General features: G+C 45.2%; 1 long non-coding RNA gene across 1 annotated transcript; it reads left to right on the top strand.

Annotated features, from left to right (window-relative positions):
* Positions 1-564: 564 nt before the first annotated feature.
* On the top strand, positions 565-59,863 carry LOC309543399. The gene is made up of 3 exons (XR_014224787.1): positions 565-626; positions 59,393-59,489; positions 59,777-59,863. It is a non-coding gene; the product is annotated as an uncharacterized lncRNA (long non-coding RNA).
* The last annotated feature ends 12,226 nt before the right edge of the window (positions 59,864-72,089 follow it).

Consider the following 72,089-nt stretch of genomic DNA (forward strand, 5'->3'; position numbering starts at 1 on the left):
CTTCCGTTCCACCGCATCCCTATTGGATGAGATGTGGTGAGTGTGGAGTCCATTGGAGGACAGTGACCTGATCTGGTGAGTGTGGAGTCCATTGGAGGACAGTGACCTGATCTGGTGAGTGTGGAGTCCATTGGAGGACAGTGACCTGATCTGGTAAGTGTGGAGTCCATTGGAGGACAGTGACCTGATCTGGTGAGTGTGGAGTCCATTGGAGGACAGTGACCTGATCTGGTGAGTGTGGAGTCCATTGGAGGACAGTGACCTGATCTGGTGAGTGTGGAGTCCATTGGAGGACAGTGACCTGATCTGGTGAGTGTGGAGTCCATTGGAGGACAGTGACCTGATCTGGTGAGTGTGGAGTCCATTGGAGGACAGTGACCTCATTGTCATGGTGAAGAAACCAGTGGTGAGATGATTGGAGCTTTGTGCATTATCCTGCTGGAAGGAGCCATCAGAAGATGGGTACACTCAGGGCCGGTACAAGGGGTGGGCAGGAGGGACGGTTGCCCTGGGCACAATGGTTTATTGCAGGAATGAGGGGGCGCCTTGACCCTAAACCTAAGGGAAGAGGGGATGAAGTTTGGCATCTTTGCCCTGGGCGCTGGATGACCTTGTCCCGGAACTGGGTACACTGTAGTCATAAAGGGATAGACATAGTCACCAACGATACTCCGGTAGGCCATGGCATTTAAATGATGCTCTATTGATACTAAGGGGCCTAAAGTGTGCCAAGAAAATATCTCCCCCACCATTACACCACCACTGCCAGCAGGAGTTGCACCGGTTGTGGTCTTTTGCTGTTGTAGCTGTTACTGTTGCCTTTCTATCACCTGGAACCAGTCTGCTCATTCTCCTCTGACCTCTGACATCAACAAGGTGTTTTCGTCCACACAACTGGATATATTCTTTTCCCACCATTCTCTGTAAACCCGAGAGTTGGTTGTGTCTGAAAATCCCAGTAGATCAGCATTTTTTGAAATATTCAGACCCACCCGTCTGGCACCAATAACCATGCCACGTTCACAGTCACTTAAATCCCCTTTCTTCCCCATTCTAAGCTCGGTTTGAATTTCAGCAAGTTGTCTTCACCACATCTAGATGACTAAAAGCATTGAGTTGCTGCCATGTGATTGGCTGATTAGCAATGTGTGTTACCAAGCAATTGAACAGGTGTACCTGATAAAGTGCCCAGTGAGTGTAGATAAACTCCCATGCTCAGTGTATGGTCTTGGCATACCTTGATACAGGAATGAATAAACTCCCATGTGCATGCACAGCTCAGTGTTCATTTTGGGCACACTTTGATACACATATAAATGAACTCCTGTGCACACGTGCAGCTCATTGTACATTCTCAGTACACTTTGATACCAGAATGAATGAACTCCCATGCGGATGAGCAGCTCAGTGTACATTCTCGGTACACATCGGCACCAAAGTAAACTCCAATGTGCATGCGCAGTTCATTGTATATTCTTGGCACACCTTGATACTGAAATGAATGAACTCTCACACTTGTATTGTCTCGGCACAGCTTTTCGACAGAATGGACAAACTCCAGTGAACATATGCAGCTCAGTGTACAGGTATAGTCTCAGCACACCACGGCACTGGAATGAGTGAATGCCAGTGCACATGAGCAGATCAGTATACTTATACTGTATAAGGGTGGCTTTTACAGATGGTGACTACAGTTCACCATGTTCTATATACTGTGTGCTGAAATGACCACTCATAGTCTCCATGTGACAAGGTGACAGTGGCGGCTGGTGCTCAAAATTTTAGGGGGGCGCAAACAGAAAAATGTAATAGGCATTGCTTTGCAGCAAAAAACGCTGTAAAAAATTGCGTGACTTTGAGGTCGCAAAAGTGTGAAAGGGGCCTTCAGTAATTAAGGTATAGTGTGCCCCCTTTCAATGCAGAGAGACCAGCGTGCCCCCTTTCAATGCACAGTGACCCCCCCTTTCAATGCACAGTGACCAGCGTGCCCCCTTTCAATGCAGTGACCAGCATACATGCCCTCTTTCAATGCAGTGACCAGCGTACATGCCCCCTTTCAATGCAGTGACCAGCGTACATGCCCCCTTTTAATGCAGTGACCAGCGTACATGCCCCCTTTCAATGCAGTGACAAGCGTACATGCCCCCTTCAATGCAGTGTGCCCCCCGAGCCCAGTGCACTTACCTGGAGCCCTGGAGCAGCCGTGCGGTGCCTTCTCCTCAGTGTCCCGGCGGCGGCTTCTCTTCAATCCCCACGGCATCTCCTCGAGTCCTTCCGCTCCCGCCTACTCCTCGGCCAATGGCATGGGGTTTGCCTTGCGGCCAATCAAGAAGTGCGTATCGGACCCGCTCCCTGATTGGCCAGGAGGAGGATCCATGTGACAATAGTGAATTTTCATTCGCTACTGTCACACAATGGGTGGGCTCAGGGCGCACTGCTCTGCGCCCCGTTTCCACCCTTTGCTGCAGCCTATTAGAGCCTCTGGCTCTAATCAGGTGATGCAAAAAAAAAAAAAAAACATTGAACTCCATGCGTCCGGCACCCCTGAATGCAGATTAGGGGGCCGGACGCATGGATAGGGGGGGCGGCGCCCCTGCGCCCCCAACGCACCGGCCGCCACTGGTGACAACACAGGAGCACAAGGGGAGACATAGTGTTGTCACCCCTGACAGGAAGTTCCAATGCAAGTATCTTCATGGCAGGAACTGCAGAGATCATATTAACGAAAGCTGCAGATTTTTTCTGAAACAAATTTTTTAAATTATATTTCCACGTTTAAGCTTCTATGAGATTTGAGTGATTGGGTACATCTACTTTAAGAATATCAATCAGTAATGATTGAAGTTGATCATCTCTTTGTCTCCATGACAGACTCACATCATTTCCACCCTGCAGAGATATATGAGGGAGATGTGCAGATGCCTTGGGGTGATATGTAGCTCGGGGGACGTATAGTATCCTGGATTATTACTAGAGTACTACACACCGGCCTAGCCGACACAGATTTTTCATGCCAACATCTTGCTAACCTTTTGATACATTTTTATCCCTGGAGTTTAAACGGCTTACAGTACTCTGTATTTGTTTGATGTATTTTATGCGGGGAGGCATATCTCATCAAAATTGATAGGTGTGACACCGCAAATGCCATTGTCATAAAGACCGCGTCTAATCGTAAAGTGGAGTCATGTCGAGGCGAGAATCCATTACTCAGCTGTACCGGCAGTTTGTCAGACGCTACAATCTGATACATTTTCTTCAAATGTTATCGTTTAAAAACAAAGGAGGAAGAAAGTGTAACAAAAGATTCGGATTGTATCATAAATTGTCAGGATTGATGACAACGATTCTGATCAATACAACGACCAGTTCCCAGAGGGAGGAATGTTCCTTATATTGGTGGTCAGTGCAGTGGCATAGCGTGGGTTGTCGGCGCCCAGGGCAAGGCAAATAATATGCGCACCCTAACCCGTGGACCTTTAGCTCTGGTCACATGCTCCCCTGTGTCAGTTAGCGGTGGCTGCAGGGGAGAGGAGAGAGTGCTTGACAAAGGCCAGTAAAGCCTGGAGCGGGGACATCATCAGTAGGTTCCCATGTCCCATCTGTTGTTGGTGGTTGTATGGTCACTTACCTTGGAACCCCTAAACCTTGGGTGTTCCATTAGGCAAATCTTGACCAGCCATTGTTGTAGAATGCCCACCCTCTCCACCCTACTTGTAAGGGAAGCCATCCATTAAAGTTATGAACCAATAACAACCATTGGAGCCTAACCACTTCCTCTGGCTGGTCTAGATCTGCATATGATAGAGCTCTTGGGGGGAATTTTCCACCAGGTAGGTAAGTGGAATGCAGCACCTACAGAGCCTCTTATTATGCCCTAAGATAGTTTGGAAGGCTTAAAAAGTTCAGTTTTTTCACTTTACACTATACATGACAATGGAACAGAAAGGAGAGGGGGGGCAGAGGAAGGGAAGTAGAGAGGATGGGGGGAAGGGGAAAAAGGGGAGGGAGGAGAGAACAGGGTGGGGGGAGAAGACAGAGAGAGGGAGAGTGGAGAGGGGGGGGATAGAGAGATAGAGAGGAAGAGGACAGAGGATGGGGGTGAGAGAGGAGACAGAGGGGAGGGGGGTGAGAAAGGAGACAAGGAGGTGAGAGAGGAGACAGAGGGGGGGGGGGGTGAGAGAGGAGACAAGGGGGTGAGACAGAGGGAGGAGGAGAGAATAGGGTGGAGGGGACAGTGGGGAAGGGAGAGGGGAGAGAGGAAAGAGGGGGAGAGAGGGGGAGACAGGACAAAAGGGGGGGATGACAAAGGGAGAAGGGGGAGAGATGAAAAAGGGAGAAGGGGGAGAGATGACAAAGTGAGGAGGGGGAGAGGGAGGAGGGAGAGAGAGAGGGGGAGGGAGGGAGAGAGAGAGGACAGGGGGGGAGAGGACAGAGGGAGAGAGGGGGGGAGAGCGGACAGAGGGAGAGAGGACAGAGGGAGGGAGGGAGAGAGGACAGAGGGAGGGGGAGAGAGGACAGAGGGAAGAGGTCGGGAGAGAGGACAGATAGGGGGAGGGGGGAGAGAGGACAGAGAGGGGGAGAGGACAGAGAGGGGGAGGGGGGGGGGACAGAGAGGGGGAGGGGGAGAGAGGGCAGAGAGGGAGAGAGGACAGAGAGGGAGGGGAGAGGACAGAGAGGGGGAGAGGACAGAGAGGGGGAGAGGACAGAGAGGGGGAGAGGACAGAGAGGGGTAGGGGGAGAGAGGACAGACAGGGGTAGGGGGAGGACAAAGAGAACAGAGAGGACGTTTGGATCGGGGGAGAAGAGAAAAGGTGGGGGGAAAGAAAATGGGGGGGGGTGAAAAGAGAAGGGGGGAAAGAAGAGAAAGGGGGGGAGAGAGAAAAGAAATGGGGGGGGTGATCCTCCTCCATATACATGTTGGACATTGTAGTCCCATAAACTCCCTCTCTACAATGGGGCACACAACAATCCCACCCAGCATCTGCCTCTACTAACCCAGAATGTACTTCTTCCAGGGCTAGCCTACACCCGAGTCCCACTGCACCCGCCCGCAGGTCCTGTTCTCAGCACTTCGTGTAATGGGTCAAGGAAAGAAAACTCCGCGGCCGCCTGACAGAGACTATAGTAAAATAGTGCAGGAGTGAATTGGGAGCCCGCTGCAGCATGGAACAATTGCAGGAACCATGTCCCTGTATCTAAGTCCCTCCAGCAGCTGAAAGCCAGGTGGGGGGGGGCGCTTACTTTACTATAGTCTCTGTCAGGCGGCCAAAAACCGTACTCTCTCTCTAGCACCTATCTAGGAGGATGCTACATTTATAAAGCAATCATTTTTATAGATTTATGGATGTTTTGGGTTACTGAGTGGGGTAACCAAGCACCGGGAAAGCCTCGTTTCTTCTTTCTTTTGTTTACTATGGTCCTCAAAATAGTTATCATTAAAAAAAAAAGAAATATCTTTTAAAATTAATTCACGGGTCATGCTGTTTACATTTTCCCAAAGTTCAACTTTACCCGATTACCTTTCCCTTAAAAAAAAAAAAAGATGCATTACCGACGCCTACATGGCTGTTAATTATGTTAATTATTTTTTCAGAACACTAATTTTTACATGATAACTTTAATTACATGAAAATGGACTCAGATTACTACAAAGCACAAATGCCATACAATGATCTGGCCTGGAGCGCTCATCCAGACCACATCTGCAATAATATCACTAATAATAGATGACCTACATTGTCACATAATACGGATAGAAATGGTCACAGATGGAGGGAACTTTCCAGGTTCTTCAATAGTTAACCAAATATGATGCAATAAAAAAAAAAAAAAAAATTGACAACTGGTGTTTTTTTTTTTCTATTTATATACAAACAGACATGTGGCAACACAGGCAGAGCCGGGGAACCATATGCTTTAACTTTCTCTATGTTACAGAGCCGAGCATCGGATGGAAAAATAAAAATCTTTACTTTAATTCAATTTTTTTTTTTTATGTTACCTAAGAAACGCGTAGAAATACAGAAGCAGTCTGTTTTTTTATTTTTTTTTTATTTTGATTGATTAAGTGCCTGCAGATAAAGAGAAACTTTTCTTGTCAATTTATATAAACTCACCGGACACTTTATTAGGTACTGAAAAGAAAATAGTGAGGTAGATGGCGCTGCCAATAATTAAAGGAAATCAAGAATAAATGTCAATAAAGAATTAAATAATTAATATAAGATGCCAAGGTGTAAATGACCATGAAATGCAGAAATTAGAGTAAATATAGGTCACGTAATATAGAGTAACTTTATTAGGTACACCTTGCTAGAACAGGGTTGGACCCCTTTTGCCTTCATTCTTCGTGTCATAGATACAACAAGGTGTTGGAAACGTTCCTCAGAGATTTTGCTCCATAGTGACATGATAGCATCACGCAGTTGCTGCAGATTTGTCGGCTGCACATCCATGATACCAATCTTCTGTTCCACCACATCCCAAAGGTGCTCTATTGGATGAGATGTGGTGAGTATTCAGGCCATTGGAGGACAGTGACCTGATCTGGTGAGTGTGGAGGCCAATGGAGGACAGTGACCTCATTGTCATGGTGAAGAAACCAGTGGTGAGATGATTGGAGCTCTGTGACATGGTGCATTATCCTGCTGAAAAGAAGCCATCAGAAGATGGGGACACTGTAATCAAAGGGATGGACATGGTCAGCAACAATCCTCAGGAAGGCTGTGGCATTTAACCACTTAAGCCCCGGAAGATTTTACCCCCTTCCTGACCAGGGCCTATTTTGCGATTCGGCACTGCGTGACTTTAACGGACAATTGCGCGGTCGTGCGACGCTGTACCTAAACAAATTTGACGTCCTTTTTTTCCCACAAACAGAGCTTTCTTTTGGTGGTATTTGATCACCTGTGCGATTTTTTGATCATGCGCTACAAACAAAAAAAGAGCGTAAGTTTTGCAAAAATAACAATATTTTTCACATTTTTTTATATGAAATTCCCCCCAAAAAAATATAAAAATCAACATTTTTTAACATTTTAGGCCAATTTATTTTATGCTACCTATGTTTGGTAAAAAAAAATCGCAAAAAGCGTATTTTGATTGGTTTGCGCAAAAGTTATCGCGTTTACTAACAAAGGGAAAGATTTTTGTCATTTTTGTTGTTTTTTTTTTTTAACGTGTAATGGCGGCGATCTGCGATTTTTTTGCGGTACTGCGACATTGCGGTGGACAGATCGGACCCTTGACTGACATTTTTGACACTTTTGGGGTTACCAGTGACATTTCTACAGTAATCAGTGCTATACATATGCACTGTTACTGTAAAAATACACTGGCAGTGAAGGGGTTAACTTTTTTTTGAAAGGGAGGGGCTATGTGAGTCCCTAGGGGCGTGCTTTCTACTGTGATTGGCTGTGGCTTCAGATGTATGAAGAGTGATCAACGGTTCTACATAGTAGAACCGTATGATCATCCTTCATACACAGGGGAGAATGACAGGCGGCTTGTTTACACAAGCCGCCTGACTTTCTCCCTCTCCCCCGACGATCGCAGAGTGACCGGCGGACATCGGGTCCACCAGTCACACGCGCGCGGGGGTGCGTGACTGCGCGGGAGCACGCCTCCGGCGGCGCGCGCTCGCTCCCTAGACCCTCACAGGCTAGCGACGTAGACCTACATCGCTTTGCCTGTGAGGGGCTGACTGCCGACGTAGATAGTCGTTAGGCAGTCGGCAAGTGGTTAAACCATGCTCAATTGGTAGTAAGGGGTCCAAAATTTGCCTTTTTTTTTTTTTTTTTCAAATTTTAATTTTATTAGAAAATGAAAAGGATTTTACATTTTACATTTCATAAGAAAACAGCCAACTAAAGTAATATACAACAAGAAAATGCACATTTAGGAGTAGAAATATTTATCTTTATCCTCATCCTAACTTATGGTGGCCTGTTTTATCTCTATTTTCCCATGAAATGTCGTTTTTTTATACAATACAGCCTCTTACATCAACCTACCTTTCCATTTCTTTTTATTTTACCCCTCCCCACCCTTTCTCCCCCCCCCCCCCCCCCCATAAACAATAAGCAACTATACCACCACTCCCCTAAATAAAAAAAATAAAAAATAAAAAAAACCCCGAACCCTCCCCCCCCTTCTTCTTCTCAATTCCAATGGCAAACTTCTCGAACTTCCTTATTACTTTACTCTCTAAGAGTCTTCCCTTCTTCAGAGAGGATGAATACATTCCATCCCTCCCATGTCTGTCTATATCTCTCTCTATTATGATTTGCTGTTAGGGTCAGATCTTCCACTTTATTTATTTCCTCCACTTTCTCTATCCAATCCCTTATAGAGAGTGGAGTATTTTTTTTTCCACCCCAAAGGGATACATATTCTAGCTGCATTTGCTAAGTGACTTATTATTGATCTTTTGTATTTTTTTGTTGACATTGTTGATACCTGTAATAAGAAGAAGGCGGGAACCATTTGGATCTCTACCTCCGTAAATTTCTGCATTATTCTTAAAATTTCCTCCCAGAATCCTCCTATCTTAGAACAAGTCCAATATGTGTGTCATTGTACCTATTTCCTCTTGACAACGCCAACACCGATCTGATGTGTTAGAATAGATACTATTCAGTCTCTGAGGGGTGTAATACCACCTTGTTAAGATTTTATAATTTGTTTCTTGAATTTTGGTGCATATGGAGGACTGAAAAGCCCGACAAAATTTGCCTTTTGCATTCATTCTTCATGGCATAGATTCAACAAGGTGTTGGAAACGTTCCTCAGAGATTTTGCTCCATAGTGACATGATAGCCTCACCCAGTTGCTGCAGATTTGTTGGCTGCATGGTGGGAATCCCGAAGGTGCTCTGTTGGTATGAGATGTGGTGAGTGTGGAGTCCATTGGAGGACAGTGACCTGATCTGGTGAGTGTGGAGGCCATTGGAGGACAGTGACCGGATCTGGTGAATGTGGAGGCCATTGGAGGACAGTGACCTGATCTGGTGAGTGTGGAGGCCATTGGAGGACAGTGACCTGATCTGGTGAGTGTGGAGGCCATTGGAGTACAGTGACCTGATCTGGTGAGTGTGGAGGCCATTGGAGTACAGTGACCTGATCTGGTGAGTGTGGAGGCCATTGGAGGACAGTGACCTGATCTGGTGAGTGTGGAGGCCATTGGAGGACAGTGACCTGATCTGGTGAGTGTGGAGGCCATTGGAGGACAGTGACCTGATCTGGTGAGTGTGGAGGCCATTGGAGGACAGTGACCTGATCTGGTGAGTGTGGAGGCCATTGGAGGACAGTGACCTGATCTGGTGAGTGTGGAGGCCATTGGAGGACAGTGACCGGATCTGGTGAATGTGGAGGCCATTGGAGGACAGTGACCTGATCTGGTGAGTGTGGAGGCCATTGGAGGACAGTGACCTGATCTGGTGAGTGTGGAGGCCATTGGAGTACAGTGACCTGATCTGGTGAGTGTGGAGGCCATTGGAGTACAGTGACCTGATCTGGTGAGTGTGGAGGCCATTGGAGGACAGTGACCTGATCTGGTGAGTGTGGAGGCCATTGGAGGACAGTGACCTGATCTGGTGAGTGTGGAGGCCATTGGAGGACAGTGACCTGATCTGGTGAGTGTGGAGGCCATTGGAGGACAGTGACCTGATCTGGTGAGTGTGGAGGCCATTGGAGGACAGTGACCTGATCTGGTGAGTGTGGAGGCCATTGGAGGACAGTGACCTGATCTGGTGAGTGTGGAGGCCATTGGAGGACAGTGACCTGATCTGGTGAGTGTGGAGGCCATTGGAGTACAGTGACCTGATCTGGTGAGTGTGGAGGCCATTGGAGGACAGTGACCTGATCTGGTGAGTGTGGAGGCCATTGGAGGACAGTGACCTGATCTGGTGAGTGTGGAGGCCATTGGAGGACAGTGACCGGATCTGGTGAGTGTGGAGGCCGTTGGAGGACAGTGACCTGATCTGGTGAGTGTGGAGGCCATTGGAGGACAGTGACCTCATTGTCATGGTGAAGAAACCAGTGGTGAGATGATTGGAGCTTTGTGACATGGTGCATTATCCTGCTGGAAGGAGCCATCAGAAGATGGGGACACTGTAGTCATAAAGGGATGGACATGGTCAGCAACAATATTCAGGTAGGCCGTGGTGTTTATACAATGCTCAGTTGGTACACCCAAAGTGTGCCGAGAAAATATCCCCCACACCATTACCGAGAGATTTTTTCCCCTGCTGTAGTAAATTGGATCATGCTTTGCTGGGGTTTTTCTCCTTCCTCTGGATCAACTGCGGGTATAGGATTGTGTATATGGGATTGTATGGTTGGGTTTTCTTTACTGTTTTTTGCTTTTTATTGGTTGAGCCGGATGGACTTGTGTCTTTTTTAAACTTGACCAACTATGTAACTATACCACCACCACCAGCCTGAACCATTACCCCCCCACACACACAACATTACCCCCCCCCCCCCCACACACACACACACACACCATTACATCACTACACCACCACCCCCAGCAGTCTGAACCGGTGATAGAAGGCATGATGGATCCATGCACCAAATTCTGACCCTACCATCTGAATGTTGCAGCTAAAATCCAGACTCATCAGACCAGGCAACATTTTTCCAATCTTCTATTGTCCAATTTTGGTGAGCCTGTGTGAATTGTAGCCCCAGTTTCCTGTTATTAGCTGACAGGAGTGGCACCCGGTGTGGTCTTCTGCTGCTGTAGCCCATCTGCTTCAACCTTGGATGTGTTGTGCATTCAGAGATGGTATTCTGCATACCTTGGATGTAACAAGTGGTTATTTGAGTTACTGTTGTCTTTCTATCATCTGGAACAAGTCTGCCCATTCTCCTCTGACCTCTGACATCAACAAGGCATTTTCCTCCACACAGCTGCCGCTCACTGGATATTTTCTCTTTTTCCCACCATTCTCTGTGTGTGAAAATTCCAGAAATACTCAGACCAGCCCGTCTGCCACCAACAACGATTCCATGCTCAAAGTCACTTACAGTGGGGATCGAAAGTGTGGGCACCCCAGATAAAAATTTGTATTAATGTGCATTAAGAAGCCAAGGAAAGATGGAAAAATTTCCAAAAGGCATCAAATTACAGATTAGACATTCTTATAATATGTCAACAAAAGTTAGATTTTATTTCCGTCATTGACACTTTCGAAATTATAGAAAACAAAAAAACAGGGTCTGCAAAAGTTTGGGCACCCTGCAGAGTTAATATCTTGTACTGCCCCCTTTGGCTTCTTTATGCACATTAATCACTTAAGCCCCGGAAGATTTTACCCCCTTCCTGACCAGGGGGTATTTTGCGATTCGGCACTGCGTGACTTTAACGGACAATTGCGCGGTCGTGCGACGCTGTATCTAAACGAATTTGGCGTCCTTTTTTCCCACAAACAGAGCTTTCTTTTGGTGGTATTTGATCACCTGTGCGATTTTTTGATCATGCGCTATAAACAAAAAAAGAGCGTCAATTTTGCAAAAATAACAATATTTTTCACATTTTTTTTATATGAAATTCCCCCCAAAAAAATGTAAAAATCAAAATTTTTTAACATTTTCGGCCAATTTGTTTTATGCTACATATGTTTGGTAAAAAAAAAATCGCAAAAAGCGTATTTTGATTGGTTTGCGCAAAAGTTATCGCGTTTACTAACAAAGGGAAAGATTTTTGTCATTTTTGTTGTTTTTTTTTAAACGCATAATGGCGGCGATCTACGATTTTTTTTTGCGGTACTGCGACATTGCAGCGGACAGATCGGACCCTTGACTGACATTTTTGCCACTTTTGGGGTTACCAGTGACATTACTGCAGTAATCAGTGCTATACATATGTACTGTTACTGTAAAAATACACTGGCAGTGAAGGGGTTAACTTTTTTTGAAAGGGAGGGGCTATGTGTGTCCCTAGGGGCGTGCTTTCTACTGTGATTGGCTGTGGCTTCAGATGTATGAACAGTGATCAACGGTTCTACATAGTAGAACCGTATGATCATCCTTCATACACAGGGGAGAATGACAGGCAGCTTGTTTACATCAGCCGCCTGACTTTCTCCCTCTCCCCCGACGATCGCAGAGTGACCGGCGGACATCGGGTCCGCCGGTCACACGCGCGGGGGGGTGCGTGACCGCGCGGGAGCGGGCCTCCGGCGGCGCGCGCTCGCTCCCTAGACCCTCACAAGCTAACAACGTAGACCTACGTCGCTTTGCCTGTGAGGGGCTGACTGCCGACGTAGATCTGCGTTAGGCAGTCGGCAAGTGGTTAATACAGATTTTTACCTGGGGTGCCCAAAATTTCAATCCCCAGTGTAAATCCCCTTTCTTCCCCATTCTGATGCTCAGTTTGAACTTCAGCAAGTCGTCTTTACCACGTCCAGATGCCTGAATGCATTGAGTTGCTGCAATGTGATTGGCTGATTATCAATTTGTGTTACCAAGCCATTGAACAGGTGTACCTAATAAAGTGGCCGGTGAGAGTGTATTGCTCATGTGCGGCACATCCTATTACTAATAGTCATGACACTGTTGGTTCCAATTGCTGGGACCTGCAGATTGAAAAGAAAAAGTCATTTTTAAAACCATTACATTATTAAATCACAGCATGGCTTGTGTAGCAAATGTATATCCACTTCAAGACCGCAATACGTACGGTATATATACATTGCAGCTTTGATGTGATTTACCGGGATCATAGCTAAAGCTATCAGCCATAACCCCAGTATTTTTCTTTTCAGCCGCCAACTCTCTTTCTCATAAAAGTGATCCGAGCAGCTGACTAGCCGCTGGATCGCTTTTAGAAGCAGTGGGAGTGGTCGTACCCCTTACTGCTCTTACTGGTGAGCTCAAGAAAAGATCTGATGGTTCACGCGGCTGATCACAGAGGTAAGGAGAGACTAGATTGTCTCTCATTCACACTATGATCTAAGGGACATCATGATGTTCCGGGGCAGAAGTAAACACATTTTTTTTTTTTTTTTAAAGCATTAAAATAATGTTCTTGTTTACTTAAAGCGGTTGTATACTGAAAAAAAAAAAAAAAAAAAAAAAAACCCTGCAAGACAAAGGCATAATGAGCTAGTATTCATTGCATACTAGCTCATTATGAAATACTTACCTTAGAACGAAGCCCCGACACGGACCCCTGGACACCGCTGCGGGAGCTAACATGCTCCCTCAGTGTCTCTTCCGGGTTCAGCGGTTCCGGCGATGTGAGTGGCCGGAGCCACGATGACGTCACTCCCGGGAGTTTCACTTTCCGGCAAGATCCGGCAAGCAGCTCTGAAGGTCCGCCGGACCTTCAGTGCGCCGCAGACGCCAGCGGCTGCATGCAGGGCAAATATCTCCTAAACCGTGCAGGTTTAGGAGATATTAATTGTACCTACAGGTGAGCCTTATTATAGGCCGCATTATAGGCTTACCTGTAGGTAAAAGTCACAAAAATCGGTATACTACCACTTTAAAGGATAGAAAGAGGACCTGTCATCCCTTTTTTCTATTACAAGGGATGTTTACATTTCTTGTAATAGAAAAAAGTGATAAAAAAAAATTAAATAAGTGAAGGAACAGTGTAAATAAAAAAAAAAATACAATAAATAAGAAAAAAAAAAATTAAAGCGCCCCCCGTGCTCAAGCGCAGAAGTGAACACACATACGTAAGTCGCTTGCGCATTTATAAATGGTGTTCACGCTAAACACGTGTAGCGCCGCAAACTTCAGAACAAGACCAATAATTCTAGTGCTAGATCTCCTCAGTAACTCTGAACTGGTTACCTGTAAAATGTTTAAAGTGCCGCCTATGGAGATATTTAAGTATCGTAGTTTGTCGTCATTCCACTAGTGTGCACTATTTTAAAGCATGACATGTTAGGTATCTATTTACTCAGCATAACATCATCTTTTGCATTTCATTTTGGATTATATGTTGTTGTTGTTTTTTTTTTTTTTTTTGCATTAAAATTCATTTAAGTGAATTTGTTTTCTAAAAACTGCATTTGAAAAAGTGCTGAGAAAATACTGTGTGACATAAAGAGATTGCAACGATCGGCATTTTATTCCCTAGGGTCTCAGCTAAAAAAAACAAAAAAAAAAAAACCAAAAAAAAATGTATATATATATATATGTGTGTGTATATATACTGTATATATATATACATTATATATATATATATATATATACACATACACAGTATACAATGATTGTGGGTTCCATGTAATCTTACTGTAAAAATACAGATTTTTACTTATAAACAAAAAGTGCCAGAAAAGGCTTGGTCCTTATTTGGATAAATATATTATTTTTTATTTGATATATATATATACATATATATATATATATATATATATATATATATATATATATATTATTATTATTATTTTTTTTTTTCAGAAAAGTGGAGCTACCCTTCAAATAATATCTAAACCTAGGAACATTCTTTAGATGCGGTGACTGCAAGAATTATTTTTCTACATAAAATGTATCTGTTGATCCCAATAGAAATCCAGTATCCTTATAACTTCCTTAGCCTTTGCATTTTGCGGATTACATCTGCTCCACCAGGGCTTAAGAAGATATAATTGTTGAAACGCGTAGATTTTAGGGATATCCTCTAGAATTAGAGCATTATCCCCTGTGTAACTGTAAAACAGCTGAATAATAATGGCTGTTTACTATATCATTTATTTCTTACATGAATAAAAATAATATTTTATTGTATTGTATTGTATTTTGTATATTGTATTTTATATATAAAGCTCCTATTTTGATGCTATTTTTGAAGTGCCATGTGCTGACATATAGACATGTGCAAAATGGAAACAATTGTTTTGTTTCAAAGATTTGTTATGTTACTAATTTTGTTTCGTTATGAAATTCATTTAGTTTGGTTTTGTTAAATTTTGTTTAGTTTTACATAAATCTTGTTTCATTTATTAATTTTCTAACTAATTCCAACTTTTCAAAGCAATTGGAATTTGGATTGGTCGAAAAATTAGCGACCGATTCAAAGAATAGCTGGTTGTTAAGTGTCCTTAAAGCGGAGTTCCACCCAAAAGTGGAACTTCCGCTTTAGGTATTCTACCCCCCTGACATGCCACATTTGGCATGTCATTTTTTTGGGGGGGGAGCGGGTACCTAGTTTTGACAGGTACCCGCTCCCACTTCCGCTCAGAGCGCCGCGGCGCCCTGAACGGAAGTTCTCCTCTCCCCCTCCCTCCCTGCAATCTTCTGGGACACGTCAGAGGTCCCAGAAGATTGCCGGCCAATCAAGACGTGCAGCGCGACTCGCGCATGCGCAGTGGGTACCCGGCTGTGAAGCAGCAAACTGTCACAGCTGGGTGCCCACAGCAGTGATGCCGGCGCCGAGGGAGAGGATCGAGGCTTCGGGCGGCCGCATCGCTGGACCGTTGGACAGGTGAGCGAAATGGCTGGAACTCCGCTTTAACAACCATAAGGCTGGGTTCATACTTATGTGAATTTGATGCGGGTTTACCTGTGAAACGATTTGCAGAAGAGTTCTGTGCATCTTCTGGTCTGTTTCAGGTCCAAATCCTGCCAAGAATTCGGGTTCGTCCCTGAAACAGAAAACCGGGATGCACAGGACCCCTGCTGTGAGCTGCTGCATGCAGTAGTGTGAACCCAGCCTCAGTCATCATCTGTCAGCAGGCTTCCCCACTGACAGATGAAGAAAAGTATGCTGACATTGCCCGGCAATAAAAAAAAGTAAAAAAAAAAAAAGGCGTGCCCCCCCCAGTCCATACAAGATTCTTTGGGTCTGATATGGATTTTAGGGGCAACCTCCAAAATAAAATAAAAAAACGGCGTGGGGTCCCCCCCAAGATCCATAACAGACCCTTATCTGAGCAGTTCAGGAAAGGAGGGGGGCAAGCGAGCACTGCCCCCCCCCCCCCCGAGCCATAGCAGGCCACATGCCCTCAACATGGGAGGGTGGGAGCTTTGGGGAGGGGAGGGAACTGCCCCCCTGACACAAAGCACCTTGTCCCCATGCTGATGGGGACAAGAGGCTCTTACCCACAACCATGGCCGGTGGTTGCGGGGGGTCTGCTGGCGGGGGGCTTATCGGAATCTGGAAGCCCCCAAACCTGCCCCCCCGTGAATGAGTATCGGGTACATTGTAGTCTACCCATTCACCAAAAAAGTGTCAAAAAGTAATAAAAACACACACAGGTTTAACATATAATATCAAATATATATAATCTTATTATATATAATATATATAACCGTATCAAATATATATATATAATGCTTGTTATTCTTCACACAGTATTTGCATTGGTTGATCATTTTTCGACTGATCCGAATTCCAATCCTTCTGAAAAGTTGGAATTCATTGGAAAACGAATAAATGAAATTTTTTTTTAATGGATTTCAACAAAATTACTAATAACCAAAAATTGCACATACTGTATCTATTGAGATATAAATCCCGGTGTTTAGTGCTCTTGTGGAGTCTACAAAACATTCTACTGAGAGGTCAATGCAGCCCCTTTGTTTAACCACTTCTGGACCGGAAGATTTTCCCCGTTAATGACCAGGCCATATTTTGCGATTCGGCACTGCATTACTTTAATGGACAATTGCGCGGTCGTGCGACGCTGTACCCAAATAAAATTGATGTCATTTTTTCCCCACAAATAGAGCTTTCTTTTGTTGGTATTTGATCACCTTGATCACCTGCGATTTTTATTTTTTGCACTATAAACAAAAAAAGAGCGACAATTCTTAAAAAAAAAAACAATATTTTTCACATTCTGCTATATAACATTTTCCCTCCCAAAAAATTCAAAAATCACATTTTTTTCAACATTTTAGGCCAATTTGTTTTCTGCTACATATTTTTGGTAAAAAAAATTGCAATAAGCGTATTTTGATTGGTTTGCGCAAAAGTTATCGTGTCTACAAACTACAAAAAAGATTTCTGTCATTTTTATTGTTTTTTTTTTTACTAGTAATGGCAGCGATCTGCGATTTTTAGCAGGACTGCGACATTGCGGCGGACAAATCGGACCCCCAACTGACATTTTTTACACTTTTGGGGGGACCAGTGACATTACTACAGTAATTAGTGCTAAAAATATGCTCTGTTACTGTAATAATGACACTGGCAGGGAAGGGGTTAACATAGTAAGTGATCAAGGGGTTAAATGTGAGCCTAGGGGCGTGTTTCTAACTGGGGGGGAGGCGTGGCTTGTGAAATGATCACAGAGATTTGTGTTCCTATATAGAAAGATCACAGGAGCTCTGTGATCATTCCAGGGAGAAGAACGGTCAGCTGTGTTTACAACAGCCAACCGTCCTTCTCTCTCAGTGGGGAGCGATCGCGGGTGTCATGCGGCAATCGGAGCCACCTGCCCCATGCATTGTGATCCCTGCTGATGAGCGGGGGCGGGAGCGTGCCTCTGGCGGCGCACGCTCTCCTCCTAGCTGCAGGAGCGCGACCGACGTATACCTACAGTGGTTCATGCAGGAGAGGCTACCTGCTGCAGTATAACTGCGGCGGGCGGTTGTTAAGCGGTTAACCCTCCTTCACAGTTCAGCCGAACTCGCACCATTTCAAACCCACATTTCAGTGCGAGTTCGGGGGGTGATTTGAATGGCATCTGAGCGGGTTAATGCACAGATGTCTATTGAAATTGTGCCCCAAGTCGCCAAAAGTAGGTTGGGACAGTGCTGTTGCTGGCAAAAGGCTGCAAATTAGCATGCGATTTGTGCTGATGTGAACAGGGGGTTTATGAATGGTTTCAACCATATCAAATTGTTATTTATTCAGAGATACTATAAACATAATTAATTACTTATGTAACTTTTATACATATCAAAATGAATACATCTTAGTTCTCATAAAGCACAATAGTCAAAACAAGTAACAAAAATCACAAGGCTCTGCACTCAATATATAATAAATAAATGTTACGTTTAATTTTTGAAGACCAATTTAAAAATTTCTTGAAGGCCATTTTTTTAGGGGGAGTTGATCCTTTCTGTATTCATATTCTTATTTAGCCCCCTGCTTAGGCACATCAGGAAACAAACAATTCAGTTTATGACACACAAGTCACAATTCTCTTTGGCCCCCGTCTGGGTATTAGATCAGAATGTTAACACAGAAACACGGACAAAGCATTGATCCACTTCATATATGCAATCCCTTCACTTCCAATCCAGAAATCTCCATTATTGATGGTAAATAGACAAATCCACTTGTGACACGCAATAATCCCCAGTATAATCCAAAGTTATTTATAAAAGTGTTCACTGGAGAGGTTTAGTGTTTTTAATGACAATTTCAGGATGGATTTGTATCCAACTCAGGAAGGGGTTTGTGCAATAAAGGACATCAAAATTGTACAAACATTCCATAGCCGATTGACTATTCAAATTTATATCCCAAAGGGAAACTTTACGTTGTAAGCTGTTCTCAAATGTAATTATAATCATAAATAGTCACATGTACTTGATCCAATGTCAGTCTGCACAGCGTTCCCCCATAGGTGGAAAAATCCCGCATAAGCAAGAATTTGTATTATTATTATTTACTACTACTACTACTACTACTACTACTACTACTACTATTATTATTATTATTATTATTGTTATTGTTATTGTTATTGTTATTATTATTATTATTTATTGATATACTACTACTAACAATAAAAATAATAATAATAATAATAATAATAATAATAATATTTGATTTATAATTTAGCATTACATTTAATTAATACCATTAACCACTTCCATACCAAGTCATGTAAAATGACGTCGGCAAAGTGGTTGTCTAGATCTGGGCCACCGTCATATGACGTTGGCCCGTTCTAGCAGCCAGTGCGCGCCCCCGGCGGCGCGCAGCGGCGCGATCAGGGATGAGGCTCGTCCCTCGGACATAGCCCATCCCTGATCAAGGTAAACAGCTAATAGAAATTGGCTGTTTACCACGTGATCGGCTGTGTCAATCACAGCCGATCACATGAGCGGCTCCAGCACGAGCCGCTCGTTCTCTCTGCAATGCGCGCCCCCGGGGGCGCGCAGAGCAGCGATCGGGGACGAGGCTCGTCCCTCGGACAGAGTCGATCCCCGATCTAGGTAAAGAGCCAATGAAATTGGCTCTTTACCACGTGACCGGCTGTGTCCAATCACAGCCGGTCACAAATGTCAACAGAGAACACGGTAACTAGCTGTCACCGTGTTCTCCTCCTCACACACTGATCCTGTGTGAGGAAGAGAGTGTGGTAACAGCTAGTTACCAATTACAGTGCACCCCAACCACACTGATTGCCCCCCCCCCAATAAAGAGCACCTGTCACTAGCCCATCAAAGTACCTGTCACTCGCCCATCAAAGTACCCGAGTACCTGTCACCAGCCCATCAGGTACTCAGATGACAGGTACTTGGGTACTCTGATGGGCTGGTGACAGGTACTCAGGTACTCTGATGACGGATACTCTGATGACAGGTACTCCGCTACTCTGATGACAGGTACTCGGGTACTCTGACGGGTACTCGGGTACTCCGATGACAGGTACTCGGGTACTCTGATGACGGGTACTCGGGTACTCTGATGACGGGTACTCGGGTACTCTGATGACGGGTACTCAGGTACTCTGATGATGGGTACTCGGGTACTCTGATGACAGGTACTCGAGTACTCTGACGGGTACTCGGGTACTCTGATGACGGGTACTCGGGTACTCTGATGACGGGTACTCGGGTACTCTGATGACGGGTACTCGGGTACTCTGATGACAGGTACTCGGGTACTCTGATGACAGGTACTCGGGTACTTTGAGTACCTGTCAACGGAGTACCCGTCATCAGAGTACCTGAGTACCTGTCACCTACCCATCAGAGTACCCGAGTTCCTTCCACCTGCTCATCAGAGTACCTGACGCCTGAAGTACCCGAGTACTTGCCGCCTGCTCATCAGTACCCATCACTACTCATCAGTACTCATCAGTACCTATCACGTATCAGTACTGATCATCAGTACCCATCAGTACAGTATCACCTATCAGTATCAGTACTACTCATCAGTACCTATCACCTGCCTGTCACCTGCCCATCAGAGTACCCGAGTACCTGTCACCTGCCTATCGGAGTACCCGAGTACCTGCCACCTGCTCATCAGTACCAGAGTACCTGTCACCTGCCCAACAAAGTACCCGAGTACCTGTCACCCTTCATACAGCCACCATGTCCAAGTCCAAAAAGGTTTATATACGTCCTCCGTTTAAACCTAAATACCGGTGTTATGGCAGCAGATAGCTGCCATAACCCTGGTATTTTTTTAAACGGTGGACGGTTGGCTTTCCGATAAGGGTGGTCCCAGCGGCGGAAGCGGCGGAAGAGGCGCCCCCCCCCCCCCCTCCCGACGCGTTCCGGTCCTTTTCCCCGCTTACCGGACCCGCCGGCAGTGGGGAAAACGATCCGGTCCCGAATCCTCACAGACAGGATGTCGAGTGAGGGCAAGCTTGCCCTCACTCGCCTCTATGGTCTTGGAGGACCGGAGCTACGGAAAATGTTGTTGCCTAGCAACCGGTTTAAAGGTCCTTTTTTTTTTTTTTCATTTTATATAATAATTTTTTTTTTTTTCTATCTTTTAGTGTACTTGTGAGATCTGAGGACTTTTTGACCCCAGATCTCACAAAAAAGAGGTCCTGTCGTGCCTATTTCTATTACGAGGAATATTTACATTTCTTTTAATAGAAATAAAAATGATCAATTTTTTTTTTTTTAACGGTGTAAAAATAAAAAATAATAAATAAAATAAATAGTAAAAAAAAAAAAAAAAAAAAATAAAGCGCCCTGTCCCCGTTAGCTCGCGCGCAGAAGCGAAAGCATACAGAAACCCCGCCCACATATGTAAACGGTGTTCAAACCACACATGTGAGGTATCGCCGCGATCGTTAGAGAAAGGGGAATAATTTGAGCCCTAGACCTCCTCTGTAACTCAAAGATGGCAACCTGTAGAAATTTTTAAATTGTCGCCTATGGGGATTTTTAAGTACCAAAGTTTGTCACCATTCTGTGAGCGTGCACAATTTTGAAACATGACATGTTGGGTATCTATTTACTCGGCGTAACATTATCTTTCACATTATGGAAAAAATTTGGGCTAACTTTACTGGTTTCTTATTTTTTAATTAAAAAAAGTGATTTTTTTCCAAAAAAATTGCGTTTGGAAGACTGCTGCACAAATACGGTGTGAAAAAATATAGCAATAATCTCCATTTTATTCTCTAGGGTCTCTGCTAAAAAAAAATATATAATGTTTGGGGGTTCTAAGCAGTTTTCTAGCAAAACAACTGATTTTAGCTTGTAAACACCAAATGTCAAAAATAGGCCTAGGCAAGTGGCTAGGATGCATGATGGTGCGCCTTGGATGTTGGGCCCCTCTATATGGCTAGGCTGTGAAAAAGTCTCACACATGTGGTATTGCCATACTGAGGAGGAGTGGCAGAATGTATTTTGGGGTGTCATTTTTGCTGTGTACATGCTATGTGTTAGGAATATCCTATAAATTGACAACTTTGTGTAAAAAAAAACGGAAAATTCCTATCATACTTACCGTAATTTTCCTTTCCTGGTGGTCTCCATGGCAGCCTACGTGTGGGGTTAACCCCGCCTCCTCTCCAATGGTATAGGACCCCCCTCTATAAATTTCAGCTTGCAGGCACAGCCAGTGTTCCATATCTTAGCCGAATCCAAGACCAGAGGGTGGGAACTCCGGCTGCCATGGAGACCACCAGGAAAGGAAAATTACGGTAAGTATGATAGGAATTTTCCGTTTTCCTGGCAGTCTCCATGGCAGCCTACGTGTGGGAAATAACTAGCCCAAACCACACGGGTGGGAATGTTTCAAATCAAATTTTACTTCAAATTATTAGCAGACAAAACAGTCAAGCCAAAATTAACTGAAGATAAGGAGGCTGGCTCCACACAATAATGTGTCATAAACGTATTTACAGAAGACCATGAAGCTGCTCTGCAGACTACTTCTGGTGCAACATGATGTGAAGCCGCCCAGGACGTTGAGATGCTTCTCGTCGAGTGGGCTGTCACCGCCTCCGGAGGAGCCAAACCCTCTACACAGTAAGCTCGCTGAATGGCAGACACAATCCAGGCCGCAATGGACCTTGACGAGGCCCGTTTCCCTCTATTCTTGCCTGAGAAAAGGACGAAGAGATTATCCGATTGTCTGAAAGAAGACGTTGACTGGAGATATTCCATAAGAGTTTTCCCTACATCCAAGGGATGAGGTTCATTATCCTCTGAAGAACGAAAGGTAGGAAGTACAATCTCCTGGTTCTCATGAAAAACCGATGATACCTTCGGATTGGAATTGAGCATCGAAATTAGGACTACTCGGTCCGGGAAAAACGTGAGAAAAGGTTCTTTATAACCAAGAGAACTGATCTCAGAAACTCTTTTAGCTGAAGTGATTGCTACTAAAAAGGCTGTTTTAATGGTAAGATCTTTAATGGAGTCCAACAAACTAGATCTTGAAAGGACGTTAAGGACAAGGGGAAGGTCCCATTTTGGGAACCTTGGCTTCCTCTGAGGTCTGAGTCTGACCGCACCTTTGAAGAATTGTTGTATGAGTATATGCTTGGCCCAGGAGAACCCTGAGAACACCGATAAGGCTGATATTTGCACCCTGAGAGTCCCAACTGATAGGGACTTATCCAGACCTGCTTGAAGGAACTTCAGGACTTCTTGAACTCCGGAATTCAGGGAAGGATTTCCCTCCGGGTACGTGAATTCCAAGAATCTAGACCAGACTCTACAGTAAACTCTGTTCGTGCTAGGTCTCCTAGAGTTCATTAAAGTAGGGATTGCCCCAGGAGGGCATCCAAGTGACTCCAACCTCTCCCTCTCAAGAACCAGACCGTTAACCTGAGCAAGGCGGGGCAGGGGTGTAATGTTGTTCCCTGCGAGAGAAGGTCTGGTTTGATGGGCAGGGGAATCGGGCTCCGATAGCTGAGTTGCAGGAGAAGTGGGAACCAGGGCCTGTTCGGCCAGTGAGGGGCTACCATGACGATCTCCACATCTTCTGCTTGGAGTCTCTGAAGAAATCTGAGGATGATGGGAAATGGGGGAAAAGCATATGCCCTGCTGAATTCCCATCTGTCGGTCAGAGCATCCGTTCCGCATGCTTGGTGACACTTGCTGCGTGTGAAGTACCGGACTAGCTTGTGGTTGCATGGAGATGCAAACAGGTCTACTTCTGGTGAGACCCCTAGGGACAGAATCCACTTGAATGAGTCTATGTGGAGAGACCACTCGTTGTGATTCAACTGAACTCTGGAAAGGAAATCTGCCTGAACTTTCTGTGGCCCCGGAATGTAGGCCGCCGAGATGTTGGACAGATGGGCTTGGGCCCATGTCATGATTGGGTCTACTTCTTGAAGAAGGGAGAGACTCCTGGTACCGCCCTGTCTTTTCACATAAGCCACTGCCGTGGTGTTGTCCATTCGAAGAAGTACGGATTTGCCTTCTATTAGATGATGGAAAGCTTGAAGAGCTAGAAAAGCCGCACGAAGCTCCAGGACGTTGGAAACCGGGGAGTGGGCTTGCGGGGGCCATTTCCCTTGAGCCACCTCTGTCATGCAATGGGCTCCCCAGCCAGAGTTGCTGACGTCGGTTGTAATGATGACCCATGTGATGGGGACTAGAGAATGGCAATTGAGCAGGTTCTTGCGTTGGAGCCACCAAAATAAGCTGCTCCTCATGCTGTGGGAAATAAAGATATGCTGATCGTGATCTTCCGGATTCCACTGCCGAAGGAAGCCCCTCTGAAAGGGCCGCATTCGCCACAGTGCCCACTTGACCATAGGGGCCGTCGAGACCATTGTGCCGATGATCTTGAGACACTGGGATGCCGTCAGAAAAGAGGATGAGAGGGCTGGAAGGATCCTCTCCCGAACCACCGGGATTTTCTCTAGAGGCAGAGAAAGTGTATTCTGAACGGTGTTGAATTGAGCCCCTAGATAGACCAGATGTTGAGAGGGCTCCAGATGACTTTTTTGAAGATTCAACAACCACCCGAACTCCATGAGAGTTGTAGTGACCAGGTCCCTGTGGAACAAAAGTTGATCCCGGTCTTGTGACAACAGTAGAAGATCGTCCAAGTAGTGATGTAGACGTACACCCTTTGTTCTGATTAGAGCCATCACAGCTAGAAGGACCTTGGAAAACACCCTTGGGGATGTGGACAGGCCAAAAGGAAGGCAGATGAACTGGAAGTGTTGATGTTCTACCGCGAAACGAAGGTACTTGTGGAAGTTTACTGCTATAGGCACATGGAAATACGCGTCTTTGAGATCTATTGACACTAGCCAGTCTCCTGGAAGTACTGCTTTCTGGATAGTAGATAAGGTTTCCATTTTGAACTTTTCGTTCTTGATAAACCTGTTGAGATAGGTGAGATCTATCACAGGGCGCCAGGATCCATTCTTCTTCTGTACTAGAAAGAGGGGCGAGTATACGCCTTGGAATCTTTCCTGCACGGGCACCGGAATTATTGCGCCCTGAGCTACCAAAGTGCTTACATAGTCGAGCAAAACGTTTCTTTTCTCGTCCTGAGAAGGCAAGCGAGTGGGAATAAATCTGGACACGGGATCTGTTGAGAAAGTCCATGTGTGTCCTGTGGACACTGTCCTGATGGTCCAGAAGTCTGAGATTGAGGCCGCCCAGACACTCTGAAAGCGGAGCAGGCGTGCCCCCACCTGGCATGTCTGAACGGGCCCAATCTCAAAAGGACTTTGAGGTTTCTTGACCGGAAGGTGCTGAGCCTCTGACCGGCTTACGAGAGGATGCTTGGCTGCTCTTCCAATTTCTCCTGTAATCTCGCCCAGGCCTATATGAGCGGGCATCCTTTGATCGCTCTGCAAACTGCTTTCTTGGTTGCTGCTTCTTAGGGCCAAAGAGGCGCCTATCTTGGGGAAGGAGACCTGACTTCCCACCCGTCACTTTAGTAATTGCATTATCCAATTTGTTTCCAAATAAAGAGGAACCTTCAAAAGGGATTTTGCACCAAGCCTGTTTAGAGGCTGGGTCTGCCAGCCAGGGACGCAACCACAGGGCCCGTTTGGCTGTGACAGAAGCCAACATGGATCTGGATAAGAGACGTAACACATCAATGGATGCTTCTCCAAGAAACACAGAAGCTAACTTCAGTTCCTGAACAGGAGAGTTCTCTACTGCATCTTCAGACACACTTCTTAATTTTAGTTCAACATCAGAAACCCAGGTTTCCATGGCCTTAGACATGGCTGCTAGTGCTAGCACAGGTTTACAAGCCGCACCGGCTGTGACATAAATTATTTTTAAATCCAAGTCCATCTTCCTATCCAGAGGGTCTTTAAAGGACACCGCATTATCCAGCGGGAGTGTAACGTGTTTAGCCAGTCTGGAAACTGCAGCATCAACCAGAGGAGCTGATTCCAGGTGACTGACTTCTTCCGATTTAAAAGGATACAACTTGGACAGTTTGGAGGATAAGGAGGTCTTGCTGTCCCCTTTACTCCACTCTTCTAGGATGACATCCTTCAATTCTGACAGGAGCGGAAAGTTTAGCCGCTCTTTCCCCAAATGTTTGAAAAACCTTCTCTGTTTTACTTGTGGGGTACTGGGATCTTCCCATTTCAGAGCCTCTTTGACTGCTCTTATGAGAGGTGCAACAAGGGCAAAATCAAAACCCCCAACTGCACCTTCCTCTTCTTCCGAATCGCTCTCTGAAGATTTCCCGGAAGTGAAGCTTGGCTGAGAGGGACCTTGCTCTTCAGGAGCATCAGCAGGAGAGCTGGGAGTAGCAGATCCAGGTGTGGGACTAGCATTCCACTCTTTCATGGATTGTTGGACAATCCGTTTCACCAGGGATTCCAATCTCTGATCTTCAGACTCTCTTTCACCAGCTGCACGAGCGAAACAGGGCTCGCAAAGGGACTTGTCCTCCGGGACATGCGCCCCACAACCCCAACAGGCTCTCTGGGCCGTATGGCTACTGTGGCGGTGTGTGCGGTGTCTGGAGGAGGAATGTGAGCGTCTCCTCTCATGTCTGCTCCCTGATGGAGACTCATGGCGTCTTGACCTTGAAGATGATTCTCTTCGTGGCCTGACAGGGTCTCTTTCTTGACCAGACCTGGAGGAGCTGGGAGAAAGAGAAATCCAGGGAGACACAGGATTTAGCCATGAATCATGAGCCAGCATCCCTCCCTTCATATCCCTCTAAATGTACCAGCACTCACCTGTTGTGAGAGGGCTGGCCACAAGAGGGCGGTGAAGCAGGATCCATGTTTCAGGCAAAACCACAAACTCACTAGGAAGTAGAGCATACAGGGATCACTACAAAGCAATAAGGAACATTCAGGTGTTGTCCTAATATGCATCCAACCGCTCTCCCCCCCCCCCCCCCCCTGCATACCACAAAAAGGTATGCAGCATCCGGTCCCCACATACCTGGTAAACAAACGGACAAGGTACCGGGAAGACGTCGCTATGCCCACAGTGCATTCCCAAATGCTCTGGAGCTGACAGGCGTTTAAATTTTCACGCCAGGATGACGTCAGCGATGGCCGGCCGTGATCGCAAGTGCGCATGCGCGGACCAGGCCTCGCTTCCGATCGCGGCGAAGTGCGCATGCGCAGGCAGCGAGCGGAGCTCCATTACCATACAGCGCATGCGTCCGCCGGACTGAGCGGAGGGGAAGCAGGAAGGAGATGGCTGGAACGCACGGAGCGTTCCAGCCGCCATTGGGCCACCAGGGATAGCAAAGAAAGATAGTTTGGAGACAAACAAACATAACAAAAACACTGCCATGGAGGAGACAAATCTTCAGACCCTGTCAGGATATCCGTCGGCCATCCGAAGCACCGCACAGTTATCAGCCAAAGGGGATTTTGAAATGTCACTCACCCGCCCGTGGCTGGGCCCTGGACATAGACACCGACTTTTCATTCTGAGGTAAGCCGACCAAATTCCAACAGGAAATAATCCAAATAGTTGGTCCTTGGAGGAGGACAAAAAAGGAACACTGGCTGTGCCTGCAAGCTGAAATTTATAGAGGGGGGTCCTATACCATTGGAGAGGAGGCGGGGTTAACCCCACACGTAGGCTGCCATGGAGACTGCCAGGAAAAAAAAGTTTTCATTTTTTTCCCACATTTTCCAAAAACCTGTGGAAAAAAATGATATGTTCAAACGACCCATAATGCCTCATAGAATATACGTTGGAGTGTTTGCTTTGCAAAATGGGGTCATTTTGTGGACTTTTCCATTGTATTGGTGCTCTAGGGCCTTGAAAAGTGTGATAGGTAGTAAGAAAGTTTTATGTGTATTTATGCTCCTAGAATGCCTGAATGTGCTTCTTGGACGTGGAGTCTCTTTTTGTGGCCAGGCTGTGTAAAAGTCTCACACATGTGGTATCGCCATACTCGGAAGGAGTAGCAGAATGTATTTTAGGGTGTAATTTTTGCTGTGTACATGCTATGTGTTAGAAATAGCTTATAAATTGACAACTTTGTGGGAAAAAAAAGAAAAAAAAAATTTTTTCTTCATTTTCCCAAGAATTGTGGGAAAAAATTACAACTTCAAAAAACTCACCATGCCTCTTACTAAATACCTTGGACTGTCTACTTTACAAAAAGGGGTCATTTGGTCGGTATTTGTACTGTCCTGACATTTCAGGGCCTCAAGAAAGGAGATAGGCAGTCAGTACATCTGGTGTGATCAATTTTCAGTAATTGGTACCATAGCTTCTAGACTCAATAACTTTCACACAGACTAAATAATATACACTAATTTGGGTTAATTTTACCAGAGACATGTAGCAGTATACATTTTGGCCCAAATGTATGAAGAAAAATTAATTTTTTGCAAAATTTTATAATTGAAACTAAAAAAAAGTGTTTTGTTTTCAAAATTTTTGCTCTTTTTTTGCATATATCACGAAAAAAGAAAACCCCAGTTGTGATCAAATACCACCAAAAGAAAGCTCTATTTGTGTGAAAAAAATGATAAAAATTTTGTTTGGTTACAGTGTAGCATGACTGAGCAATTGTCATTCAAAGTGTGAGAGTGCTGAAAGCTGAAAATTGGTCTGGGCAGGAAGGGTGTCTAACTGCTCTGTATGGAAGCGGTTAAATGTATGTATTTAATATTTAGTACTATTATTATTATTATTATTATTGTTATTAATAAATAATGATTACATACATACATACATACATTTAATGATACTAATAAAATAAATGTAATGATAAGTAATAAATGTATTCATATTGTTGTTGTTATTATTATTATTATTATTATTATTATTATTATTATTATTATTATTGTTATTATTATTATTATTATTATTATTATTATTATTATTATTATTATTATTATTAGTAGTAGTAGTATAATTATTATTAGTATTATTATTAACACTATGAATACATGTATTACTCATCATTACATTTATTTTATTAGTATCATTGAATGTATGTATTTACTAGTTATGCATTAATAATAATAATACTAACTATTAAATACATACATTTAATGAAATTAATTAAATGTAATGCTAAATTATACATAAAATACTAGTATTATTATTATTATTATTATTATTATTATTATTATTATTATTATTATTATTATTAGTAGTAGTAGTAGTAGTAGTATATCAATAAATAATAATAACAATAATAATAATAATAATAATAATAATAATAATAATAATAATAATAATAATAATAATAATAATAGTTTTTGATTTATAATTTAGCATTACATTTAATTATTATCATTAAATGTATAGATTTAATTGTAAGTATTATTATTATTATTATTATTATTATTATTATTATCTACTACTACTGCTACTTACTACTACTACTTACTAACTACTTACGAAGAAGAAGAAGAAGAAGAAGAAGAAGAAGAAGAAGAAGAAGAAGAAGAAGAAGAAGAAGAAATACAATTAAAGAATAGGAATAATGCTGAACCAAATGCAGAATGTCTAGTTATTAATCTACAAATCTGTTCATTTATTTAAATACAAAAGTAAGAACATTCTAAATGATAAGGACATATTAAACTGAAGTGTGTGTGTGGGAATGTGTGTGTGTGGGAGTGTGTGTGTGGGAGTGTGTGTGGGAATGTGTGTGTATGTATGGGAGTGTGTGTGTGGGGGAGTGGGAGTGCGTGTGTGGGAGTGTGTGTGTATGGGAGTGTGTGTATGATAGTGTGTGCATGGGAGTGTCTGTGTATAGGAGTGTGTGTGTATGGGAGTGTGTGTATGGGAGTGTGTGTGTGTATAGGATTGTGTGTGTGGGAGTGTGTTTGTGTGGGAGTGTGTGTGTGTGGGAGTGTGTGTGTGTGTGTATGTGTGTGTATGGGAGTGTGTGTGTATGGGAGTGTGTGTATGGGAGTGTGTGTATTTATGGGAGTGTGTGTGTATGGGAGTGTGTGTATTGGAGTGTGTGTATGGGAGTGCGTGTGTATGGGAGTGTGTGTGTGTGTGGGAGTGTGTGTATTGGAGTGTGTGTATGGGAGTGTGTGTGTGTATAGAATTGTGTGTATGGGAGTGTGTGTATGGGAGTGTATGTATGGGAGTGTGTGTGTATGGTAGTGTGTGTGTGTATGGGAGTGTGTGTGTATGGGAGTGTGTGTATAGGATTGTGTGTATAGGATTGTGTATATGGGAGTGTGTGTTATGGGATTGTATGTATGGGATTGTGTGTGTATGGGAGTGTGTGTGTGTGTGTGTGTATGGGAGTGTGCGTGTATATGATTGTGTGTAAGTGTGTGTGTATGGGAGTGTGTGTGTGTGGCAGTGTGTGTGTATGGGAGTGTGTGTATTGGAGTGTGTGTATGGGAGTGCGTGTGTATGTGAGTGTGTGTGTGTGTGGGAGTGTGTGTGTGGGAGTGTGTGTATTGGAGTGTGTGTATGGGAGTGTGTGTATGGGAGTGTGTGTGTATATGATTGTGTGTGTATAGAATTGTGTGTATGTGTGTAATAGTGTGTGTATGGGAGTGTGTGTGTATATGATTGTGTGTAAGTGTGTGTGTATGGGAGTGTGTGTGTATGGGAGTGTGTGTATTGGAGTGCGTGTGTATGGGAGTGTGTGTGTGTGGGAGTGTGTGTGTGGGAGTGTGTGTATTGGAGTGTGTGTATGGGAGTGTGTGTGTATGGGAGTGTGTGTATGGGAGTGTATGTATGGGATTGTGTGTGTATGGGGCGTGTGTGTGTGTATGGGAGTGTGCGTGTATATGATTGTGTGTAAGTGTGTGTGTATGGGAGTGTGTGTGTGTGGGAGTGTGTGTATAGGATTGTGTGTATGGGAGTGTGTGTGTATGGGAGTGTGTGTATGGGAGTGTGTGTGTATGGGAGTGTGTGTGTGTGTGTGTGTGTGTGTGTGTGTGTGTGTGTGTATGGGAGTGTGTGTGTGTGGGAGTGTGTGTGTGTGTGTATAGGATTGTGTGTGTGGGAGTGTGTGTGTGTGTGGGAGTGTGTGTATTGGAATGTGTGTGTATGAGAGTGTGTGTATGATAGTGTGTGTGTATGGGAGTGTGTGTATGATAGTGTGTGTATGATAGTGTGTGTGTATGGGAGTGTGTGTATGGGAATGTGTGTGTGGGAGTGTGTGTATGATAGTGTGTGTATGATTGTGTGGGAGTGTGTGTATGGGAGTGTGTGTATGGGAGTGTGTGTGTGTGGGAGTGTGTGTGTATTGGAATGTGTGTGTATGGGAGTGTGTGTGTGTGGGAGTGTGTGTGTGTATGTGAGTGTGTGTATGGGAGTGTGTGTATGGGAGTGTGTGTGTATGGGGGAGTGTGTGTATGGGAGTGTGTGTGTGGGAGTGTGTGTGTATTGGAATGTGTGTGTATGGGAGTGTGTGTATGGGAGTGTGTGTGTGTGGGAGTGTGTGTGTGGGAGTGTGTGTGTGTGGGAGTGTGTGTGTATTGGAATGTGTGTGTATGGGAGTGTGTGTATGGGGGTGTGTGTGTATGGAAGTGTGTGTGTATGATAGTGTGTGTGTATGGGGGAGTGTGTGTATGGGAGTGTGTGTGTGTATGGGGGAGTGTGTGTATGGGAGTGTGTGTGTGTATGGGGGAGTGTGTGTGTATGGGGGAGTGTGTGTATGGGAGTGTGTGTGTGTATGGGGGAGTGTGTGTGTATGGGGGAGTGTGTGTATGGGAGTGTGTGTGTATTGGAGTGTGTGTATGGGAGTGTGTGTGTGTATGAGGGAGTGTGTGTATGGGAGTGTGTGTGTGTATGGGAGTGTGTGTGTATGGGGGAGTGTGTGTATGGGAGTGTGTGTGTATGGGGGAGTGTGTGTATGATAGTGTGTGTATGGGATTGTAGTCTGAATTATTTCCATGCCATGTGCATTAAAAAATAAATGTACAGCATTATCTCTGCTCTAATGATTGTCATCTTCTGTTATTTAAACAGGATTGATTGAACTCCCGTCCGGTCCCTATGTCGTTCCCTTGTATTGATTTTGCACCTGGTAATTAAATTGCAATGTGCTCAGATCTCCTAAGATTGCCCTAATCACTCCGTTTGCAGATCTGGTATCAGTGGGGTCAGGGGGTTTCACCGGAAACCCCCTGAGAGAAACATGAAATTTTGATATGTAGGTGTAGGGCAAAGGTAGTTAGAAAAATTATATTAATATAATGAAAAAGTTTCACTGTCCACGGTTCAAACACACCACTTTCAGATGTTCTTGGCATACATTTTTTTTTTGCACACACAACGCACTGTTCGAGTTTTTCTGTCGTTGCTGTTTGGGCAGATACTGCAATGTGCTTTCTTTCTTGGTGGTTCTTCTGAGGTAGAAGTTTGAGGAACGTCAGGATCCTCAAATACTCCAGCCAGTGCTTTCCCGGGATTTGTAGGGAAAACCTTTCTTTTCTGTGATTTACCTTCATTCCAGTCTGGTTTTAGCGACATCCAGATAATGTAGACGTTGATAGCACTAACATCCAACGTGTTATAAAATTTAACCACTGGCCCATCTTCTGGTCATTCGCTTAGTACTGTAAGTACAAACCATCTGATCCAACGTATCAAAGCCTCATTTGTCTCATTGTATGACTGAATTATCTCTGGGGTTTTTTTTGTCTTCTCAGTTTCGAAGAGTAGGTTGGGAGTGCATAGAGCTTCAGAAGGTAATAACTTTGTTTTTCTTAGGTCAGTATGATGCAATCATCACGTCTTTCTGGAAACCAAACAGAGAAGAGTAGACATTTCGTTTTTTTGTGGTCACAAATTCTTGGGGCAATTCTTTTTCGTTTTTATGAATTGTTCCAATAACTGTGATTTTCTTCACCAGTAATTTTTTAGTTAACTGCAGGCTCGTGAAGAAGTTATCCCAAGTGATTTTTCTCATAGAATTTAATATTTCTTGAGCCAAATCCATTACCACTCGCTCCCCCTGATTCACTTCCCTTCCTTGATGTTGACATTTCCCGGTGTACACCTTTACCACTTGAATTATCTCTGTTTTTTAGTCTTCTCAGTTTTGAACAGTAGGTTGGAAATGCACAGAGCTCCAGAGGGTAACAACTTTTTTTTTTCCTGGGAAAGTATGATGCAATCATCACGTCTTTCTGGAAACCAAACATAGTAGAGTAGACATTTTGTTTTTTTGTGGTCACGAATTCTTGAGGCAGTTCTTTTTTAGTTTTTATGAATTGTTCCAACTGTGATTTTCTTCTCAAGTAATTTTTTAGTTAACTGCAGGCTCGTGAAGAACTTATCACAATTGATGTTTCTTCCATAATGTGATATTTCTTGAGCCAAATCCATTACCACTCGCTCCCCTATTTTACTTCCCTTCCTTGGTCTTGACATTTCCCGATGTTCACCTGCATATTGTACGCATATAAAGTTATGCTGTTGCATTATGCCCATATTTTTATGCCAAATTTCCAGTCTGGTTTTAGCGACATCCAGACAATGTAGGCGTTGATAGCACTAACATCCAACGTGTTATAAAACATAACCATTGGCCATCTTCTGGTTATTCGTTTAGTACTGTAAGTACGAACCATCTGATCCAACGTATCAAAGCCTCATCTGTCTTATTGTATGACTGAATTATCTCTGGGGTTTTTTTGTCTTCTCAGTTTTGAACAGTAGGTTGGGAATGCATAGAGCTCCAGAGGGTAATAACTTTGTTTTTCTTGGGTCAGTATGATGCAATCATCACGTCTTTCTGGAAACCAAACAGAGTAGAGTAGGCATTTCGTTTTTTTGTGGTCACAAATTCTTGGGGCAGTTCTTTTTTATTTTTATGAATTCTTCCAACTGTGATTTTCTTCTCCAGTGATTTTTTTAGTTAACTGCAGGCCCGTGAAGAACTTATCACGAGTGATGTTTCTTCCAGAATGTAATATTTCTTGAGCCAAATCCATTACCACTCGCTCCCCCTCATTCACTTCCCTTCCTTGGTCTTGACATTTCCCGACGTTCACCTGCATATCGTACGCATAGGAAGGTCTACTGTCGCGTTATGCCCATATTTTTATTCCATATTTCCAGTCTGGTTTTAGCGACATCCAGATAATGTAGGTGTTGATAGCACTAACATCCAACGTGTTATAAAATATAACCATTGGCCATCTTCTGGTCATTTGGTTAGTACTCTAAGTACAAACCATCTGATCCAATGTATCAAAGCCTCATCAGTCTCATTGTATGACTGAATTATCTTTTTTGTCTTCTCAGTTTTGAAGTATAGGTTAGGAATGCATAAAGCTCCAGGGGGTAACAACTTTGTTTTTCTTGGGTCAGTATGATGCAATCTTTCTGGAAACCAACCACAGTAGAGCAGACATTTCGGTTTTTTGTGGTCACAAAATCTTGGGGCAGTTCTTTTTCGTTTTTATGAATTGTTCCTACAACTGTGATTTTCTTCTCCAGTTAATTTTTTAGTTAACTGCAGGCTCGTAAAGAAGTTATCACAAGTGATGTTTCTTCCATAATGTGATATTTCTTGAGCCAAATCCATTACCACTCGCTCCCCCTGATTCACTTCCCTTCCTTGGTCTTGACATTTCCCGATGTTCACCTGCATGTGGTACGCATAGGAAGTTCTGCTGTCGCATTATGCCCATATTTTTATGCCATATTTCCAGTCTGGTTTTAGCGACATCCAGATAATGTAGGCGTTGATAGCACTAACATCCAACATGTTATAAAATATAACCATTGGCCATCTTCTGGTTATTCGTTTAGTACTGTAAGTACAAACCATCTGATCCAATGTATCAAAGCCTCATCTGTCTCATTGTATGACTGAATTATCTCTGCTTTTTTTTTTTTTTTGAACAGTAGGTTGGGAATGCATAGAGCTTCAGAGGGTAATAACTTTGTTTTTCTTGGGACAGTATGATGCAATCATCACGTCTTTCTGGAAACCAAACAAAGTAGAGTAGGCATTTTGGTTTTTTGTGGTCACAAATTCTTGGGGCAGTTCTTTTTAATTTTTATGAATTGTTCCAACTTTGATTTTCTTCTCCAGTAATTTTTTTGTTAACTGCAGGCTTGTGAAGAACTTATCACAAGTGATGTTTCTCATAGAATGTAATATTTCTTGAGCCAAATCCATTACCACTCGCTCCCCCTCATTCACTTCCCTTCCTTGATGTTGACATTTCCCGGTGTAAACCTTTACCACTTGAACTATCTCTGTTTTTTAGTCTTCTCGGTTTTGAACAGTAGGTTGGGAATGCATAGAGCTCCAGAGGGTAATAACTTTGTTTTTCTTGGGACAGTATGATGCAATCATCACGTCTTTCTAGAAACCGAACAGAGTAGAGTAGACATTTCGTTTTTTGTGGTCACAAATTCTTGGGGCAATTCTTTTTCGTTTTTATGAATTGTTCTAACAACTGTGATTTTCTTCTCCAGTAATTTTTTTAGTTAACTGCAGGCTCGTGAAGAAGTTATCACAAGTGATATTTCTTCCATAATGTGATATTTCTTGAGCCAAATCCATTACCACTCGCTCCCCCTAATTCAGTTACCTTCCTTGGTCTTGGCATTTCCCGATGTTCACCTGCATGTCGTACGCATAGATAGTTCTGCTGTTGCATTATGCCCATATTTTTATGCCATATTTCCAGTCTGGTTTTAGCGACATCCAGATAATGTAGACGTTGATAGCACTAACATCCAACATGTTATAAAATATAACCATTGGCCATCTTCTGGTTATTCTATTAGTACTGTAAGTACGAACCATCTGATCCAACGTATCGAAGCATCCCTTTGTCTCATCGTATAACTGAATTATCTCTGTTTTTTTTTGACTTCTCGGTTTTGAACAGTAGGTTGGAAATGCATAGAGCTCCAGAGGGTAACAAATTTGTTTTTCTTGGGACAGTATGATGCAATCATCACGTCTTTCTGGACACCAAACTGAGTAGAGTAGGCATTTTGTTTTTTTGTGGTCACAAATTCTTGGGGCAGTCCTTTTTCGTTTTTATAAATTGTTCCAAGTGTGATTTTCTTCTCAAGTAATTTTTTTGTTTAACTGCAGGCTCACAAATTATGTTTTTTTCCAGAATGTAATATTTCTTGAGCCAAACTCATTACCATCACGTCCCCTGATTCACTTCCTTTCCTTGGTCTTGACATTTCCCAGTGTACACCTGCATATCTTACACATAGGTAGTTCTGCTGTCGCATTATGTCCATATTTTTATGCCATATTTCCCTGGCTTCAATGGAATATATTGTTTGAAAGGGCAACGACCACGAAAGGTTACTAGTTGTTCATCAACTGTCATCGACTCTCCAGGAACAAATTCTTCAGAAAGAGTTTTTACCCACAGATCAAAGCATTCTCGAATGGGCTGCAACTTATAAGAAGAACGGTTTTGTCGTCTAGCAGCAGCATCATCATATCTCAGAACTCTGGAAGTGTTCTGAAAGCTAGATCTGCTCATTGATTTGTTGAATAATGGGCGACCATGTTCCCTGCTCCATAAATGAGACACTTCTTCATTCTTACCCGTGTAGACACCAATCAAAATGAGTACACCAATGAACTTGTACAATTCATCTGTAGTTAGATTAGACCATTGAGCTCCATATACACACAAATCTTTTTATTGATCCATTTACAGATGTGTAGCACTACTCCCATGGGAGCTGCTGGTTACGGATCCCCCTGGGTTACCTATAGCAACAACATCACAATTTAGCATTTTCAAAGTGCTTGGCTCAGTCAGAAAACAGTCCAGGGGTTTTGTTTTTTGTGGTTTTATTTGAGAACTTGGATAGGAGAAGGGGATGAGTGGGATACTCCAACTTGAATAACTATGCACAATTTGCAGGGACTGCTGAATAACTGAATGCAGCAAGGCCGCTGCTTCACCTTGACTATACAGTGAAGAAGTATTAGATAAGCTGTACTGTACTGTAGAACACTCTTCAGGGCCCTTCCTGGTACCCCCTTTGTCCCTATTCTTCAGGGTTCTCTATATGGCACCCCCTTTACTATAACTCTCTGTGTGAGCTGACTCCCTGATCCCCTGACTTCATTGGAGTGGTCCCCCTTCCTGGGCAGACCCTTCGGCAAATCTCCTGGTACTTACGGACACTGTTTTTCCTGAGAGATTCTGCCAGCAGCTCCACCGTCAGCCGTCAAGGCCGCTGCTTCACCTTGACTATACAGTGAAGAAGTATTAGATAAGCTGTACTGTACTGTAGAACACTCTTCAGGGCCCTTCCTGGTACCCCCTTTGTCCCTATTCTTCAGGGTTCTCTATATGGCACCCCCTTTACTATAACTCTCTGTGTGAGCTGACTCCCTGATCCCCTGACTTCATTGGAGTGGTCCCCCTTCCTGGGCAGACCCTTCGGCAAATCTCCTGGTACTTACGGACGCTGTTTTTCCTGAGAGATTCTGCCAGCAGCTCCACCGTCAGCTTCACTGGATCCTCTGCAGCTCAGCTCCACACCTGGTTCACTAGGCCGACTGCCTAAAACCACCTTCCTCATACTCAGCAGGAGGAGAGACAGCCATCAGCCTCCTCCTGGGTCTCTGCTTACTACCAAAGACACCCTGTCACATGCCCCCTCGGCTTTTATGAGCAATCCCAGGATGCATTGGAAGAATGCCCTCCCACTGGGATTCCCACAAAAGCCAACGTGTCACTGGCTGGGTTTCCTCCACTGTCCAACAAAATCCCTCATTGGATACAGTGGGGACACTTCCTCAAACCCAGTGAATCCCACCTGGAAACATGCAACAGGCAACCTAACAGATCAGGCTCCATTGATAAGCAGAAGGAGCAATAAGTGCTTTTACCTAGCACCTACCTAGGATTGTGCTACAGATGGTTTCAACAAAGGGTTTCTGGGGAAAAAAAGCACAAAGGATGATTCAATTGTGTCTGTCTGTCTTTTTGCAACTGGTGTTTCTCAAATGATGCTCGAATGAGTAGAAGTAAATAGTTATTTTGGCAGATAAAGGTGGACAATCAGTTTGGGTGGTAGGTGCTCTGACGGTGCTATCATCAAAATCCTAGTTGTCTTCTACAAGGATGTCATCTATTTTGTTCCCTTAATCCAATGGCTCGTAATCTGATGCATGTAGATCTTCTTCAGAATCTGAGTTCAACAAACTAAGTATTTCTTCATTACTGAGGCGTTTATGAACCATGATGAAACTACACCACCAAGTCAGGAAAGCATAACAAATCTTCAGAAGCTAAGAAAGCAAGTCCTAACATGCAGAAACAGGTCCTAACTTGCAGACTAAAAATGGCTCACAGAGTGCAATACAGTAATCATGTGACTTGATGAGTCATAACGGAGAAACCATTGAAGAGAAACATGGGTCCGATGGATCCTGCCAGTGTACAATGCTATAATTTGAATTTACAGAAAAAGTGTAAATACAAAAAATTCATGCTTTCAGATTTATAACTGTCTAATTAGCAGTAAAAAATGTCATACGTTCTTATCAAATAATAATAATAAATTACATTAAAAAAACACAATACTATCTGCAGGGTACACTGGCCCCTGCCAGTAGACCGAGGGCTAAATGCCACGGCCTACCAGAGTATTGTTGCTGACCATCTCCATCCCTTTATGACTACAGTGTCTCCTGATTGCTTCTTCCAGCAGGATAATGCACCATGTCACAAAGCTCCAATCATTTCACCTGGTTTCTTCACCATCACAATGAGGTCACCGTACTCCAATGGCCTCCACACTCTCCACATCTCATCCAATAGAGCACCTTTGGGATGTGGTGGAACAGGATTGGCATCATGGATGTGCAGCTGGCAAATCTGCAGCAACTGCGTGATGCCATCATGGTAATATATACCAAAACCTCTGAGCAAGGTCCAAAAAGACATGGATGAGTGAGTTTGGGGTGGAGGAACTTGACTGGCCTGCACAGAGTCCTGACCTCAACCTGATAGAATACCTTTGGGATGAATTAGAGCCGAGACTGCGAGCCAGGCCTTCTTCATCAGTGCCTGACGTCACAAATGTGCTTCTGGAAGAATGGTTCCCAAAGACACACTCCTAAACCTTGTGGACAGCCTTCCCAGAAGAGCTGAAGGTATTATAGCTGCAAAGGGTGGGCCAACTCACCTCATTATCAAACCAGATGGACTAAGACCATTAAAGTTCATGTGTGTGTGTAAAGGCAGGCGTCCCAATACTTTTGGTAATAAATTGTAAACACACACGCATGCATACATCCCAAATGTCCCAAATTCCTTGGGACCGTTCTGAGATTTCAAGTAAGTCCAGGGGTCCCACAAACCTGGGCTGGAGTCCTGGATTTCCAGGCCCAGTGCTGGAACAAGGGTGGGCCCACTCAATATTGAACCCTAAGCACAAAGACTGGGATGCCATTAAAGTTCCTGCGAGTGTAAAGGCAAGGCGTCTCAATACTTTTGGTAATAAATTGTACGTATACATGCACACACGCATGCATACCTCCCAGCCGTTTCAGAATAAATGGAACTGTCCCAGAGTTTCAAGTAAGTCCTGGGGTCCTACACACCTGGGTTGGAGTCCCAGGCCCAGTGCTGGAACAAGGATGGGCCCACTCAATATTGAACCCTACGCACAAAGACTGGGATGCCATTAAAGTTCATGTGTGTGTAAAGGCAGGCGTCCTAATACTTTTGGTAATAAAATGTACATACATACACACACACACACGCATGCATACCTCCCAACCGTCCAGGATTCAGTGGGACAGTCCCAGAGTTTCAAGTAAATCCAGGGGTCCCACGCACCTGTGTTGGAGTCCCAGGCCCAGTGCTGGAACAAGGGTGGGCCCAATCAATATTGAACCCTAAGCACAAAGACTGGGATGCAATTAAAGTTCATGTGTGTGTGTAAAGGCAGGTGTCCCAATACTTTTGGTAATTAAATGTACATACATACACACACAAGCATGCATACATCCCAACGTCCCAGATTCCGCGGGACCGTCCCAAGATTTCAAGTAAGTCAGAGGGTCCCACACACCTGGGGTGGAGTCCCAAACCCAGTGCCGAAACAAGGGTGATCAAATTCAATATTGAACCCTACGGACTAAGACTGGGATATCATTAAAGTTTGTGTGAGTGTAAAGGCAGGTGTCCCAATACTTTTGGTAATATAGTGTTCATTTACCTAGAAAAATGGTGACGTGTTGAATACTTTTTATATTTTATATATATATCAGGGCCGTAGATAATGTTTTGTCCTGGGGGGGGTCAGCATCAGGTACCAAATGGTGAAAGGGGGGGGGAGCCGGCATATGGATAAAGCCTTCCTTTTAGTTACACAAAGCCACAGGTTTTCACTGTGCAACCTTACAACCTTCTAGCTGCCGGCGTCCTAATGACCAATGGCATCATCAGTTGATAAGGAGGATGTCAGTTGCCTGCATAGCATCCCCTTGTTTGGCCCTCCCCTGCCTACCCAATCAAAAAAGAGCCAGGGCCATGAGGCCAGCAAACAGTCCAGCCTGTCTCTGGCAGCCATGTTGTGCCTAGTAAACCCCTTAGCCCTCTAGCCCTGCAGTCAGCACCACAACATGGCTGACACTGTCAGTACCAAACTAGCTGTGGAAAATGGTAACCCACCATCCCAGTGTTTGGTGAAAAACATTGCCAGTTGCCACAGTCTCACTTCCCCTTATGGCAGCACAGCAGGGGTAAGTGGTATGTGATTTCAGTCTCTCAGGCAGCAAGCTGAAAGGGAAAGAGGGAGGCTCAGCTTCTCAGCAGCAGCACTGCTACCTTGCGTCCAAGGCAAGGCGGGAATTGCAAAGTGTAGAGGCAGTCGGTCATGGTGGGCGGGACTACAGGCGCCGCTTGCTCTTACTGTGCCTATGATCTGTCAGCCGGGTACGCAGCACAGTCTGGCCGTAACAGAGTGACGTGAGTGCCTGTGTGCCTTACACCGGTCCCGACCTGCTGCATCCAGTCTGCTCACCATACCGACTGCTGTGCTGCCTGTTGTAGCGGCGCTGGCACCATGAGAGGCAGCAGGGCAGAGAAGCTTTTCATTTTACACTGGTCCCGACCTGCTGCATCCACTCTGCTCACCATACCGACTGCTGTGCTGCCTGTTGTAGTGGCGCCGGCGCCGTGAGAGGCAGCAGGGCAGAGACGCTTTTCATTTTACACCGGTCCCGACCTGCTGCATCCACTCTGCTCACCATACCGACTGCTGCGCTGCCTGCTGTAGCGGTGCTGGCGCCGTGAGAGGCAGCAGGGCAGAGAAGCTTTTCATTTTACACTGGTCCCGACCTGCTGCATCCACTCTGCTCACCATACTGACTGCTGTGCTGCCTGTTGTTGTGGCGCTGGCGCCGTGAGAGGCAGCAGGGCAGAGAAGCTTTTCATTTTACACTGGTCCCGACCTGCTGCATCCACTCTGCTCACCATACCGACTGCTGTGCTGCCTGTTGTTGTGGCGCTGGCGCCATGAGAGGCAGCAGGGCAGAGAAGCTTTTCATTTTACACTGGTCCCGACCTGCTGCATCCACTCTGCTCACCATACCGACCGCTGTGCTGCCTGTTGTTGTGGCGCTGGCGCCGTGAGAGGCAGCAGGGCAGAGAAGCTTTTCATTTTACACTGGTCCCGACCTGCTGCATCCACTCTGCTCACCATACCGACTGCTGTGCTGCCTGTTGTTGTGGCGCTGGCGCCATGAGAGGCAGCAGGGCAGAGAAGCTTTTCATTTTACACTGGTCCCGACCTGCTGCATCCACTCTGCTCACCATACCGACCGCTGTGCTGCCTGTTGTTGTGGCGCTGGCGCCGTGAGAGGCAGCAGGGCAGAGAAGCTTTTCATTTTACACTGGTCCCGACCTGCTGCATCCACTCCGCTCACCATACCAACTGCTGTGCTGCCTGTTGTAGCGGCACTGGCACTATGAGAGGCAGCAGGGCAGAGAAGCTTTTCATTTTACACTGGTCCCGACCTGCTGCATCCACTCCACTCACCATACCGACTGCTGTGCTGCCTGTTGTAGCGGTGCTGGCGCCGTGAAAGGCAGCAGGGCAGAGACGCTTTTCAGTTTTGGCAGGATGCTCTGGGGGGGTTTGAACACCCCAAACCTCCCCCCCTTATTTACGGCCCTGATATATATATGTGTGTGTGTGTGTGTATATATATATATATATATATATATATACTGTATATCGTTTTGGAGTATACTTATGTAATGTATATATTGAATGAGGATTTATTTTCGCTACATATTTTGAAAAAGATGAATTGAAGATGGTCCAAAAAATTTAATTTTTATAAGGTTTATATATTGATTTTCTAGCAGGACTCCAGATCACAGAAGAAGGTTGACATCAGAGAAGAAGGTTGACCTTAAATTAGAATAATAAAAACCTTTTATAATGAGCTTTTATTTTGCCACTAGTAAGATTTTTATTTTTTTTTTATTTTTTTTTTTCATTTCAAGTGGTAATATATCATTTGATACTCTTACCAAAGCAAAGCTGCATATCACAGCTCGATGAATCAGGCTTGTTTTCCCAAAGTTCCCTTTTTTTTCTTCAGTTGGCCCAGAGCCCTCCAGTAGAGCGTAGCTGTAGACAGGGCTTAGCTGAGGTCTTTCAAAAAGGATGAATAAGTAGTGGACAAAGGTCTGCCTTGTTGTTCCACCATGAAGGTTCTAAACAAGCATTCATTTAAATTCCAGCAGCAGCAGTAACATCTGAAGTCTGCAACTATTATTCTTATCTAATAAAAAGAAAAAAAAAAAAAAATGCAGGAAAGTCTGTGTGCACAAATGAATATATCTAAATCTAAAAATCTATATTTTGCATACAAATAAGTGCATATTATATTTAATAATGTATGAATGTACTTATTAATATTTAAAGACTCCATTTCAGTGTGCCGTGTAATATATACAAACCTTGCCCTATCAGGTATAATAACGCTTCGGCTCTCCTTTGCAGAGCGCGGGATGGCATTAAAGCAGCTCGGGGATCTGCAGTGTAAACAAGATGTTTTCCTCTAATGAGATGTCTCGAAAAAAGACGCAGTAAAAAAAAAAAAAAAAAGAAAGTCATTATCATAAGAGCCTAAAAGAGATATCAGAGAAGATCCTGATTGTAATGGATAACTTTTTATTGGAAATGTGTTTGTACGCTCCAAGGCTTTATCCAGTTACACGCTACAAATACGTGAGCCGTAAAACATAACAGCCAATCGGAGAGGAGCATTTATGAGTCTGGCTACATTTATTGTTGAAGGCTGATGTTGTAAATCTTTTTACATTGGATTTACTGATTACGTTACCACTTGACCTCCGGAAGATTTACCCTCCTTCATGACCACGCTATTTTTTGTGATACGGCACTGCGTTATTTTACCACTTGCCGATATACTGCTGCTGCGCGAACTGCCGTACCTGTATCCGGGAGCGCTCCTGGGGGCACGCACGCGCCGCCGAAGGCGCGCAGCCACCTCCATTGGGAAGCCGATCCACGGGATTGCCAGTGCCTTCTTAAGAGCATTAAAGGGCCCCGCCTACACAATCACCCATGAGAATAAAAATGTGAATTATCTCTCTCCTCTCTGTGCAACATATCCTCCCCACTATCCCCTCTGGATCTCATCCTGGGTCTCTCAATTCCAACATGGCCCTCTCACATCAAAATCCTGGCTACCCATGTCCTCATAGCAGCTTGTCTAGCACCAGAGAGGTATAGTAACGAAGTAGAACTACTTAAGTACTGTACTTAAGTACCGAAATGCGGTATCTGTACTTTCCTAGAGTAGAATTTTTTTCTCCTACTTCTACTTTTACTTCACTACATTTTTTCGATGATTTCGATACTTCTACTCAAGTTTTTTTTTTTTGTGCTGCATAGTTACTCGTTACTTTTAAAAAAATTACCACTGCCAGAACAGTAGATGGCAGGTTGCATAAAGCTCAAAAAAATGTGTATAATGTCATTTGTAAATCAGCGCATACGAAAATAAAAGCTGTGTATAATAAAAGCTGCTATACCAAATCTTTCCAATAAAAAGAAAATATGGAACAAACAAATAAATGGTGCTACAGCGCTTAAAGTGCATCAAGAAACTACTAACAAACACAGGTTAATCATTTGAATAAATCATTTGAAATAATAAAAAACAATATGATGTTCAAACTTTTGACTTCTTTCTTTAATAACTACATAACACAGTACTTGTACTTCTACTTTCAGTACTTGAGTAGAAATTTTTTTTCAAAACTACTGGTACTTTTTACTTTTAGTACTTAAGTAGCAAATTTTTTGAAAAAACTACTTGCAATACTTAAGTAAAAAAAATGTTGAATACTTTAGTACTTCTACTTAAGTAACTTTTTCTGTGAGCACTTCCACTTCTACTCAAGTCACTTTTTGATCGAGCACTTGTACTTTTACTCAAGTAGAAATTTCGAGTACTTTATACAAGTCTGTCTAGCACTGGCGAGAGCCTGGAAATCACCGAAACCCCCCACATTGGCGGACACCATTCTTACATAGTTACATAGTAGTTGAGGTTGAATAAAGACAATAGTCCATCCCGTTCAACCTGTGTAGGTGTGTGTGGCTGTAATCATCTCACATAGCCCTGAATGTTCTGATCCTTGAGATGTACATCTAATGGCACTTTTCCACTGCAAGTACCGGCTCGGCTCTACTCGGCCCTGCTTGGCCCGGTTTGCTTTTCCACTGCTGGTACCGCATGGTACGGTGTTGGAACGGTTCGGTACGGTACGGTATGGTTTGGTTTTCCACTAAAGTAGTACTAAAGTTAAGTGGGTGGGATAACAACGGGGTGGGTGGGATTCTCTGACCAATCAGTGGCTTGTAGTGACTGCATGCAAAGGATTGTGGGATATGGTACCAGGTATGGTACCTCTTGGAACCACAATCAAGTAGGTACTGTTTTTGAGAGCCATACCGTTCGGTTCCATGCAGTGGAAAAGCGCCGCCGTACCGTACCGAACCGTACCTACACCATACCATGCGGTACCAGCAGTGGAAAAGTACAAAAGCGAGCCGAACCATCTGGTTCCATGCAGTGGAAAAGCGCCATAAGAGTCTTTTGAAAGTCACCATACTTCCCGCAGAAACCACCTCTAGTGGTAGAGAATTCCACAATCTTGTAGCCCTAACAGTAAAGAACCCCCCACGTTGCCTGAGGTTAAAACGCTTCTCCTCTAATCGCATTGTATGCCCTCGAGTCCTCATGCAATCTCTTCGACTGAATAGCTGTTTTTCAATGCCGAGATCACCATTGAGATATTTATAAATTGCTATCATGCCCCCTCTCAGGCATCTCTTCTCCAGGGAGAATAAATCAAGCGATTGCAGACGCTCCTCATAATTAAAAAATCCCCAATCCAGTTTAGTTGCCCTTTCTCTTACTAAACAATCACCTCTGAATGGAATTTGCCTTTGCCAAAGCCAATCTGACCACCGCCTCCTTCTACAAGCATTGGGCACCTTGGCTCTCTGATAATAGGAGTGCTAACCTATGAATCTCCAACAGTCTCAATCTAACTATTTCCTGAACTCCACCCCCAGATAACCTACATCACCCCAACTCTATTCTGTTTGGGAAATACAATGCATCCCCACGGACTGGGGACACTCCCACGCTTTCTGCATCAGATGTCCACCTACGTATCAAAATGTCCTTCTCTTGGGTTTTTTTTTTTTTTTTCTTTTTTTTTGTGGAACCTTGCCGGTACATGATTCATCCTCTCGTAGCCCCTCCACCGATTGGCCTACCACAAGTTAATCACTGCTGACCCCAACCCATAATAATCCCCTTGTTGTACCCGGTCCGGACTACAGTTGGTTCCCATGTGGGGTAGTCGGGGCCCGGTGTACCTTTAATGTTTGGACCTCACATGGTGGAAGCTCAACACTCATGTATTACCGGCAAGGTTCACTTGCATTGCCTTGACTCGACCTGTTATTATGTTCATGTTTCTTGTTTCAAATCTGTGACCAATGTGATAACGTTCTCTTCTTTATAATGCTACTACAACGTTTGTACCTAACCTTCTTGCAAAAACTCAATAAAAATTTGGTTATAAAAAATGTGAATTATCGATAAGGTGATATTTATTGGTACAGCAGTGCCAGGCTAATGACAGCTTCCAAGTTGGGTGGCTGGGTCCGATGAACACACATACACGGACGGGAGTCAGACTCAACTGTCCTGTGTGTGCCTGTTCCCGTGGATGCGGACAGGCATTCTTGCAGTTGTGGGCTCCCCCTCCATGGCCCAAGTGGCCTGACAGCAGTGCAGGGCCAACAGGCGCTTACCCCCTACTAATTTCGATGGCGGGATGCACACGGGAATCAAAACTAATGCTTGGCTGGTGCTGGGTTAATGGTTAAGTGGGGCCTCCGGGCAACTTCCCAGCCTGCCCATTCGGTAAGATGGCCCTGGGGATTGCCGCCGAGCACCCGCGATCGCTCCCTGCTGAGAGAAAAGAATGGTCAGCTGTTGTAAACACAGCAGACCGTCATTCTCTCTGGAATGAACACAGAGCACCTGTGATCCTACTATATAGGATCACAGATCTCTATGGTCATTTCACAAGTCCCTCCCCCATACAGTTAGAAAACACCCCCTAGGCTCACATTTGACCCTCTGATCGCCCCTGGGTTAACCCTTTCCCTGCCAGTGTCATTATTACAGTAACAGTGCATATATTTTTAGCACTGATTACTGTAGTAATGTCACTGGTCCCCCCAAAAGTGTCAAAAATATCAGTTAGGGGTCCGATCTGTCCGCCGCAATGTCGCAGTCCTGCTAAAAATCTCAGAATGCTGCCATTACTAGTAAAGAATTAAAAAAAAAAAAAAGACAAATCTTTCCCCTAGATTGTGGATGTGATAACTTTTGCGCAAACCAATCAAAATACGCTTATTGGGATTTTTTTTTACCAAAAATATGTAGCAGAAAACAAATTGGCCTAAAATGTTAAAAAATTTTGATTTTTAACATTTTTTTTTGAGAATGTTATATAGCAGAATGTGAAAAAAATTGTTTTTTTTTTTGTTTTTTTTTCCAGAATTGTCGCTCTTTTATGGTTTATAGTGCAAAAAAAAAAAAAATTGCAGAGGTGATCAAATACCACCAAATAAAAGCTCTATTTGTGGGAAAAAAAGGACATCAATTTTATTTGGGTACAGCGTCGCACGACCGCGCAATTGTTGGTTAAAATAACGCAGTGCCAAATCACAAAATAATGCCTGGTCATTAAGGGGGAAAATCTTCCGGTCCAAAAGTGGTTAAAGGCGCCAGATTTAAAAAAAAAAAAAAATGATAGCATTCAAAACAGCTAAACTTGGTGTTTTGAATGCTTTTAAATGCAGAGGAGTGATTTGGTGTCTTTTAGACCCCCGATCCATCCATAAAGAGTACCTGTGACTGCCTATTACTGTCACAAGGGATGTTTACATTCCTTGTGACAGCAATAAAAATGATTAATTAATTTTTTTTTTTAATGGATAGTGTAAAAAAAATAAATAAATAAAATATTTAAGAGAAAAAAAATGAAAGGGCCATGTCCCTCTATGTTCGCGAGTAGAAGCGAACGCATACGCCGTTCACATCCGCATATGTAAATGATGTTCAAACCACACATGTAATGTTTCACCGCGATCGTTAGAGTGAGAGAAATAAAATTAGCACAGGACCTCCTCTGTAACTCTAAACAGGTAACTGTTAACATTTTTTTTAACGCATCGCCTATAGAGATTATCGAATGTTGTCGCCATTCCACAAGTGTGCGCAATTTTAAAGCATGACACGTTAGGTATTTATTTACTCTGTGTAACATTATCTTTCACATTATACAAAAAATTGGGCTAAATTTAGTATTTAGATTTTTTTTAATTCATGAAAGTGTATTTTTTCCCAAAAAATTGCATTTGAAAGACAGCTGCGCAAATACCGTGTGACATAAAATATTGCAACGGTTGCTTTTTTTTTTCTCTAGGGTCTCTGCTAAAAAATATATTTATCATTTTTAGGGGTTCTACAGTATCTCACAAAAGTGAGTACACCCCTCACATTTTTGTAAATATTTTATTACCGTATTTACTCGAGTATAAGCCGACCCGAATATAAGCCGAGGCCCCTAATTTTACCATAAAAAAATTGTAAAAATGATTGACTCCAGTATAAGCCTAGGGTGGGAAATGCAGGAGCTACTGGACCACCATGAGACCCAAAACAGGGGCTGCGCGCATGGTACAGGAGAATGCGGGGCTGCAGGCATTGTACAGGAGAATGCAGGGCTGCGGACATGGTACAGGAGAATGAAGGGCTGTGGACATAGTACAGGAAAATGCAGGGCTGCGGGCATGGTACAGGAGAGTGCAGGGCTGCGGGCATGGTACAGGAGAGTGCTGGGCTGTGGGCATTGTACAGGAGAGTGCAGGGCTGCGAGCATGGTACAGGAGAATGCAGGGCTGCGGACATGGTACAGGAAAATGCAGGGCTGCGGGCATGGTACATGAGAGTGCAGGGCTGCGGGCATGGTACATGAGAATGCAGGGCTGCCGGCATGGTACAGGAGAGTGTAGGGCTGCGGACATGGTACAGGAAAATGCAGGGCTGCGGGCATGGTACAGGAGAATGCAGGGCTGCGGGCATGGTACAAGAGAATGCGGGGCTGCAGGCATACTACAGGAGATGCAGTGCTGCGGGCATGGTACAGCCCCGCATAACAGCAAGTAGTGCGGCTGTGGAGGAGTCTCACCTGTTCCTGAGGCCCTTTAGATTTAAAAATGGCACCGCCCAGCGCCAACACGTTATTGCGCATGTGCCGCCGCTGCCGCTGGGAAAAGCTCGTATACATTCGGCTATTCCCGGGAATAGCCGAACGTGTACGGCCTTTCCCGAGCAGAGGCGGCGCATGTGCGGTGACATGTTGGCACCCGGTGGCGTCATTTTTAAATCTAAGGGGCCTCGGAGCACGTCAGGCCGGCCGGGAACATATTTTTTTTTCTTATGACTCGAGTATAAGCCGAGGGAGAACTCAGTTTATACTCGAGTATATACGGTATGCCTTTTCATGGCACAACACTGATGAAATGACACTTTGCTACAATGTAAAGTAGTGAGTGTACAGCTTGTATAACAGTGTAAATTTGCTGTCCCCTCAAAATAACTCAACACACAGCCATTCATGTCTAAACCGCTGGCAACAAAAGTGAGTACACCCCTAAGTGAAAATGTCCAAATTGGGCCAAATTAGCCATTTTCTCTCCCCTAGGTCATGTGACTCGTTAGTGTTACAAGGTCTCAGGTGTGAATGGGGAGCAGATGTGCTACATTTGGTGTTATCGCTCTCCCTTTCTATTTCCCAAAGACAACTTCTGAATATGACGCTGAGCACGTGCACTCAACTTCTTTGGTCGACCATGGCGAGGCCTGTTCTGAGTGGAACCTGTCCTATTAAACTGCTGTATGGTTTTGGCCACTGTGCTGCAGCTCAGTTCTTGGCAATCTTCTTATAGCCTAGGCCATCTTTATGTAGAGCAACAATTCTTTTTTTCAGATCCTCAGAGAGTTCTTTGCCATGAGGTGCCATGTTGAACTTCCATTGACCAGTATGAGAGAGTGAGAGCGATAACAACAAATTAAACACACCTGCTCCCCAATCATACCTTAGACCTTGTGACACAAAGGAGTCACATGACACCGGGGAGGGAAAATGGATAATTGGGCCCAGTTTGGACATTTCCACTAAGTGTGTACTCACTTTTGTTGCCAGCGGTTTAGACATTAATGGCTGTGTGTTGAGTTATTTTGAGGGGACAGCAAATATACACTGTTATACAAGCTGTACACTCACTACTTTACATTGCAGCAAAGTGTCATTTCTTCAGTGTTGTCACATGAAAAGATAGAATAAAATATATATATATATTATATATATATATATATATATATACTGTATGTATATATATATATATATATATATATGTATATATATATATATATACATATACACTGTATATATATATATATATATATATATATATATATATATATATATATATATATATATATATATATATATATCACTTTTATGGGCAGCAGGAGAGGTCCCCCTCCCGCTTCGCTTCCCGGATGCTTTACCTGCTTACCGGAGACGTTGGTAGCTGAGAAAACGATCAGGTCCGCCCATGTCCCAGGCAGGAAGTCGAGTGAGGGAAAGATGGGCAAGATGGCCCCCACTCGACTCTATGGCCTTAGAGGACCAGAGCGACATCATACGTCACTCACTTCCACCCAACTGAGGGGTGTACTTACTTTTGTGAGATACTGAAAGTCATTTTCTAGCAAAAAATACTGATATGTCAGAAAAAGGGGTTCAATACATCCAAAAAAAAGCTCTGTTTGTGTGAACAGAATGCTAAAAATGTCACATGGGTACAGTATTGCATTACCGCGCAATTGTCATTCAAAGTGCATCAGCATTGAAAGCTGAAAATCAGCCTGGGCAGGAGGGGGGGGGGTGCCTGGTATTGAAGTGGTTAATTAGAAATACTTGTCATACATTATACTCACATACAGTACATAAGAAATAAAATGGCTCATGGAGCTCCTCGTCTGAAGCTCTGTAGTCCTAGGTGCAGCCAACTCCAGCGCACAGGGGGAACCTCAATGGGGTTCCTTACTGGCTGATGCGGTTCAAGGGCAACACCTTCTTCCTCAGAGCTTTTGGCCTTCAAAACACATCAGCCAGTAAGGGACCCCAGTGAGGTCGCCCTGTGCACTGGAGTTTGCTCTTCCTAGGACTGTCTGTTTTTCGTAGCGGCTTTAGGTCTTCCCCAATCCGGGAGGGCAGCAAGGCTTGGGGCTGCATCTCCGTGTTGCTGAGTCATTCGCAATACCTTTTATCCAGGATAATCCACATTATTGTGCAGGAGATTTTTTTTTCTTGTCACCTTGTGATCTGACACCTCCTGTATTAGGGTCCTTCCACTCTGGATAAAGGAACACCGGGGGGCCCCTTTGGACAGCAGAATTGACAGTCTGGGGGGGGGGGAGTGTTAGATGTACAGTACTAGCATAATTAACCACTGTATCGCTGCTCACTAGAGCTCTACTGGGGCAAAGTGGTTCAATAACGTCTGGCAATGTAGACCTATGTCGCCAGACATTCCCCTCTCTCGGCGGCGCGCGCGCGCCGCCGGAGGCTCGCTCCCGCTGTATTTAGTCACAGCGGGAGTCGGGCCAGGGGAGGAGCGGCGGCGATCGCCGCTGCTCTTCCCCGATCGTCGGTGATCTAGTGTGGAGATCCGCCCGCTTGTGTAAACAAAGCGGGTGGATCTCCTAAGTGACAGGCAGGGTCAGATTGCAGCGTTCAGCATAGCTGAACATGCGATCTGTCCCTGTGTCACTCAGTCACCTCCCCCCACACACGTCAGTAAGCACCAGGCATACATTAACCCCTCCTTCTCCAATAAAATTAACCCCTTCCCTGCCAGTGTCATTTTTACAGTAACAGTGCATATTTATAGCACTGATTACTGCAGTAATGTCCCTGGTAACCCCAAAAGTGTCAAAAATGTCAGTCAAGGGTCCGATCTGTCTGCCACAATGTCGCAGTCCCGCAAAAAAAATCGCAGATCGCCGCCATTACTCGTTAAAAAAATAAAACACCAAAAATGACAGAAATCTTTCCCTTAGTTAGTGAACGCAATAACTTTTGCGCAAACCAATCAAAATACGCTTATTGTGATTTTTTTTTTTACCAAACATAGGTAGCAGAAAACAAATTGGCCAAAAATTAAAAAAAAATTTGATTTTTACATTTTTTTGGGGGGAATTTCATATAAAAAATGTGAAAAATATTGGTATTTTTTCAGAATTGTCGCTCTTTTTTTGTTTATAGCGCAAAAAGTAAAAATCGCACAGGTGATCAAATACCACCAAAAGAAAATTCTGTTTGTGGGAAAAAAAGGACGTAAATTTAGTTTGGGTACCGCATTGCATGACCGCGCACTGTGCGACACAGTTAAAGTCGCACAGTGCCGAATCGCAAAAAGTGGCCCAGACGTAAGACAGCAAAATCCTCCGGTGGTAAAGTGGTTAAAGCGTAACTCCACTTTTGTTGAGAAAAATTCATCCACCTCTGGGTGATCTCTGTACATTGCAGGGATTGTAACAAACTTTGTTGCAGATTCCTACCTTTTGTTATTCTGAAGAAATCATTGTTTGTTCCTCTGTGCTGAGTGGGTCTAATGGGAGTGGTTTCATAATTATCTATCAGCTGTGGCAGTTAGATAGGGCCTGCATCCCTTTAGACGTGTTCCTATTGGGAGGATCTCACCAAAAATGACATTTCTGTTGCAGGGGATGCCAGAAATATGACTTGTATGTTAGTGCAGACTTCTGGGAAAATTGGTGAGCCAATCACACAAGCAGGAAATGATGTTTCTGGGGGTGTGGTCAGTATACATTCTGTGTACAGAACAGCTCCAGGCGGCCATATTGTATTGCATTTTCAGAAAATTGCAGCAGCTGCAGATTGAAAAGGAAATATCATTTTTAATAACATTCAATTACAATACGATTTGTGTTGCAATTGTATTTTTCTTTATTTGCTATTTTTTTTTCCCAACGAAAGTGGAGTTACCCTTTAAATACACTAACTAACTGAAGCCAAACTCCAGCTAATACTTTATAATCAGCAAAACCAATGAAGCCGTCACATCTAAAAATTGGTAATTTGAAATATAATAAATGTTTGCTTTGGATGGGTTTGATACCGCTTTAAGTGTAGCAAATGGGAGCAGTTGGTGTATTTTTAGCGACTACATATTTTCAATTATTATTATAAAATGTACCTGGAAATCATTTTTGATGTGACTTTCGTGTCAAGCATGAAAACGTGTCTTTGTCTCCCATGAAATATTGATGATCGCTCTCTTTCTGAACTGATAGAAGCAAGAGAGGAATTTGGTAGTTATTCATGTGTGAGTGTATGGGTGACTACAAGAATAAAAAAGGTCCAAGTTACAAAGAAGCAAAAATGTATCGAATTAAAGTTTACTGCATTACAGTAAGTTGCTGTAAAATGGTGCGGTGCCATTATTATTGATGACACCCCAATCAGGGATGACCCAAGACATTGTGCTGCCTGGATCCAAGAATTCAATGCTGCCCCCAACCACCACAAAAAAAAAAAAAAAATCAAACCCACCAAAAGGCCCCCACATCAATTATTTTATAGCATGATAAAAAAAAAAAAAAAAATGATCAGGAAGTCAGATTTACATGTAACAACACCTTTTCTACGTGCAAAATTATATGACATACCATCATGTTCAATTCCAAACCATAAACCCCATATCACGGACTATCCCAACACATATCCCCCCCCCCCCCAATTACAGCCCCTCTCCATCACAGATCTCTCCCCCCAGTCACGGAATCCCCTCATTGCAGACCCTCCCATCACAGATCTATCCCATCACAGACCCCCCCTTATTGCAGACCCTCCCATCACTGATCCCCCCAATCACAGACCCCCCCCCTCATTGCAGACCCTCCCATCACTGATCCCCCCAATCACAGACCCCCCCTCATTGCAGACCCTCCCATCACAGATTTATCCCATCACAGATCCCCCCCAATCACAGACCCCCCTCATTGCAGACCCTCCCATGACAGTTCCCCCCCAATCACAGATCCCCCCCAATCACAGACCCCCCTCATTGCAGACCCTCCCATGACAGTTCCCCCCCAATCACAGACCCCCCCTCATTGCAGACCCTCCTATCACAGATCTATCCCATCACAGATCCCCCCCAATCACAGACCCCCTCATTGCAGACCCTCCCATGACAGTTCCCCCCCAATCACAGACCCCCCCTCATTGCAGACCCTCCTATCACAGATCTATCCCATCACAGATCCCCCCCAATCACAGACCCCCCTCATTGCAGACCCTCCCATCACAGATCTATCCCATCACAGACTCCCCCCCCCTCATCACACTATAACAGACCCCCACTTTAAAAGATCCCTCTCCATCACATATTCCCTCCCCCCAATCACAGACTCCCCTCATTGCAGACCATTTCATTACAGATCTATCCCATCACAGAATCACAGACCCCCCCCCCCACCCCCATCACACCTTAACAGACCCCCACCTTAAAAGACCCCTCTCTATCACAGATCCCCCCCCTTAAATCACAGACTCCCCCCATCACAGATCTATCCCATCACAGACCCCCCGCCTCCTCATCACACCTTACCAGATCCCCCCCCTATCACAGATCCCCCTCCCCCCATCACAGACTCCCCTCATTGCAGACCATCCCATCACAGATCTATCCCATCACAGACCCCCCCCCATCATCACACCTTAACAGACCCCCACCTTAATAGACCCCTTTCCATCACAGATCCCCCTCCACCCAATTACAGACTCCCTTCATCACAGACCATCTCATTACAGATCTATCCCATCACAGAATCACAGACCCCCACTTTAAAAGACCCCTCTCCATCACAGATCCCCCCCCTCAATCACAGACTCCCCTCATTGCAGACCATCCCATCACAGATCTATCCCATCACAGACCCCCCCCCCCCCACCTCTTCATCACACCTTACCAGACCCCCACCTATCATAGATCCCCCTTCCCCTATCACAGACTTCCCTCATTGCAGACCATCCCATCACAGATCCCCCCTGCCCCCAGTCATCACACCTTAACAGACCCCCCCACCTTAATAGACCACTTTCCATCACAGATCCCCCTCCCCACCCAATCACAGACTCCCCACATTGCAGACCATCCCATCACTGACTCCCCCCATCACACCTTAACAGACCCACTCCTTAACAAACCCCTCTCCATCACAGATCACCCCCCCCCACACTTTAGACCCCCCATGAATGTTACAGACTGTCCCTTACATAAGATTGCAGCACTCCCCTTCCCCTCCCCTCCCCTCCCCTATTCACACAAGATGGGAAGCATGGCAGTTCTGGATAAAGGGCGGGACTTTTCATGGGAAAGGCAGGTGATTGATTGCTGGGACCACCCCGCTGTCTAGTAACCAATCACCTGCTTCTTAACTTGAAAAGTCCCGCCCTTTGCCTGGACCTGCCATGCTTCCTATCTTGTGTAAAAATAAGGAAGGGAGTGCTGCAATCTTATGGAGGGGACAGACCTGCCACGCCTGCTAGGCCACATGGAGGAAAGCTGTACATCTGATCTGGTGCCGGCGGTGCACACCATACAGATGGAAAAAAAAAATCTTCTTGGTTGTCAATTTGCTGCCCCCTCTCAAAGTGCCACCTTGGTCCAATGGACCCAGCGGGACCGATTATAGGGCTGGCCCTGACCCCAATACATTGCTGCAACATCAGGCGTTAACCCTCCACTGCAGTGCACCATAGTCACACACCAAAAAAAATTGGTTCTGTCTTCGTTGCACTTTCTGGTCTTTCTGTCAACCTTTCTAAGTCCTCACTGATGCCTCCTAAAGGAGAAGTACGTCCAAAGCGCTTTTGTGGATCATCGTTCTGCACTCTTGTGACCCGTTTTGACTGAAGCCCACTGTTGGCTGACGACGGTCGCGACCAGTGGTGGGACAAGGTCATCCAGCTCCAAGGGCAAAGAAGCCAAACTGCGCCCCCCCATTCATAATGTGCAAGCTTTGGGGATCCTACTCCCAGCAGTCTCTCTCGTGTCAAAATGATTTTGCAGCTCAGCTTTAACACTGGGAAAATGCTTGTGTTGATGGCTCTCTTCTTCACTCCCGTATCTCTCTATGGACACTTCTCCATTTGGCGGTGCGGGCTGTGCTCTCTCTCCCCCTCCTCCTTCCAGCTAGTGCAGCTCCAGTGTGTCTGTGAACACCACCGCCTGCTTGCTAATACAGGAGTGCTGCACTGTCAGGAAGGAGGAGGGTAGAACACAGCCCACACCATGTCCTCCTCTCCTTGCTGCTCTCAGCGCTGAGCTGACAGGAGTAGTAATGCCTACTCCTGTCAGCCTTGTAACAAAAGGAAAGTGCCCCCATCCTTACAGTAAACCATTGCACCTAGGGCAACGCCCCCCTGCCCACCCCTTGTCCCATCCCTGAACGCAACCATATGGTTGGGATCCACCTACATGGCTGGACTGACACCTGGCTTAGCCTCTCTGCGATCCGCTGTGAGCCTGATCCAGCTGCTCCCACCCCTTCCACAGCCCAGCGCTCCAGCGAGTGAAGAAGGGGTGGCAGAGCAGACAGTGGTGACTGACAGTCAGCAGCTCTCTGCTCACGGAGCTCTGAGAACCAAGCGATCCGCGGTGTTTGATTGCTCGGTTCTCAACCTTAGACCCGGGGGGGGGGGGGGGCAATGCTGCATCCATCTAGGTAAAAATGATTCTAAAAAAATATAAACATTCCCATACTTTTCTTTTAACCTCTTTACAGTTATACTGCGGCAGGCAGGCGTCGGCGGCGCGCTCCCGCCCCCGCCCATCAGTGGGGAAGCCGATGCAGTGGGCAGGAGCCGGCTCTGATTGCCACCTGACACCCGTGATCGCTCCCAGCTGAGAGAGAAGGACGGTCGGCTGTTGTAAACACAGCTGACCGTTCTTCTCTCTGGAATGATCACAGAGCTCCGGTGATCCTTCTATATATAGGATCACATGTCTCTATGGTCATTTCAGAAGCCACGCCCACCACAGTTAGAATCACTCACACTTAACCCCTTGATCACCCATAATGTTAACCCCTTCCCTGCCAGTGTCATTATTACAGTAACAGTGCATATTTTTAGCACTGATTACTGTAGTAATGTCACTGGTCCCCCCAAAAGTGTTGAAAATGTCAATTAGGGGTCCGTTCTCTCCACCGCAATGTCGCAGTCCCGCCAAAAATCGCAGATCGCCGCCATTGCTAGTAAAAAAAAACAAAAAACAATAAAATGACATAAATCTTTCCCGTAGTTAGTAGACACAAACCAATCAAAATAAGCTTATTGTGATTTTTTTTCCTAAAAATATGTAGCAGAAAATAAAATGGCCTAAAATGTTAAAAAATTTTGATTTTTAATTTATTTATTTTTTTGAGAATGTTATATAGCAGAATGTGAAAAATATATATATTTTTTCTTTTCAGAATTGTCGCTATTTTTTATTTAAAAAATCGCACAGGTGATCAAATACCACCAAAAGAAAGCTCTATTTGTGGAGAAAAAAGGACGTCAATTTCATTTGGGTACTGCGTCGCATGACCGCGTAATTATCCGTTAAAGTAACGCAGTGCCGAATCACAAAATAGGGCCTGGTCAGGAAGGGGGCGAATCCTTCCGGTCTTAAAGTGGTTAATGTTCCACTGCCACAATGCAAAGCTCTGAAAAGACAATTCCCCATCCACTGGTCTATGCAGTCTTCACCCTATCTTGGAGTACATTTGACCCCTGATGTCTCATCCCTTTTCCAGTATAACTATCTCCCTTGTGTCACATGTATATGTAATGCACTTAAATTCTATACAACATATGTGTTAAGCTACTCAGATTAGTGGATCTAATCCTCCTGAAAAGCAAATCACATTAGCAGCGCTTATCAAAGTCTTTTTGATCCCAACTGGGATTCACAGTCTTAAAATCAATATTTCAACAGGTGCACAGTCTCTTGGTGTAACCAGAATATTCTGTCCTTTCACCACGGTGTTCAGTATCCAGGACATACACCCAGGGGAGGACTGGGCAAGGGGGCAGGGGGGCAATTGCCCCCTGGGCCGCTCTGATGCCCTGTAAAAAGGCTGCACTGCTTCTGCCACAGACATACTTAAATGGCTCCTGGTGAAGAGAAGTAAAAAGTCCCCACTGCTGACCCTACTGAGTGCAGGATGAAGACAAGGACAGAGCGCAGGGCTCCCTCCCGCTGCATGGATGGTGTAAACTGTGCCTGAGCAGAAGCGGGTTCCATGCCCCACTGGAGACTCTCCTTCCCCAGACAGCCCCAACCTGGCTGTCCCAGCTCCCCCCAACCACCCCTCTTCTGGCCAGGTTGGGAACCTGGATACGGGCAATGGGTAGAGAGTACCTGGAACAGAACTTCAATGGAACAGAGCTTCAGCCTGGAATGCAGGTCAGAAGGAGGCCGGGATGAGGGAGAGTAGGAGGGGGGCCGAATCACTGCACCATGGGCCTCTGGATTGTACTTGCCCCCTGGGCCAAAAGCTGCCAGTCAGCCCCTGCATACACCTTCACCACACCTTGTGTACCACTCCCTAGGCAGTGCTCACTCACCGACTAGATTCTTGTACTGTGCCTTTAATATATTCACTGGAATCGCTAAACACCAATTTCCAAAGATCGGACTGACTCCACTCACCCTCTGCTCGTATATTCCGTGGATGTGACCAATCGTATCCAGAGTTGGAGATGAAAATGCAATGACAAAAGGGAGGACTCATAGGGCAATATTGTAAAAAATACTGCCTTTTGTCATTGCATTTTCATCTCCAACTCTGGTTTTCCTGGTGCCCCAACGGACCAGGGAGAGCCTGTTCATGCTGTTCAGCATGCGTTGCAATGCTTTTGTAACAGGTATTGGCAGCCATATTTAAATAATAGGGTGCGTTGAGGTAGGTTAACGTGTTACTAAACCCAGGAGCCTGCATTCACTATATCTGGTCTCCCCAGGACTCTGCATTCACTATATCTGGTCTCCCCAGGAGCCTGCATTCACTATATCTGGTCTCCCCAGGAGCCTGCATTCACTATATCTGGTCTCCCCAGGACTCTGCATTCACTATATCTGGTCTCCCCAGGATCCTGCATTCACTATATCTGGTCTCCCCAGGAGCCTGCATTCACTATATCTTGTCTCCCCAGGAGCCTGCAGTCACTATATCTGGTCTCCCCAGGAGCCTGCATTCACTATATCTGATCTCCCCAAGAGCCTGCATTCACTATATCTGGTCTCCCCAGGACTCTCTATTCACTATATCTGATCTCCCCAGGAACCTGCATTTACTATATCTGGTCTCCCCAGGAGCCTGCATTCACTATATCTGGTCTCCCCAGGACTCTGCATTCACTATATCTGGACTCCCCAGGAGCCTGCATTCACTATATCTGGTCTCCCCAGGACTCTGCAATCACTATATCTGGTCTCCCCAGGAGCCTGCATTCACTATATCTGGTCTCCCCAGGAGCCTGCATTCACTATATCTGGTCTCCCCGGGACTCTGCATTCACTATATCTGGTCTCCCCAGGACTCTTCAATCACTATATCTGGTCTCCCCAGGATCCTGCATTCACTATAGCTGGTCTCCCCAGGAGCCTGCATTCACTATATCTGGTCTCTCCAGGATCCTGCATTCACTATATCTGGTCTCCCCAGGAGCCTGCAGTCACTATATCTGGTCTCCCCAGGAGCCTGCATTCACTATATCTGATCTCCCCAAGAGCCTGCATTCACTATATCTGGTCTCCCCAGGACTCTCTATTCACTATATCTGATCTCCCCAGGAACCTGCATTTACTATAGCTGGTCTCCCCAGGAGCCTGCATTCACTATATCTGGTCTCCCCAGGACTCTGCATTCACTATATCTGGACTCCCCAGGAGCCTGCATTCACTATATCTGGTCTCCCCAGGACTCTGCAATCACTATATCTGGTCTCCCCAGGATCCTGCATTCACTATATCTGGTCTCCCCAGGAGCCTGCATTCACTATATCTGGTCTCCCCAGGAGCCTGCATTCACTATATCTGGTCTCCCCAGGAGCCTGCAGTCACTATATCTGGTCTCCCCAGGAGCCTGCATTCACTATATCTGATCTCCCCAAGAGCCTGCATTCACTATATCTGGTCTCCCCAGGACTCTGCATTCACTATAGCTGGTCTCCCCAGGACTCTGCATTCACTATATCTGGTCTCCCCGGGAGCGTGCATTCACTATATCTGGTCTCCCCAGGAACCTGCATTCACTATATCTGGTCTCCCCAGGAACCTGCATTCACTATATCTGGTCTCCCCAGGACTCTCTATTCACTATATCTGATCTCCCCAGGAACCTGCATTTACTATATCTGGTCTCCCCAGGAGCCTGCATTCACTATATCTGGTCTCCCCAGGACTCTGCATTCACTATATCTGGACTCCCCAGGAGCCTGCATTCACTATATCTGGTCTCCCCAGGAGCCTGCATTCACTATTTCTGGTCTCCCCGGGAGCCTGCACACACTATATCTGGTCTCCTTTGGACTCTGTATTCACTATATCTGGTCTCCCCAGGAGCCTGCATTCACTATATCTGATCTCCCCAGGAGCCTGCATGCTCTATATCTTGTCTCCCCAGGAGCCTGCATTCACTATATCTGATCTCCCCAGGAGCCTGCATTCACTATATCTGATCTCCCCAGGAGCCTGCAGTCACTATATATGGTCTCCCCAGGAGCCTGCATTCACTATACCTGGTCTTCCCAGGAGCCTGCATTCACTATATCTGGTCTCCCCAGGAGCCTGCATTCACTATATCTGGTCTCCCCAGGAGCCTGCATTCACTATATCTGGTCTCCCCAGGACTCTGCATTCACTATATATGGTCTTCCCAGGAGCCTACATTCACTATATCTGGTCTCCCCAGGAGCCTGCATTCACTATATCTGATCTCCCCAGGAGCCTGCATGCACTATATCTGGTCTCCTCGGGATCCTGCAGTCACTATATCTGGTCTCCCACAGTACACAGAACATGGAAATGAAATTATTTTAGTAAATATAAACTGCTAAATACCTTTTCTCATCAGCAGTATATAGCAGTCTTGTGACTTCTATCAGTGTCTGGTTAAAGCTTGTAGGAGGAGTTCTCCTTCTCTGCTGACTGTCCTAGGAGGCTTCAGGACCCCTGACCCTCTGTCTGGACAGTGCTGATTGGCTCTGTGCCGATCACATGCACTCTCCCAAGAAGAAAAAAAACTCTCTAGCAATATACACCAAACTGGGCATGTGCAGAGTGACTCAAAAGGCTCTGTACTATCAGCAGATTGATTGGGGACTGTGGAAGAGGGGGAGGATCAGAGAAGACAGGATCAAACAGCCTTTATACACAATGCAGTGGCTTATCCCCTTAGGTTCCACAATGAGTATAACAAGCATGCTTTACTACATATACAGACTGATTTGACTGTTGTGGGTTTAGCAACACTTTAAGAAGACCCTATTGAAAGATCGATCAATTCAGCAATCTTCCCATAAGATTATACTGTATGTGTATTTAACATATTCATGCACATTTTTTCTCCCTTTTGCAGACATCCATCATCATAATAACAATAATCATGTTATTATTACTAATAGTAGTAGTAGTAGTAGTCAGGGCTGCTGTTAGAAATCACTGGGCCCTGTACAACCTACCTGGCAGAGCCGCCCCCCCCCTGAACATATCAAGTTCAAGACCATATTTTTACAAAAAATATACTAATATCATTATTAGTGGACACAAGCATAACAGAGAACATGTGTGAATTAGCCTTTTTTAATTGTTTTTTACATTAAATAAATAAAAATAAATATATATAATAAATATATATATATATATATATATATATATATATATATATATATATATATACTTTATGTTAAAAATGCTTACAATTATTTTATTTTACAATTTTTTTAAATTATTTGTTACAATGTTTCATTATTATTTTTTTTTTTTATAGGACAGGGAAGCCTGCAGCACTCTGGGAGGGGAGGCAGCACAGTGAAAGGGGGGCACATGGGGAGGGGGGATGGATCAGAAGCAGGCAGAACAGGGAGGGGGATCGGTGTCGGAGAAGCAATTACAGGAACGATGTCCTGTGTCTGTGTTTCTCCCCACAGCAGCTGAAAGCTGGCAAAAGGGGGTGAAACTGGCTTTCAGCTGCTGCAGCGAGCCACACAAGGCTTCCTTCTGTAATTGCCCCTCTGCTCGACTGAACCTATTCCCCGTGCTGTTGGGCCCCCCTGTGTGCCTGGGCCCCCTACAGGAGGACCGGTGATCCCCCCCTATCAGCGGCCCTAGTAGCAGTAGTAGTTGAAGTGGTAGTAGTAGTAGTAGTAGTTGAAGTGGTAGTAGTAGTTGTAGTAGTGGTAGTGGTAGTAGTGGTAGTAGTTGAAGTGGTAGTAGTAGTTGTAGTAGTGGTAGTGGTAGTAGTGGTAGTAGTTGTAGTGGTAGTCAACGCTGTATCTTTGCCTAGGCTGACAAGGCCCAGGCCTAGGGCGGCACTTTGCAGGGGGGGGCGTCACCAAAAGATGCCCCTGAGTCTTATAAGGGTGGACTGGGTTGGGAGGAAAAACTGTCTGGCGCCCCCACAAAGCCCCATATCATACATGGGGGTCAGTGTATATATAATATTTGGGGGTCACTGTATATATAATATAATGGGGGTCAGTGTGTATATATATATATATATATATATATATATATATATATATATATATATATATATATATATATATATATATATATATATATATATATATATATTACATGGGGGTCAATGTTTATATAATATATTGGGATTCAGTTTATATATAATACATGGGGTGATGGGGGGGATCAGTGTATATATAACATATAGGGGTCAGTGTATATATAATATATGGCGGGTCAGTGTATATATAATATATGGGGGGGGGTCAATGTATATATAATACATGTGGTGATGGGGGGATCAGTGTATATATAATATAATGGGGGTGAATGTATATATAATACAATGGGGGTCAGTGTGTATTGTAAGGGATTAGCTCGGTGGTAGGCGTGGATGACCCCTTTGGGGGTGCGTTTTCACAGAGAGATAGCCGAGCAGAGGTTGAAAACAAGACTGATTTATTCATGCAATTTACTTCACACAATTGCAAGCGTCAAAACAGCCAAAATAAAATAAAAGACAAAATAAATCCTTGCCTCTGTGGGCGGCTACCTTCTCACGCTGGAACCTACCTAAGAAGTCTTCCCAACCTACTGTTGGGCCGACACTGCTGATCCTACAGCAGACACTCAAATGTCCATTTGTTTGCTTTTCACACAGCACAAACATTGTCCATTGAACATGTCCCTTTGTTTTCTTTCACACAGAAACACTTCGTCTTCTCACCTTTGAGACGTCTTCACTCGTTTTTACCCTCCTGAGCGCACACCGCTTCAGGAGGTCTTCCCCATGCTCACTCAGCTTTCAGGGGGCACACAGGACTGTCCTCTACCCACATGGCGTCAGGATGCAGCCGTTTGTCTGCCTTCCTCTCCCAGCCCACACGGCGACAGGAGGCAGCAATCAATAGGACTTTCTCTGAACAAATTATAGAGCCTTAACTCCCTCATTCTGAACAGGTGAAGGCCTTTCAACTTCCTGCTGGCTAGCTCTGTAGCCAACACCCTATAGTATCAGTGAACTTTCTAAATCAGGTGGAAATGTATCTCCTTCCTGTGACTACATTCCCAGATTTACCTGACTTCCTGTCACATACCCCCCCCTCTTGTTTCAACCCTAGGGTTGGGACACAGATTTCCAGGCACGCATGTGTCAAGCACTGCTGACTCACTGATAAGCCTCCTATTATCCTCAAGCTTCCGGATGAAACTGTTTTGTCATCTTAATTGACGGATTTCTCATAAATGCCACACAGTTTGTCTCTCATCTCATATACACATTCTTCAACTGCATTTTTGGCATCATTTTGCTCCTTCTCGTTTCTGTCATCTTCATTGACAGCTTTCTCATAAATGTCAGACAGCTTGTCCCTCATAACCGTCTGTCCAATCCACCATGGAGGACCGTGATCCATAGGCAACTCAATTGGGCTAGTCTTAATGTCTTCAACATTCTTAAGACGCCTCTCTCTGCAATCCATAAATGTTTTCCACAAAACTTTGAGAACCTTTGCTTCACTAAGCTTTGTTCCAAGTAGGGACTCTTGACATCCCTCTGTGACTTGAGTTGCCTCTCCATACAGCTGTACACAATCATTGACTTTTTGTTGTAAAAGGGAATGATCTTCCTTCTTGAGCTTTGCTTGCTCTAAGATGCTGTGCAGAGGATTTTCCAATTGAGACAACAGGCTGTCACACATTTCTTCAAAGTGACCCCTGTTCCTTTTCCCAGAGATATCAATATCATTCACCAAACATTTCATATTCATAGGCAGATCTGAAGCATTTGCACTCATCAACTTCTTAAACTTTTCGCCCTCCTGAGCGAGTCGCAGTAAAGGCCTACTATTTGATTTGATATTGAGTTTATATTTCTTGCCAAACTCTTCACAGAAGAAGCCAACCAGAACATCATCAACTTTCCTTCCACCAACATAGGGGTCAAAGGCAACAACACAGTTGAACCCAGCGATCTGGGTGGTATCCATTATAGACCTCCTCTCTGCATCAGTGAAGAAGCATGGAACTGCAACACATTCTTTTACAGGTTTCTTCAATGCACTTTCTGCTGAACTATTTGACCGCTCAAGGTCACCTAGTTCCTTTTCTCTATCTGAATTCCACATGGAATGCATCTCAAGATCACGATCAAACTTCTGCCACCCGTCTTTCACCAGTTCCATTTTGGAAACACTCCCTGAAAGGCACTTATTCATTTGCTTCACGTTTTCACCAACAGCCTTAGTTTTCCCCACTAGGTTTTCAGCCTGAACTGAGAAATCATCACATTTCTTACTCAGCTCCTTTGTTTGCTGAAGTTCTAATGATACATTTTCCAATGCTTGAAGTTTTTGAAGGAACGGTTTATTCCAAAGGGGTGATTCAAGCCACATGTCATCACATTTCTGAGGCTCACTCAGGACAGACCCCAAAACACTGATCCTTTTAAAAACTGCATCAGGCACACTATCCCCTCTTTGGGACAGATCCTCTGTTGCCTGGAATTCCTCTTCCAGTTCCTGCAACGGAATCTTCATCTCTTCTACTTGCTGTTCTAAGGCTCGCTTAGACTTTTCTAGCTCCTGAACTCTTTTCACAACATCATCCTTGGAGCTGACCAATTCTTCCATTTCTGTACGAAGCTGTTTGTCAACACTTTCTAGTTCAGCCTTACACTCTAGAGCTTCCTCCAAAGAGCGAGCCAAGAACAGGGCTTTGCTCTCGTTATCACGCACCTCCGTTTCTGCACGTGCGCGTTCTTCTGCATATTTTGCAGACACAGTCTTCTCTTCACCAAGCATCTGATCAAACTTCTTTTTCACATCTTCAACACTCTGTAATGAACCAACGCTTTCTTCCATGCGTTTTTTCATATCCGCTATCTGAGCTTGCAATGTTGCGACTTGCTCTGATAGGTTTTTCTTTGCTTCCTCCTCCTCTTTTAATTGTTCCAGGAAGCCATTTTTCTCATCTTCCATTTGTTTGAGCTTTGTGCTAAAACTCAGCCTTTGACACCTCTCCTCCTGTAAGAGTTCCTGCGTGTCTTGCAGCTGCGATTCCAAGATAGAAAAATCTTCCGCAATTTCTCTAGATTTGCTGTCTGCTTGAGAAAGCTGATTTGTAACATTGTCCAACTCAACCTGCAGTCGGTTTGCCTTCTCTGACAGCTTAGCACACAATCGGTCACCTTCTGACACCTTCACTTGCGATTCCAGAAGCTGTGCCTCTACTTTTTCCCTCTTATGTTCACAATCTCCTTTTCCCTGCATAAGAGCTTTCACCTCATTGGCTAGCTTCTGGGAATGAGACCGTAATTCTGCCACACAGGCTTCTTTCTCCTTTAACTGCTGCTGGAAACGTTGGGCTTCACCTTTCCAACTTTCACAGTCTGCACGTAATTCATCTACCACATTGCTCAAAGTGGTGAGCTCATACACAGTACTCAGTAATTTAGCCTCTCTTTCACTTTTCTCGTTGTCGCTGAGAGACAATGTCGTTTTCAGAGCGACATTCTGTTCCTGCGACTCCTGCAGGTCTATTTTTGTAACTTCCAAACACTGAAGACTTTTTTCCAGCTGATTACGCAACTCCAACATTTCACACATGCTTTGCTTCTGCAAAGTCTGAATTTCAATTTCCTTTTCCATGAGGATGGTATCTTTCTCCTTTATAATGTCTTGACGTTTTTGCAACTCGACCAAAAGAAGAGCAGTGGTTTCTTCCCACTGTGACACATGAGACTTGAGTAGTTCATTCGTTTCCTGCAAGTTTCTATGCTCCATCTTAAGCAATTCCAAGGCTTGTTCCTTTTCTTCCATTTTCCGTTGCAAGGCATCCAACTCAGCCCTGCACACATACTCGGTTTCTTCCAAACCGATGGTCTCCATTGGCTGCTGGCGTCTCTGTTTCCAGCCTGCCATGCTCTCTTGGTGAGCCTTTTGTTGAGCTGCAAAGCTCTGCTGAAAATCCGCATTTGCCTGCTGTTGAGCTGCATTTGCCTGCTGTTGAGCTGTATTTGATATAATCAGTTGTTTCAACATCTCCTCCATTTTGAGTTTACTTTTCATCTGAGCACACTGCGTCTCCATAGCAGTTTCATCAGTGTTGCTAGGGACAACAACCTTCCTCTTTAGTAGACTCTCTTTAGGCATGGATGGGGCTGGTTCAGACGGTAGCATCCCCTCCATCCATAGAATCCGGTTTCTCATTTCATCTATCTTTGCATTTTTCAGGCGTTTGGAACGCCCCATCTTCAATAACTCCACAAACAAATTTTTCACAGTCCAGCAAAAAATTTTCAGACCACTGTCTCTTCAACACATGTAGTTTTTCTCTCTCTTGCGGGATCTCTTTTCCTGCGCACACAGTTTGTGCAGTCCCTTGCACCAGACACAACAAAGTTCATCAAAAATGTTGAGACCGCTGTCTCTTTAAAACACGTTTTTTTTTTTTTTTTTTTTTCAGGATCTTCTCTCCTGCACACATAGATTGTGCAATCTCATGCACCAGACAAAGTTCATCAAACATTTGCACTTCCTTGCAGGGATCTTGCTGCTTCTGCCCGCATCCTCCACCATATGTAAGGGATTAGCTCGGTGGTAGGCGTGGATGACCCCTTTGGGGGTGCGTTTTCACAGAGAGATAGCCGAGCAGAGGTTGAAAACAAGACTGATTTATTCATGCAATTTACTTCACACAATTGCAAGCGTCAAAACAGCCAAAATAAAATAAAAGACAAAATAAATCCTTGCCTCTGTGGGCGGCTACCTTCTCACGCTGGAACCTACCTAAGAAGTCTTCCCAACCTACTGTTGGGCCGACACTGCTGATCCTACAGCAGACACTCAAATGTCCATTTGTTTGCTTTTCACACAGCACAAACATTGTCCATTGAACATGTCCCTTTGTTTTCTTTCACACAGAAACACTTCGTCTTCTCACCTTTGAGACGTCTTCACTAGGGTTGAGCGGACACCTAGATGTCCGTGTTCGACGGGTTCGGCCGAACTTTAAAAAAAAGTCCGGGTCCGTGTCCCGGACTTTTACCGAACTTTTCCCGGACACCGAACCCCATTGAAGTCAATGGGGACCCGAACTTTAAGGCACTAAAATGGCTCTAAAACACCAAAGGAAAGGGCTAGAGTGCTGCAAATGGCAGCAAAACGTAATTAAGAGCATGGCAAGTGCTCTGCAAACAAATGTGGATAGGGAAATAACTTAAAACAACAAAAAAAAACAGAAAAATAAAACAATGTTCTTCTTCATCTCTGAAGGACGAGGCCCATATGGAGTAGGAGGGAGGTTGAGGTGGTGGTGGATGTGGCGGTGACATAGGCGTGCGCACAGGGTGTGCTGGGTGTGCCTGGGCACACCCTAATCACCTAGGGCACATAGCATTGCCAGTGAGGAGATGGGAAAGATCTCCCTGGGACCTGCTCTGCTCTATTTCTCCTTGCCTACAGGTACATGGCCCCGATACATTACTCTCCCTGCTGGCAAACACATGCATGTGTATTTCAACTTTGGGGTGCACACCTTAATGCAATAGGCTGCGCACACCTATGGGCGGTGTAGGTGGAAGCGGCGGTGGAGGAGGACCAGGGCCGGATTAACAGCATCATGGGCTTGGTGCTGAGGATTTTGAAGGGCCTTAGGGCCGTGCCTTGCCATGCACCCAGAGGAGGAAGGGTGCAGCCATGCATGCCTAATTCAACATGGGATGCTGTCTCTGAAGCCCATAAACACATCCATGCATCGCCAACTGTCCCTCCTTGTCCGGCCTTCACGCTGTGTGGGGAGGTTCTGAGGGTGCTGCCTGGGGAAGCGAGCATAGAAGCCAGACTTCTGTGTTTACAAGTGACAGAAGAGCGGTAACAGTGAATATGGCCAACCCGGGGCCTATATAAAAGGTAGGGGCCTGGAGCTGCAGCTCCAATAGACCCTACATTAATCTGGCCCTGAGGAGGAGGACGAGGTAGCCAACACTGCTTCTTTTCACAAATTTTAAATGAGGGTACACCCCAAAAGAGTGAGAAAGAGCAAAAATGGAACAATGGGTGGGTAAGGTCGGTATCCATTGCTATTCTGCATAAGGTACGGAAAAGTCCCGTGGGATCCATGCCTGGTTCATTTTAATGAACGTGAGCTTGTCCACATTGTCTCTGGACAGGCGGCTGCGCTTGTCTGTTATAACGCCCCCAGCCGTGCTAAATACCCGTTCAGATAATACACTGGCTGCAGGGCACGCCAGCACCTCCAAGGCGTAAAGGGCAAGCTCAGGCCATGTGCCCAATTTGGAGACCCAGAAGTTGAAGGGGGCAGACCCGTCATTCACTACATGTAGGCGTGTGCACACATACTGCTCCACCATGTTGGTAAAATGCTGCCTCCTGCTAAGACGTTCCATCTGAGCTGCTGGTGCTGCTGTTTGTTGTGGCGTGCTGACAAAGCTTTTCCACATTTCGGCCATGCTAACCCTGCCTTCTGAGGTGCTGGCGGTGCCCTGGTTGCGTTGGCGACCTCCTCCTCCTCCTCCTCTGCCTTGTGCTTCCACTGTGGCCCCGCTGTCAGATGGGAATGCCAGCAGCATGGCGTCTACCAGCGTGCGCTTGTACTCGCGCATCTTGCGATCGCGCTCCAGTGAGTGAATTAAGGACGGTACGTTGTCCTTGTAACGGGGATCCAGCAGCGTGGCCACCCAGTAATCAGCACAAGTTAGAATGTGGGCAACTCGGCGGTCGTTGTGGAGACACTGCAGCATGTAATCGCTCATGTGTGCCAGGCTGCCCAGAGGCAACGAAAGGCTGTCCTCTGTGGGAGGTGTATGGTCCGTGTCCTCTGTATCCCCCCAGCCACGCACCAGTGATGGCCATGAGCTGGCCTGGGTGCCACCCTGTTGTGAACATGGTTCCATCTCCTCCTCCAGCTCCTCCTCCTCCTCATCCTCCTCATCCTCCAGAACTGTGCCCCTGCTGGACAATTGCGTCCCTGGCGTTTGCGTGTGCAGGAACCCACCCTCGGAGCCCCTTGCGAATGACTGCCCTGAAAGCCTTGGAAATGTTACCTCTTCATCCTCCTCCTCCTCCTCATCCTGTGCCACATCCTCTTCCATCATCGCCCGAATTGTTTTTTCAAGGAGGCATAGAAGTGGGATAGTTAAGCTGAGAACGGCATCATTGCCACTGGCCATGTTGGTGGAGTACTCAAAACAGCGCAACAAGGCACACAGGTCTCGCATGGAGGCCCAGTTATTGGTGGTGAAGTGGTGCTGTTCCGCAGAGCGACTCACGCGTGCGTGCTGCAGCTGAAACTCCACTATGGCCTGCTGCTGCTCGCACAGTCTTTCCAGCATGTGCAAGGTGGAGTTCCACCTTGTGGGCACGTCACATATGAGGCGGTGAGCGGGAAGGCCGAAGTTACGCTGCAGCGCTGCCAGGCGAGCAGCAGCAGGGTGAGAACGCCGAAAGTGCGCACAAACGGCCCGCACTTTCTGCAGCAGCTCTGACATATCGGGGTAGTTTTTAAGGAACCTCTGCACCACCAAATTCAGCACATGCGCCAGGCAAGGGATGTGCGTCAAACCGGCTAGGCCCAGAGCTGCTATGAGATTTCGCCCGTTATCGCACACCACCAGGCCGGGCTTGAGGCTCGCTGGCAGCAACCACTCATTTGTCTGCTGTTCCATGCTCCTCCACAACTCCTGCGCGGTGTGTGGTTTGTCCCCCAAACAGGCAAGTTGTAAAACTGCCTGCTGTCGTTTACCCCTGGCCGTGCTGAAGTTGGTGGTGAAGGTGTTACGCTGTCCGGATGAGGAGGCGGTAGAGGATGAGGAAGCGGAGTAGGAGGAGTTAGGAACAGGAGGCAAACTGAAGCGCCCTGCAATCCTCGGTGGTGGAAGGACATGCGCCAAATTGCTATCCGCCTCAGGCCCATCCGCCACTGCATTTACCCAGTGTGCCGTTAGGGAGATATAACGCCCCTGACCGTGCTTACTGGTCCACGTATCCGTAGTTAGGTGGACCTTGGCACAGATGGCGTTGCGCAGTGCACACCTGATTTTTTCCCCCACTTGGTTGTGCAGGGAAGGGATGGCTTGCCTGGAAAAGTAGTGGCGGCTGGGCACGACGTACTGTGGGACAGCCACCGACATAAGGTTTTTAAAACTGTGCGTCTCCACCAGACGGAATGACAGCATTTCAAAGGCCAATAATTTTGAAATGCTGGCATTCAGGGCCAGGGATCGCGGGTGGGTAGGGGGGTACTTCCTCTTCCTCTCAAGTGTTTGGGAGATGGAAAGCTGAACGCTTCCACGGGACATTGTGGAGATGGTTGTTGGTGACCCAGGTGGTGGTGTTGCTGACAGATCGTCTGTTTGCGGGGTGGCAGGTGCCGGTATCACTACAGATGTGGCTGGAGCGGCCGAGACTGCAGCAGAAGAGGAAGCAGGATGAGCCAGAGACGTTTCTTGGTTTTGAAGGTGTGTACTCCACTGCAGCTCGTGCTTTGCACTTAGATGCCTGATCATGCAGGTTGTGCTCAGGTTGAGAAGGTTCATGCCTCGCTTCAAGCTCTGATTGCACAGGGTGCAAACCACTCGTGTCCTGTCATCAGCACATTTTCTAAAGAACTTCCACGCTAGAGAACTCCTTTGAGCTGACTTTGGTGCGCTCGTTCCCTTGCTGCGTTGGGCAGTAGCGGGCGTAGTGTCTAGGGCACGGCCGCTCCGCTTCTGCACCCTGCTCCCTCTTCTGCTGTGCTGGTGGCTCTGTGCGACCACCGCCTCTTCCTCCAAACTACTCAGTTCACCTGCATGACGTTCATTCCATGTGGGGTCGAGGACCTCATCGTCCTCCACATCATCTTCCACCCAGTCTTCACCCCTGCCCTCCTTGTCGGTCTCCACAATGCTGAACGCCGCAGCAGTTGGCACCTGCGTTTCGTCATCATCGGAGACGTGCTGCGATGATCCTTGCATGTACTCATCTTGAGGAATAAGTGGTTGGGCATCGCTGCACTCAATCTCTTCCACTTCTGGGGCAGGGCTAGGTGGATGGCCCTGGGAAACCCTGCTGACAGAGTCCTCAAAAAGAATAAGAGACTGCTGTATGGCTTGGGGCTCAGACTGCTGGCCTGATTTGCAAGGGGGTGAGGTGAAAGACGGTTGGACATTGGCTGCAGGTGCCAACTCTGACCTTTCTGCAGTAGACTGGGTGGGAGACAATGTGAAGGAACTGGAGGCACTGTCAGCAGCAAACCAATCTACTATCGCCTCAACTTGTTCTGGCCTCATCACTTCTAGGGGCGTTTGATGCCCTACCAAATACTGATGCAGGTTCTGTCGCCTACTCACACTTGAGGAAGGTGTTTCACTTGTGCGTGTAGCTGGCACAGATCGACCATGTCCTCTCCTTGCAACAGGAGCTCTACCAGCAGCACCACGACCCAGGCCACGGCCCTTATTTGACGGTCTCCTCATATTTCTGTAATTTAAGATCTTGCCCTAGAAAGGTTTTTATTGAATAGCGGAATAGAAAATATGATCCAAAAAAAGTGTATGTATATCACACGTACACAACCACACTAGGCCCCAATTACTATTGTTTGTACCCCTAAAAGGCTAGATGAGGAGTAGGGGGAGTATGGAACAGGTAGCACCCTCAAACCTTCAGAAGTATGAGATGAACCCCAACAACTTGGAAAGGTGGATCTCTCTCACACGTACCGACACAGACTATCCCGCAATTCAATTGATCCTCAAAGGTTTTTATTGAATAGCGGAATAGGAAATATGATCAAAAAAAGTGTATGTATCTCGCACGTACACAACCACACTAGGCCCCAATTACTATTGTTTGTACCCCTAAAAGGCTAGATGAGGAGTAGGGGGAGTATGGAACAGGCAGCACCCTCAAACCTTCAGAAGTATGAGATGAACCCCAACAACTTGGAAAGGTGGATCTCTCTCACACGTACCGACACAGACTATCCCGCAATTCAATTGATCCTCAAAGGTTTTTATTGAATAGCGGAATAGGAAATATGATCAAAAAAAGTGTATGTATCTCGCACGTACACAACCACACTAGGCCCCAATTACTATTGTTTGTACCCCTAAAAGGCTAGATGAGGAGT

Source organism: Pelophylax lessonae (assembly GCF_965119305.1).
Source record: "Pelophylax lessonae genome assembly, chromosome: 13".
Taxonomy (NCBI): Eukaryota; Metazoa; Chordata; class Amphibia; order Anura; family Ranidae; genus Pelophylax; species Pelophylax lessonae.